Here is a 72089-nt window from a genome sequence, read left to right on the forward strand (position 1 = left end):
CTAGCTCCATAATCGTTTATATAATGACTTGATTTGTTTGTATAGTAGCTTTGGCTACTCTAGGGCCGATTCTTTCACAATTCTTTTAGCAATTCTGTTATGCCATTATCACTTCTTCATCTAGCTTTTATCTCTTCTTTTCGAAGTATTTTCAAGTTATTGTATGAAAAATGAATATTGAAAGTAACAAAAAATGCATGTGACAATAGGGAGCATCGGAGGATAAGATCATGCACGCTATCGATCATTGGCTCGATCACATCATAGGAGGATTTGTTACTGAATTCGTAGTCAACACCTCAGTTAGCTATAGCGAGGTGAAGCAACGCTTTTTCAAAGGACCGTGAGATAAGTACGTAAAATCTTTGAATACTTGGATTAAAATTTTGTTATGCGAAAAAAGGGTTATGCAGCTACCTTGATGTTCGAGACTACGCGAAGTGGAAAAAATTATAGAAACAAAGGAAATAAGGGTCCAGAGTATATCCCCTTGATTTCACCTCCGCGAAGGGATGAAGAAGCGATAGCGAAGGTCTCTCCACAAAGTGTTCTTCAGTTAATAAGACAAGGATTCCCGTGAATACCACCTCCACCCACTCCACCTCTGACTTCACCGCCATCACCTTCAACTTCACCCATACCACCTCCACCTCCACCGCAGTTCAGTATGGCAAATACAGTGAAGTTTCCTTTGTTCAAAGGCTTGGGAAATGAGGACCCAGACCAATTTTGGTTCATTTTGCAGGCTGTATGGGAAGCTCAAGTTGTTACAGATGACCACATAAAGAAGGCAACACTGGTTAGTGCTCTACAAGATTGCGCGCTAACCTGGTATATTAAGTACCCTAATGATAACCCGAATGCTGGAGTAGCAGACATCGAGACAAAACTAAATAAAGAATTAGTAGGCCTAAATCTGAGGTGTAGTTGAAAGTGGGATTCAAAGAGATCAAGATGCGACCAAGCGAGACACCTTGGGAATTGGATCAAAGATTGAAGTGTCAAATCCGCGAAGCCAATATGAATTTGACAAAGGGACAGCATCGCGAGTGGTTTGTGGCTTCACTACTACCCCACTTAAGGAGCGCATTTTCGCAACAGAGGATAACAACTCAAGCCAAGGCCTTAGAGATTTCCATGAGACTACATGAGATTCCGATGTAAGATCCTAATCTAGGAGTTCAATAGATCCATGTGTAGCTGCAAAATCTATGCCTAGAGATGCAAATTCTGAAGCAGGACAGGATGGTTTGACTAGAGGTATGCGAGGGAGTGTGGTGCTTGAAATGCAAGAGCCAGGTTCATGACAAAGACCATTGCCCGGTCTTCGTGAATTACCTTGTAGGAGGAGGACCGATACCTTTAAGGTCAGAAGCTCAAGCAGGACCTAGTGTGAGGCATGCATTATGGTGCGCTATCTGTCAGGTAGCCGAAAAACATGCCACAGATAACTGTCCCCTATTACAGAAGTATGTACAAGCACCGCAACAACTCTTTTGCAACTTTTTTAGGTTGGTAGGACATGATGAGTGTACTTGTAGGAGCTATGAATTGATGATGGATAGAACTCTCACCTACAGGGTTCAGGTCGAAACGTGGCCCCTTGACCAAAATGCAGGGATGGCACGAACAACATTTTAGGGGCACGGACGAGGCCAAGGTGAAGGAGGACCTTCTAGAGGTTGCGAATAGTTTATTTTCTCTAATTGTGGAGGACCAGGACACTATGCCCACGATTGCACTAATCCAACGCGTCCGTCGTATAAGTATTGCACACCATTTGATCATGAAACAGAATACTATCCTACGCTGATAGTTAGGATATGAGACAAAGGGGCACTACCACCTCCACTGACTCAAAACCTTCAAATGATGAGGTATGAGCCGCGTGAGGAAGATCCAAACGTAAATATAATGCTCAGGAGTGGGATCACGACAAGGGATGACAATGGAAAACAACAAGAAGAGAGTACATGGGTTCACAAAGCTCCAACAAAAGAGGCTGAGTTTGATTTGGAGTGCACTCCTAAAACCTTCATGGAAGCTAAGAAGAGATTCGTTGAGGCCTCCACCTCAGGAAGCAAGGATAAGCCTAAGCCAGAGATGGACCCCTCTATGCTCACAACTTTCCTGGAAACCTGTATGAAGTTACTGCATGACAGTAACACTGTGAAAGGGTTACAAGAACTCATCAATAGATGTGCATGGATCATGCCAGGTGAACCACGTGTAGTTCGAAAGATCGGTAAGCATAAGACAAGGAGGGGGCATGAAATGAGACTCACTGCGCAAATTGGAGAATACGAAATGGATCAAGTCATTCTGGATTTGGAGTCAGATGCAAATGTTCTACCAAAAAATACATGGGAGCGAATGGGGAGACCTGCACTGCAATGGTCTTCAATTCAGCTAAGGATGACGAATCAGCAGAAAATCATCCCCATGGGACGGCTGCAGGGGGTTATTGTGGACATTAAGGGAGCAATCGCGCTGGCGAATTTTGAAGTAATAGAGATAGTGGATGATAGAAATCCCTATCATACGCTCTTGGGAATTGACTGGGCCATTGATATGAACGAGTTAATCAATCTGAAGAAGCAAAAGATAATCTTTGATAAGAAATCGTTACACGTAATAATACCCCTGGATCCTGTTGAAGTATCGTGCTATACAGAACCAGTGCGTGATTATGAGAGTGATGATGATATGGACTGCATCTATAAGATAACAGCACGATGCCAAGGCTGGGTGAATCCCACTATGGATGGACAAATTACATGGGATCGTGAGAGTTCCTGCACTTTGAATTCCGACAAAGAAATCAAATGCTGGCAGAATCGGTTACATGAAGTAACTATACTGAATTGCAATATGATGGCCCGATCGTTGCACTATGTATTGTTAGATGTAAGAACTCTACCTATGATGGACTGAATGAGGTAGATATCTTTTTGGATGCATTTGAAAGAGAGGTAACAGAAAAGAAGCGCTTCTAGGCCTTGGACTGGGCACTGCGTGCTATGCCTGCAAGATGGTGGGGTACCCACAAAGGAAGCTTTGATGATTGGCGCAATTGTAGGAGAATGATGAGATCACAATTTGGGAAGCCTAAGATGCGACTGACAGACAATTATGATGGGAAGAATGATCCGCGTGTGCATCTGGCCAAATGGACGGAGGCTTATGGAGAAAAGCCCCAACCTGAGAAGGGTGCACCTATCCTCCGCACTGAAGTGCCTGGTCAATAAGCCTGTGTTTGGGGGGCAAATCTGAAGATGGCTCTTATTGTTCCAAGAGTACGATTTTGAACTTGTTGTGAAGCTTGGACGATTGAACGTGAGACCTAACCACGTGTCGCGCACCGAGACAGGGGAGGAACCCACTAATTTGGAGGAAGGATTACGTGACACCCAGCTCTTTGTTGTACACATCGCAGATGGACATTTTGAGGATATAATACACTTCCTAACAACAGGAACCACTCCGGAAGGATACTCTGTTGAGCAAAAGAAGAAATTAGTTTTGTGTGTAGCAAATTTCTTTGTCATTGTTGGGCATCTATACAAAATGGGGACTAATGATATATTGCGAATATATGTACCAGAGTTTGAGAGAAGCAACATCCTCACGGATGTTCATGGGGGCGTCACAGGAGGACATTATGCAGGGAGAGCAACCACGCAGAAGATTCTACACGTAGGGTTGTGGTGGCCAACCCTTCATCAGGATTCAAAAGCATATTCCAAAGCATGTGATGTATGTCAGCAAACAAGCAGGCCATCGTGAAGGAATGAAATTCCTTTAAATCCACAAATGACGTTGCAACCTTTCGAGAAGTGGGCAATAGATTTTGTAGGACCCATTCAGCCACAAGGGAAGACAGGGGCGAGGTATATCATCACCGTGACAGAGTATTTGACACGATGGGCGGAGGCGTAGCCTGTGAAGGATTGTACAAGAACGACAGCTGCACAGTTCCTATTTGAGTATGTATTGACGCGATTTGGATGTCCAACTATTTTTATGAGTGATCAAGGTACACACTTTCTAAACGAAACGATTAGCACGCTGACAGAAGAATTTCGGGTATATCACCAAAAGAGCACTCCTTATCACCCACAAGCTAACGAGACAGTGGAGGCATTCAACAAAGTGCTTGAAAACACGCTGACCAAGGTTTGAAATTCTCAGTGAAGTGATTGGGACCTATGCATACCTGTAGTACCATGGGCTTATTGGACGATGTGCAAGAAGTTAACAGGATGGACACCCTTTAGGTTGGTATATGGTGTTGAAATGGTGATGCCCATGAAATAAATTGTGCCTAGTCTACGCATGGTGGCGCTCACAGGTATGATAGATCGTGGAGCCCTGGAAGAGAGCCTCGCAGAGTTAGATGAGCTTGAATATGAGAGATTTTTGGTTGGATTTCACCAGCAGGTCCAACAGCAGTGTGAAAAAGCATGGGATGACTAACATATTAAGTTGCGCACCTTTAAGGTGAATGACTTTGTGTTGTTGTATGACGGTAAGTTTGACAAATTTCCAGGGAAATTTAGAATGCATTGGTTGGGGCCCTATGTTATTAAGGAGATTACTGATGGTGGCACAATCCAATTGGTTAAGTTGAATGGAGATCCCTTCCCAAGAAAGGTGAATGGCAATCGATTGAAGCCATACACAGGTGGACCGGCCATCTGACTAAAGGAAAGCAGCACAGTCTTAGTGCTCCAGGCAGCTGAAAGGAGGCACAGGACTATAAAATACAATACCCGGATCAGGGAGCTGCGTGATTTCAAGACTGCGTGAAGCATGGAAGTGTCACAGGGTCCACGACAGCGTGAAGGTAGTTGCGCTACTCGTGGAAATAGTACACAAGTCTGCTGGAAAGTGACCGTTAAAGTCACTGTTCAAGATTTGATGGTCGGATTGAGGCCAAATGGAGCAGATGATAGGCATTTAAGGTGAAATTTATGGGTTAAATTCTAGGAAATCTAACGCCAATCTAGCATTAATGGGCCGAATGTGGGGGGAATGGTTGGATTTGAATTCAAAAGGCCCTATAAATTACAAGTGGTTGTCCAGCGAAAAACACTTGGCATTTTGAATATTCATTTGTTGCTCTATCAGGTGTGTATGGACCTTGTGAATTTTGAGGCTTTGAGAGAAAGTTCAGTGTTTGAGAGATTGCCAAAGGAGACACAAGACCTCCTAACTAGAATGATGTCGACACCCAAGGAAGTCGTGCAGGATATTGTGGTAGTAGAAGCCCCTGAGAGTGTCAGAGCAGTAGTTGAAGTCCCTAAATCACCCAGGACACCGAAACCAAAGAAGGATAAACAGACTATGATCTCGGTGCGTGTCTCACAAAGAAACCCACAGAGGACCAAGCTCACTTTGCAGGAAAAGGGGAAGGCCATTAATCTGGAGGCCGACGAGGAAGAATCTGAATAAATCCTAGTGGATGAGGATGACGTGGAAATGGAATTTGAAACCCAGGGTGCAGACCCTATTACTAGGTTATTAAAATATGTTCCATCGCAAAAGGGCAAAGCCAAGGTGCCCAAGTACATAGACGAAAGCAAGAGCTCCCTGTAGACTTCGTTGCTCCCGGATGACATTGTTTTTGAAGGGCTGCACTTAGGGTAGGTTCCTGTGCTAAAATTTGAAGATTGGGACTTCATAGATCATGATAGGTTTCCAAATTTAACAACTGAGTAGTTAATGCACCAAAGATTTGATACAACTGCTGGAATAATTGAATTAGAGCCACGAAGATGGCTCAAGGGTGTAGAGAAAGCTGGGCTGCTCAACCTTCTTTGGGTACTGCATTACCACCATGCCCCAGTAACCATCTTCGTCATTAGGCAGCTACTCTGCTTGGTGCATGACGGGTGTTTGTGGCTGGAGGAGGCCATTCCCACCATAGACCACTTGATTCATTGCATCACACGACTACCCTACTCAGGGGAGAATCCAGCCAATATATCAGAAGGAAAAGGTGGTGAGTTGGCCCTCGCAGAGGCTATGAAGGAGAAATTCAAGTTGGAGAAGAAGAAGTGGGGATATTCCATCTCCAGCATTAACAACCCTGTAGTCAAGGTAGCAACACAAATATTAGCAAGGAAGGTGACGCAGAAGTGTCGCGCGAATGAGGTTTCCACGCCTGTGATTGCATTAGTAGCCCAATGCGCTAAGGGAGTCCAGTTCAATTGGGTGAATTATCTATGTGATGAGTTATTTTCAAACTATCACGAGGCACAGGATAAGGGAAAGACGTTCCACTATGCATGGATCTTGCTCTCACCTGTGTTGGTGGCATGGGAGCTGCAAGAGGACATCCAATTCCCTTCGGTCATGCCAGACCTTCCATAGGCAGCAAAGTACGCTTCATTATGGGTGACCAAGGACTTGCAATGCATAAAAGAAAGCAATATCTTTTGTATCTTGATGGGGATGAGTACCCCGATAGGGATCAATCGCAAGCCGCGGTTGTCACCCACAGTCTATGCCAGTTTGCAGAGCTTTGCAGAGTTCAAAGAAGATTTCCACCATGTCTTTATCAAGGCACAGAAGGACCCTACAAATACATGGCATAACTTACCATATCTAGCGACTGATGATGTTATGTTTACAGTCCTCGAGTCTTGGCCGCCGAAGTGGCGCGCTGCAACAGGCTCTGCGGTGGAAATAGATAAGTCCACTATGCAGCGTAAGAAGGAAGAAACAAAACTCCGAATGGCATAGCTGGCTAAGAAGCACAGAAAAGAGGAAGTGGAGGCTAAGGCCCAAGCAACGCGCGACACCATGAAACTGGAAGAACAGTGTAAAGTAGGAGGAGAAGATCACGAAGGATAGAAGTCACCTTCGCCCGGGACTGAAGTAGAAACAATGGAGCCAACAGAACAAGGTGGCACAGACCCACAAATGACATCCACCCAACTCAAGCGTTAGCGCCTGCAAGAAAAGACAGTGTCGCGGAAGAAAACCAAGGCTTCGAAGACATCCTTCAACCCAATCACCCTCACTGAGGGGGATTTGCATGACATTGGAGAAATGGTAAGGGATGTCATCGTAGAGGCCTTCCAATAGTTCAAAGAGTAGCAGCAACTAGTATTAGGGGCTCTTTGGATAGAGTTGTAGGAGTTGCAGGCTCGCACTCCATAGGTTGGCACAATGTCCATCAGCCTCGCGATCGGCACTTCAGCTGCCGTGGAGATGTTGCGCACAAAGATGACCAACAGGATAGTGCTACCAGATGGGGCACTTACTATAGAGAATGAGGCCGGCAGGCCCACAGTCAGCATTTTGAAAGGGGTGGGATTGAGTATGGTCATGCCCCCTTGAGAGACACTCCACCTCTTGCAAGATGGAGTCACCATGGAACATAGGGCCCGAGAGGGTCGCGCTCTATAGGTGATGAGCGAGCAGTGCATCAACATCGAGCAGTTGAGCCTGCAATGCAATGAGGCAGTGGAGCAGAACAAACAAATCATGCAGGTGGTGGAGGAAGCCTGTCGAATGGTCTCGAAGTTGGACATTTAGGCAGAAGAACTAGTTGAGGCGTGTGTCCGCAAGTTAGCCACAGGGGTGCGCGACGCTCAAGAAAAGATGGCCAGGGTTCAACTGGAGCTGAACCTACAGATCGCAGAATTGCAGTTGAGGGCTCAGCCTTCAACTCCGCCAGAAATCAGGGAATAGCGTGCCACTATTGTTGCAACAAAAACGGTGGTCGATAGTGCAGTAGCAGATTGCACGCAGGTTTTCGAACAGTCATTCAAGGTCCTGACCACCCTGCTAGAGGACCCAAATGTGGATCACCTGGAAACAGAGGCACACGAGCTACAACAAAGGTATGACAAGGTCAAAGGGACCGCACAGATGGTTTCCCTTACATAGAGGCTCACACGGATGCAGGAGGAAAAGGCTCTTAAGGAACAAGTGGATGCCACTCGGCACAAAGAAGTGATCTTCAAAGCAGGCCTACAGCCATGGATAGACGAGGCATATACAATCATAGCCTCCATTGAAGGAAAGCTCGCGACACTACAAGAAACACAACAGCAGATTCAGGGTGGCAGTTCAGCGGCAGTCACCGTGCAGAGAGTGGAAGAAGTCCAACAGGTGACCGCTCAATGCGCTGTTGAGGTTGCGGCCATCCAAAAGGAGTTGGGAGGTCTTTGCACTAATATCTCTGTGCCTACAAAGTGACTTGAGGGCGAGTCACGATGTTTTTGTTGGGGGCCTGTTGGGCGCGGGATCCCCCAAGGATAGTTTTGGGGCTAAAAGCCCATATTTTGAGCAAATTTTGTAATCCAAGTGTAAAGACTCCACATCTTTTGGTCACAGAGTGCGTAGTTGTTAAAGAGTCATTGGGTTGTCCACCCTTATTTTGAAATCTATGTTATATTGTTGTAAAAGATCCACCCTTAATTGGCCTTAATTCACCTCCTAGCTTAGTCTAACCAACTATTCGCACAAATTATTGCATAATTTTGATTATATTTTGTTTATGAGATGAGTTAGAGTTGGATATTTTGCTTTGTGGTCTAATGGCATGTAATGCAGGAATAAAGGATAAAAGCAAGGAAAAATGCAAGAATAAAGGATAAAAGCAAGGAATTGTGGCAAAGATCTTGGTCAAAACTCGAATGGGACAAGGGAGAGGAATTATAGGAGGCAAATCCTTCTCATTTACTACCCCTCAATTTGAATATTCCTCCATCAGCTCGGAGTGCAAATAACCAAATCATGAGGACTAAAAGACAGTTAAGCAAGTGAAAAGGAAAAAAACCAGTTTATCCTGAATGGCGAGCCAAGCCTCCCTAATTTGGAAGGAAGTCGTTGGAGACTTCAGATGTATAAGTAGAGAGGCTTAGGACCTCAGTAGAATTCAAATTATTATTGTAAAACTGTACTTTATTTATGAGCTGCAAGACTTGTGACAGTTTGTTATGTAATCAATGGTTTTTATAATGAAGATGAGTTATGTTTTGAGCCAGCATTGAGTTAACTCAGAGGGTTGAAGATCTTAGGTTAGGGCCCAACCTGAGCAGTCAAATCTCCTCTTTATTGTACATGTATTCTAGCATAGATTTCTGGTTCTGTTAATTTTCTTAAGTAGCTTCCTGGTTTTCTGTTCATTTACTTAAATAGATTTCTAGTTCTGTTCATTTTCTTAAGTAGCTTCCTCGTTTTCTGTTCATTTGCTTAAATAGATTTCTATTTCTGTTCATTTGCTTAAGTAGCTGCATTTTCATTACAGCAGTATAACATAGACTTCTGGTTCTGTTCATTTGCTTAAGTAGCTTCCTGGTTTTCTGTTCATTTGCTTAAATGGATTTTTGGTTCTGTTCATTTTTTTAAGTAGCTTCCTCATTTTTTCATTTGCTTAAATAGATTTCTGTTTCTGTTCATTTGCTTAAGTAGCTGCAATTTCATTACAGCAGTATAGCATAGATGATTTATGGTTCTTCTATTCATTTGCTTAAGTAGATGCATTCCGCTTACAGTAGTGTAGAGTAGATCGGTTGTGCTTTAGTTTACCTCCATTTGTGCCTTCTTTATATTGGCAGGTTAGCTAGTGTTAGGTCATGGAAAAGGTATGCATTTACTATTAACTTATTATCCTTTTCCTTTATTCTCATCCTTTCTATATCCCAATGCGCTAATCTATTAAGAATTACGGTAAGAAATATAGAAATTATTTACAGTTATGCTTTGGCTAATTATTATCCTTCCTTATGCAAGAAAGTACGAAAAGAGACAATTGTTGTTCCCTAACTAAGAAACACCGAAAAGCAGCAAGCCAAGGAAGGAGCGCGGCAGTTACAGATAAGGCCAAAACAAATCAGAAGGATCAGCGCGAGAAGGGAAAGATATCTGAAGTTAGAAAATTACGTGAATCCCTCGATCACTTTTACTATTTATCTTTTTACCCCTTTCTCATTATAAAGGCAACAATTGTAAGTAGAAGGGGAGGATTGTTATTATTATTATTGTAATTCTCAATTACAAACTTTCACTATAGCGAAGAATGCAAATACGTTGTAATACTCTTTCATGATTAATATATAAGAGGAGTTGTTGTTCCTTTTCATTTATCTGAAGTAACTAGCAGTGTACGCTGGCGGCTAAGGGCCCGACTTCTGGTGGAATGCACTGCTTCACCTATGTCATATATTTTCAATTATTGCAAGTGTGACAGTTTGATAAGATTATTGCTTTATGCTATTTTATTTTGTTGTTGTTCCCTATTTCTTTGCATTAACAGAATAACTTTGTTTTATATAAATTACAGTAGTGTTGTTCAATTAGTTTCCTTTCGCTTTGGATTGAGTTTCCTAGATGAATATCCTACTCGATGTAATCAACTGTAATGAGAATTAACTACTATTCTTAGGCTCTCAGATTGATGTCATCATTCTTTTACAGACTAGTGCATTTGATTTAAATTCAATCAGTTTCTGAGAGAAGATTTATCACCGTTGTACTCTTAACTGATACTGTTGTTACTTGAGTTGCATATTGTTGTTACCTGAATTGTTGTAGGATTTGATTTCATTAAAGGATTGAGTTTTCTTTTAATTACAATTAGAACTTACTTATTGCATCCGTTTACTCTTGTATGTAAAAGATCTATACTGCAATTTAGAAGCATTATTGTCTGAGTTAAATAGCCGCCACATACTGTGTACACTCTTGAAATAGAAAGACTTTCCCGGATTGATAACTAATGTGAAGATAATTAGGAGTTGAAAAGGCACATTTTATCACTCTAAATTTTGGCGTCGTTGCTGGGGAGAGTGTAGCCATTTCTAAGGAGTAATGTACATTTGATGATTGTTGTTGAAGAAGAATTAGGTTTTGAAAACGGAAGGTAAGAACCTACGTAACAAGTAAAGTTCTTGCTCCTCTGCCCGCTTTTTAGCACAATTACACAAATTTGAAGCTTATCTGTTAGGAGAGAAATGGGTATTAAAAATGAAAGGTAAGAACCTACGTACGGAGCATGTAAAATGCCTGCTCCCCCGTCCGCTTTCCAGCAAAATTGTTAAGAACTAATGGTAGAGATAAACATTTGAATTTTTTGCATGACTAAGAAGAAAAAACCCGAAAACAATCCAATTCCACTACCCAAACTAGATAGATCTAAGGGAACGGTGACCCTTGGAAGATCAACGTTCATAGATGACATCTTAAAGAAAGCTAAATCTCAGCCATCAGTAGGTCCTAAAAACATTGCTTCCAAACAACCTACTGTCTCCCTTCAGGCCACAGGCTCACCATCTGTAGCCTACATTGAGGTCCACAGCAAAATAGTGGGAACTGAGCAGCGCTTTCAAGAGATTTAAAATTCTCACCCAATTTCCTCACAAGAAGGGAATTCTTGTAATATTCGTGAAGGAGGAGGAGAAATAAGGGAAATAAAGGAACCAAAATCCCCTCAGGTAGTAATTCAACAAGGAACACCTAGTATCCCAAATCGAGGGAGTGTTGTTAAGATCATTCCCACCCCTTCTAATCATCCTAGGAATAACTCTCTAGAGATCTCGGAAGGGTATTAGCACATATTTGATCAAATGGCCAACAACCCACAAGCACCTCAGACCTCTACATTGCAGTATCCCATCGTTGACACAGTTGTCAATGCACCCATGAAATCTATTCCTCTCCAAAATATTCCTACCTTTCATGGATTAACATCAGAGGATCCAGATGCATTTCTGTTTGAATTTGATGTATTATGTCGGGGTTATGATTATACCACCAACCCCCAAAAATTGAAACTGTTTCCTTCCACACTAAAAGGAGCAGCCTTGCGATGGTTTATGGGATTAGGTGGAGGAACAATAAATGATTGGGATCAAATGAAAAATGCTTTCCTAAAAAAATATCAGGACTATTGCAGATCTAGGGAATTGAAAGATGAAATATTTCAAATGATAGCAAGACCCAGTGAAACATTGGAAGAGTATGTAGAACGCTTCCAATATAATCTCCAAAGATCTCCCTATGCAAATCTGCCTTTACCTGATAATGTGTTGAAAACTACACTGATTAAAGGGATGAAAGAACAATGGATAGAGACATTAAATATTATGGGTAAAGGTGACATATATCAAGAATATTATGTTGATATTATTAAATTGTGTATCAGGTGCTCAAGAGGCAGTACGAGATTGAAACCAGCAGAATGCGACATGCCCACCAGGGACAGCAAAATCTCTGGCGGAACTATCACTCATACAGAAATTGGCAATCTACTAGAGGATTTTAAAACAGATATCTTGGGAACTCTGACCATGCAATTAGACATCATGCAGGCCAAGCATAAACAGGCTAAAGCAGAATAGAACCTGGTGATATTTTTCCTGAGATGCAGGAAGAAGCATAGTCACAAAGAGTGTCTGCTAGATATGGTACAAACTTGTGCCATATGTACGAAAGATCACGCTACAGAAAGTTGCCCATCACTACCAGGATTGAAAGTAGTCTATAAGGAGGCAGAGGAAGAAACAGAACCAGTCTACCTACTAAATTAGCGTCACCAATTGCAACCACGACAAACAGGTATGCCCACTGATCCATCCTCTTTCTTTCAAACTTCGCAATATAATTCGCAACAATACCCAGGATCCATGTGGCAGAATAAACCACCCTTTTCCAATTGGTCACAAAAACCATTCCCTATGCCACCCTGGCCCAACCAATCAAATCAAAATAACAACTGGCCAAATTCCTCTTACTTCCCACCATTTTGGCAGATGAATGCATATCAATCCCAATGGCCACCCTCGACTTCACAAAATCAGAACTGGCAGTCAAGCTAGAAAAGAACTACAAATTAGCCAACAGGAACAATCCCCCTACCTCAACCCACACTACCAGCACCCTACACATTGCAACAGAACCCTCAGACCAACCTACGACCACAGCTCCCAGCCCAACCCAACCCAAACCCCAACAACAGGACGGTTCAATCTGTGCAAATTATTGAAGGACCAAAGCCAAAAACCAAGTTAAGGGAGTGCAATGAGCTTCAATTAAGATCTAGGTGGATAATAGAATCAAAGGGGGATAAAAATAAACAAATTGAAGATCAGTTACATGTAGAACAAGCACCACAAGTGGAGAACATGGTTAAACAGAAAACTCATGATCAAACGATCACCTCTTCTCCACCATTCCCAGAAAGATTAATCATACCCCGCCCAATAGAATACCCCAATTTTGATCTTTTGGGAGAATTGAAAAATTTTTGTATAAAAATACCGCTCCTCCAGGCTATTCAGGACATTCCGATTTATGCAAAAACTATTAAGGAATTGTGTATGAAAAAGCCAAAGAGGAAAATAAAAACAACCCCAATTGTCCATGTAGTCGGTACCTTATCTGATTTACTATCAGGCAGAGAAACACCTGTAAAATATGAGGACCCAGGAAATCCTATAGTCACTGTGCAAATAAATGGATGCTCCTTTCCCAATGCATTAGTTGATTTAGGAGCAACAATCAATATTCTTACAACCACAACTTGTCAAAAGTTTGGCATTACATCCTTGGACCCAACCACGACCTTGTTGGAACTGGCTGACTGATCGGTAGTCAAACCAGAAGGCACATTACAAGATGTAATGGTGTCAGTAGACTCCTGGGAATACCCTGCAGACTTTCTGATCATCAATCCTAGAAACCGACTCGATGGACATCCCCTAATTCTAGGTAGACCTTGGCTAGCAACTGTGGATGCTTACATAAGTTGTCGAACAAGCAACATGACTATAGCAAGAGGAAGCAAAGTGAAGCATTTAGCCTTATATCCTCCAGCTCAGCCAAGCTTAACAATAATCAAAACCAGAAAACAACCTGTATCATATCTAACTGAAAACATTAGATCACCGCTAACCATATATCGAATTTACGGATCAAACAGAAGATGACATCATTAATACTTACATTAACCAACCAAATGCCATATCCCATCTAAAATGTCACATGATCGAAACAGTCCTCGATAACGAAATCAAAGAAGATCCCTTAAAAGATATTAATGATTAATCAATACCAACAAATTCTGTTTAGAACAGCAAAACCATAGAAATTGAGCCAGGAAAAACTTTGAATATTAGCAAAAATTTGACTGCTGACCAAGAGTAGAAGCTTGTTCAACTCTTGAGAAAATATAAAGAGGCCTTTGCATGGGATTACCCGGACATGAAAGGGATTGATCCCCAATTATGCATGCACCACATTTATATAGAGAAAGATGTCAGGCCCATTCGACAACCTCAACAGAGGTTAAATCCTCATCTTAAAGATATTGTTAAAGTTGAACTACAAAAATTGTTAGATGTAAACTTCATCTACCCCATATCTGACAACAAATGGGTCTCTCCATTAGTAGTGGTGCCAAAAAAGAATGGAAAGTGGCGTATATGTGTTGACTATAGAGAGCTTAATAAAGCAACCCAAAAAGACCATTTTCCCCTTCCATTCATTGACCAGGTCTTGGACACATTGGCAGGAAAAAAATTCTTTTCTTTCCTAGATGGCTTCAGCGGATACAATCAAATTCAGATTGCCCCTAAAGATCAGGATAAGACTACCTTTACCTGCCCTTGGGGAACATTTGCTTATAGGGTCTTACCTTTTGGGCTGTGCAATGCACCTGCCACATTCCAGAGGGCTATAATTAGCATTTTTTTAGATCTGATAAATGAAGGGCTCGAGGTGTACATGGATGAATTTACACCTTACAGAGATGACTTCGAGCCAGCGTTACAAACATTAGAGAAAGTTCTGCAAAGATGCATTGCCACCAGACTCTGTTTAAGCCATGAAAAATGCCACATGATGATGACCGAGGGCCTCATCTTGGGTCACTATATCTCAACAGCTGGAATCCAGGTAGATCCAACAAAAATTCAGATAATTCTTTTAATACCTACCCCTTCCACACAAACTGAGGTACACAGTTTCTTGGGATTTTCTAGCTATTATAGAAGATTTATAAAGAATTTTTCTCAAATTTCTGCACCACTATATGCATTAATAGGAAATATTGATTTCATTTGGACTGATAAATGTGACAATGCTTTTGAAGATTTAAAACGGCTTGTATCAATAGCCCCAGTATTAAGGGGCCCAAACTAGGATTTGCCATTCCAGATTTCATCCGACGCTTCAGACACAGCCATTGGAGTAGTTCTTGGCCAGGAGGAAGATAAAAATCCATATGCAATATACTATATCAGCAAAAATCTATCTCCTACTGAATTAAATTATACTGTTACTGAAAAAGAACTTTTGGTTGTAATCTATGCTATCAATAAATTCAGACATTATATAACAAGATACCTTGTGGTTTTATACACTGATCACATTGCTATTAAATATCTAGCTAATAAACCTATTACAAATGGAAGAGTGACAAGATGGTTGATTATTTTGTAGGAATTGGATATCACTATCAAAGATCAACCAGGAAAAGAAAATCCAGTAGCAGATTTCCTTTCACGAATGCCAAAGACAGATGACTCCACAATAGTAGAAGACCAGTTTCCTAATGAACATTTATTTGTTGTAACTGTGAAAACACCGTGGTACGCGGATGTCGCAAATTACTTGGTAGTAGGCAAGTTACCCAAGCACCTGACGCCTAATGAAAGAAAACAAATAGTACAGCGCAGCATGCGATTCTCTTGGATCGGAGGCTATTTATTCCATATAAGGGCCAATATGAACATTAGAAGATGCATCAGGGAAGACGAGATCTTTGACATCCTGAAAGCTTGCCATGATGGGCCTTGTGGTGGACATTTTGCAGACCGCCAGACTGGTCACAAGGTATTACAAATGGGCTATTATTGGCCCACCATTTTAAAGATTCCAAGAAGTTTGTCCAAGCATGTGACAGTGGCCAAAGAATGGGATGTCGTGGGAAATCTAATGAGATGCCCCTGCACCCGCAAATAGTCATTGAACCTTTTTAGCGATGGGAATTAGATTTCATCGGTCCAATAAACCCATCATCTAATCAAAAGACAAATATATTAGTTGCAACAGAGTATGTGACTAAATGGGTAGAGGAAAAGGCACTACAAAGGGCAACAGAGGACTCAGTAATCCACTTTCTTTTCCAACTATTCATGCGATATGGCTTGCCTAGAGAGGTAATTACCAATGGAGGACCACAATTCATAGGCCATAAGATCACTGCAACATTAAAGAACCATCATATCAGGCACAGAATCATGACTCCATACCACTCGCAAGCAAATGGCTAGGTAGAAAGCACCAATAAGGTAATTGAGGCAATACTCACAAAGACAGTTGCATCACATAGACGTGACTGGGCTACCTGATTGCCCGAAGCCCTGTGGGCATACCACATGACATGGAGAAATATCACGGGATATTCCCCATATCAACTAGTGTTTGGCAAAGAACTTATCTTTCCAATTGAATTTGAAATCCATACATTGAGGATAGCTCAGTAGGTAGACTTGGACTTAAACGAAGCATAGATTAATCAGCTACATCAAATCAATGAATTGGATGAAATCCAGCTATCATCTCTTTAGCACACTGCACTGATCCAACAACAAAGAGCGAAATAGAATGATGCCCTTATCAAAAATAAAATCTTCCATGAAGGAGATTGGGCACTCCTGTATGATTCTAGGTTCCAGGCTTTCCCGGGAAAACTCCAGACCAGATGGTTAGGACCTTATGAGATACAAAAGGTGCATGATAATGGCACCCTCACATTAGCCACCATCGATGGGTCTAGCTACTCTTTTAAAGCGAATGGACATCGAGTACGAATTTATCACAAACCACTTACCAAGGAGTCCTTTTGCCAGCAATTACAGGAAGATTCCACCATGCAAATTCTTGCTGAGGAGGGCAACTCGTCCTTAGCATCGACCTAGTGAATAATTCATTTGCTTTTGAAATTTGTACATAAATTTTTCTTTCTATCTTGATTGAATTTGCTTGTATAAATTGTATATAAATTCTTTTTTTCTAGTTTTCCTTTGTTGTTCCCTCTAATGAACAGTTGTTGTTCCCTCCAAAGAACAGTTGTCGTTCCCTATAAGGAACAACAATTTTGTGTACAAATTTTCATGTTGTTCCCTTCAAGGAACAGTTGTTGTTCCCTTCAAGAAACAGTTGTTGTTCCCTCTAAGGAATAGCTGCCATTCCCTCTAAGGAACAAGAGTTCCCTATATATTTGTTTTCATGATGTTCCTTTCAAGGAACATTTGTTGTTCCCTCTAAGAAACAGCTATCATTCCCTCTAAGGAACAACAGTTTCCTATATATATTTTTCGTGTTGTTCCCTCTAAGGAACAGTTGTTGTTCCCTCTAAGGAATAGTTGTTGTTCCCTCTAAGGAACAGCAGTTTCGTGTGTATTTGCTTTTCGTTGTTCCCTTTAAGGAACACTTGATGTTCCCTCTAAGGAACAGCTGTTGTTCCCTCTAAGGAACAACTATTGTTCCCTCTAAGGAACAGCTGTTGTTCCCTCTAAGGAACAACAGTTTCACGTGTATTTTCTTTTTGTTGTTCCCTTTAAGGAATAGTTGTTCTTCCCTCTAAGGAACAACAGTTTTGCGTGTGTTTGTTTTCTTGTTGTTCCCTCTAAGGAACAGTTGTTGTTCCCTTTAAGGAACAGTTGTTGTTCCCTCTAAGGAACAACAGTTTTGTATGGATTTGTTTTCCCGTTGTTCCCTTTAAGGAACGGTTGTTTTTCCCTCTAAGGAACAGCTGTTGTTCTCTCTAAGGAACAGCAATCCCATATGTATTTGTTTTCTCATTGTTCCCTCTAAGGAACAGCTGTTGTTCGCTTTAAGGAACAGCGAGTTCATGTATATTCTTTTTTGTTGTTCCATCGAAGGAATAGCTACTGTTTCCTCTAAGGAAAAGTTGTTGTTCCCTCTAAGGAATAGCTGTTGTTCCCTCTAAGGAACAGTAGTTTCGTTTAGATTTGTTTTCTCGTTGTTCCCTCTAGGGAACATCAAATTCATTTGGACTTGTTTTCTCGTTGTTCCCTTTAAGTAACAGTTGTTGTTCCCTTTAAGGAATAGTTGTTGTTCTTTATAAGGAACAGCCGTTGTTCCCTCTAAGGAACAACAGTTTTCATTTGCATTTGTTTTTCCGATGTTCCATCTAAGGAACAGCTATTCTTCCCTCTAAGGAATAGTTGTTGTTCCCTCTAGGGAGCAACAGTTTCATTTGGACTTATTTTCTCACTGTTCCCTTTAAGGAACAGTTGTTGTTCCCTATAAGGAATAGCCGATGTTCCCTCTAAGGAACAACAGTTTTGTTTGCATCTGTTTTTTCGCGGTTCCATCTAAGGAACAGCTGTTGTTCCCTCTAAGGAATAGTTGTTGTTCCCTCTAAGGAACAACAATTTTGCGTCCAATTATTTTTCTCTTTTCGTTGTTCCTTATAAGGAACAGTTGTTGTTCCCTCCAAGGAATAGCTTCTGTTCCCTTTAAAAGAACAACACTTTCGATGTGCAATTTTTCTTCCTTTTGTTCCCTATAAGGAACAGCACCGTCATGTATATATCCTTTTGCTGTTCATGACATGGAACAGCACCATCCGTGTTTATTTTTCATTTGATGTTCCTTACAGGGAACAACCACTGTTCCCTTTAAGAAACAACACCTTTGTGTGTGTCTTTTCTTACTGTTCCCTACAAGGAACAACACTCTTTGGGAGAGGTTTTCTTTAGGAAATAAGCACTTTGTGAATATTATTTCATTTGTTATGATCCCCTATTAGGCACAAGGGTACAAATATATATGAAAGCATACAAATCTAAGGATTACTGGAACAAGCAAGTATTGAATATTATCATCTTTAAACAAGATTGCTTTGTATTGATCGAAAAAGAAAGGATACAACCATCTATATCACTTCACTATCCTCATTTCCATTATAAATCAAAAAGATTGATTACTTGTACGATGCTAGTTCTTCCCTAAACCCTATAACTCTCTCTGTTCATTATCATCAAATAAGGTTAAGGGCATACTTTCTTCTATTTGATATGTTTAGACTTCTTTCGCCATTCCTACTCCTAAGGAGTGTTGAACCACCCTCTATGTATAAAAAGGGAGTGATGTTATATATATATATATATATATATATATATATATATATATATATATATATATATATATATATATATATATATATATATATATATATATATATATATATATATATATATATGTTTACTAACAATTGTATGATTTTGTTACAGATGGAGGATAGGGGGTCTCATCACGAGCCAGCCTACCATGATCATAAGGAAGCAACAAAGTGGCATTCCCACTATGGCCACCACACCAGGGATATGATCCAATGGATGAATCAAGAAATAAAAATTCCTTGGAATAGGAGGTCTCATCACGAGCCGGCCTACCCACCTTTTTCTCCTTCCTAGTGAATGGCAATGTGTTCATCTGGTCACCAAGCCAGCACATTGGTCTCCACTCTGATAGCATAATGCACTTTCCCTATTTTACATAAAGGACCATGGTTCCAAAGGGTTAGAAAGCAACTCTGTTGAGGCTATAGATGCCTGCAGGAAACAGAAGCTCTACTGATGGTATTGAAGTCATATTTCCAACATCAATAGCTATTATAAGTCCCTTTCCTTATTTGGTATCTTTACTACAGAGCGATTATGTTCCTAATTTTTGTTGAACCTTTATGCATGGATATCTTCTAAAAAATCAATCATAATAAGCTTTAAGTGGAATGATGACAGTGAAGTATCTTTTTTTGTGTCAGATGTCCTTTTTCCCTTTTCAAAATCACCTCATAGCATCTCCTCACTAATTGATAATTATCGTATATGCGTTGATTTCATCACTCCAATATCTCTTGCGATCCTTTCAAAAATAGGCATACCTTACCACTTCCACCATCCCTGTACGTCGCCACCAGCATGAGTTTCCTTCATTTATTCAGTCGAAGGTGACCTATCATTTCAAAGGGGGGCAAGGGTGACTCCCAAAGTACTTATGCATGTGTGTCAGTCCTTTATTTGGTTATGCCGAACTATATGTCATTCCATAATAGCAAGTCTTTAACGGTATTTATGCTAAAAAAATATCATCCGATATAATGATCATAACAACTTGTTGTTCCATCGTTGGCTCTGTCTATTGCTGTGTTACCTATGCTAACTTGCATTGTGAAGAAGATAGGCAATATGGGAGGAAGAACAGTGCGCAGGGAGCCACTGATACTGGCTATTTCTGAGGCTGCCAGAGAAATTCTAGTCCAAGCCGGGTGGGTAGCATATTTCACACGATTTCAGCAACCCAATGAAACAATCGCCATAGAATTCCTACAGAATTTACAAAACGGCCAGTCTATGGTGAGGGGTAGACAAATCACAGTCTCAGATGCTATGATTACAGAAATTTATAGACTACCAGCTGAAGGACCCGTGTGGACGAATAAACGACTGAAGCTACAGGATGCCATGGAAATCTTTAAAGACGAAGGGCAAGAGCTGATCATCAAAGGAAAAGGAGTTTGACCATCATCCCTTGGAGAACCGTGGGGAGAACTAGCCAGAGTCATTCAGAATTTCATTACATGTGACGAGCGAAAAGACGTGGTAAGGTCACGTCAGCTTAAATTGTTAGCAGGATTGAAACAAAAATGTTAAGTAAATTGACCTGCATATTTGAATTTCTTACTGCATGATTCTGCTAAAAGAATAAGAAAATCTCGACACATAGAAATAGTCGTAAGTCATCATTGTTTAATTAGGCTGATTGTTAGCTACAACCTTGCCCAGCAGCAAACAAGTTGGGAAGAATTAATATTTTCCATAGAAGGGGGTTTAGCTTTACCTGCTCCTAATCATGTTCCAAAAAGGAAAAGGACTACCCGCACAGCAAACATTCCACAAAAACACAGACACTCTGCAAGAATAGGGACAAGCTTGGGAACAGCTGAAAATCCCCAAGGTAGCAGCAACCAGCCCATAGAACTAGCTAGTCCAGAAAATGAGCAATATTTACAGTTGGAAGGATGGGATGACCTGGAGTCAGAACTTGAGGAGGAAATAGAGCACTCTAGTGAAGAGGAAAGAAATGAAACAGAACTTCCCTCAACACCAAATACAAGTCCACCACGAGACTTACTGCATGATATTGAATTGGCCCAGATTTTGGCCAATATGAATGAATTTATACAACTCGAAAACCCACTCAACTTTAACATTGGAGCAACCCAATCAGAAGAAAACTCTAGCCACAATAGGAGCATACCAAAAAATGTAATATGTGAAGTAGAAATAGGAGCAGAAGTCACTCAGGAAGAGACGAACCAACCTGGCGATATACCTCCAGAAGAACCCAGCCAGGTAGACCTAAATATAGAAAGTATAGACCAAACAGAGGACAGAGAGATAGACCAAGAAGATGACAATCAATCTAGGGATGCAGTTCTTTTAGAGCAAAGTCAAGACGAGCAACCAGGCCCGTTAGGAGCAGAAACGACCAACAAAACACTCGCTCCCCTTAAAAAGAACAAAGCCATAATTAAAAAGCTCAGGAAGGAACAACAGAGGCTGAGGAAAACAATGAAGAGGATCAATCGAAAAATAAGGGATTTATCAGCAGGGAAAGTCCCACACAAAACCCCAGAAACAATAAACGCGGCCATCCAAACTGAATTACAGGAAACAGAAGCTACGGGGACTCAAACTAAGCCCATAATCACTGAATCTATTAGGAAATAGTAAGCAATTTTCGTAGAAACAGCTACCCAAATAGAGGCTATACTTTCTCAGGACTTAGCCATTCGGACAGAGATGGCACCCTCCTATAGCACATCTACCGAAATAGAGGTTTGGGCCTCCTATAGCAAATAAATGCAGACAATCAACATCCATTCTTATAGCAGGAGTACACATACAAATACCCGAGCCAAAGATATCTTGATGAGCAACGACCTCAGCATAGTGAATCTTCAAGCAGATTTAGCCCAAGCTCGCTTACCATAGAATGCCTTGAACTAGAAACAGTCCCCCAACAGAAATACCAGGAATTACAAAGGCAACTGCAGGACATGAACATCTCAGAAAGTGAGGCATTTGATAAATACCGAAAGGTAGAAGAGAGGACTGAGAAAATAAAGCTCAGATTAGGAAAGGTAAGGAGTCAAATGGATACTATTTGCTCCTTATATAATGACATATTAGCATGCATATCTCCTGCCAATAATTATGCCCTATTTTTTAAGGAAAGATACTTACAATTGATGATCAAAGTTGTTAAAGTTAGAAAACTGATAGAGTTGAAAACAATTGAGGATTTTATAAACTATTGCAAACATCATGGGGCAAAGGTTCAGAGGTTGTTGTGTGAATTTTATTTGCACAATTTTGTATTAGAGGAAGAAACTGAAAAGAACCCCAGTCCTTTTGTAGGGGATGTACAATTTCAAGCCTTTATTTCATTCGTTGTTAACCAACTGAAATGGCTTAAGGCTCACAACACATTCCAGAGGGAGGAAAATGGATTGGACCTTTGGGTTAGAGGTGAACCAAAACACCCATTAAAAAACCACAAAAGTTTGATGAAGAGGGAAGGAGTAATCAAAACTCTGGGGCCTATTCAGAAAGAAATTGTCCAAAAAGGAGTAGAGTATTTCCTCTCCATTCAGGAAAGCTCCTTGGCCACAGCAAAGTTCAGATGGACAGTTTCCAATAACAATGTACAGAACAGAGAGCCATTTAATTACAAAAATTTTAAACTGGCTGCAGAACGTTTTGTCATTTATAGTAATCTCATCTTAAGGGAAGGTCCTTATTGGCTAGGCTGTCAGTTCTGCAACCCTATTATTTGGTATCCAGATGAGGGGTACAAGGCTATATATGAGCTACCTGAAGGACAGACAGGGCACATTTTTGAAATCTTGGCCAAGAATCATGGTTTTAGACCGCTTTATGACCTTCCTTCTCCAACTTATTCCTTGACTGCTCTGCATAAGAACTACATGGTTTTCATGAGGACATGAAAAAGGGTAAGTAGGGGAGTATGTTGGGTCATGGAAAAGGTATGCATTTATTATTAACTTATTATCCTTTTCCTTTATTCTCATCCTTTCTATATCCCAATGCGCTAATCTATTAAGTAATTATGGTAAGAAATATAGAAATTATTTACAGTTATGCTTTGGCTAATTATTATCCTTCCTTATGCAGGAAAGTATGAAAAGGGACAACTACTGTTCCCTAACTAAGAAACATCGAAAAAGCAACAAGCCAAGGAAGGAGCGCGACAATTATAGATAAGGACAAAACAAATTAGAAGGATTAGCGTGAGAAGGGAAATATGTCTGAAGTTAGAAAATTGCGCAAATCCCTCAGGGATCGAGAGATCCTGAGGGATCGCTTTTACTATTTATCTTTTTACCCCTTTCTCATTATAAAAGGCAATGATTATAAGTATAAGGGGAGGAGTGTTATTATTATTATTGTAATTCTCAATTACAGACTTTCGTTGTAGCGAAGAACACAAATATGTTGTAATACTCTTTCATGATTAATATATCAGAGGAGTTGTTGTTCCTTTTCATTTATCTGAAGTAACCAGTAGTGTACGTTGGTGGCTAAGGGCTCGGCTTCCAGTGGAATTCACTGCTTCACCTGTGTCATATATTTTCAATTATTGCAAGTGTGACAGTTTGATAGTATTATTGCTTTCTGCTATTTTATTTCATTGTTGTTCCTTATTTCTTTGCGTAAATAGAATAACTTTGTTTTATATAATTTATAGCAGTGTTGTTCAATTAGTTTCCTTTCACTTTGGATTCAGTTTCCTAGATGAATATCCTGCTCAATGTAATCAACTATAATGAGAATTAACTACTGTTGTTAGGCTCTCATATTGATGTCATCGTTGTTTTACAGACTAGTGCATTTGATTTAAATTCAATCAGTTTCTAAGAGAAGAGTTATCACCGTTGTACTCTTAACTGATACTGTTTTTACTTGAATTTCATCTTGATGTTACCTGAATTGTTGTAGGATTTGATTTCATTAAAGGATTGAGTTTTATTTTAATTGAAATTAGAACTTACTTATTGCATCCATTTACTCTTGTATGTAAAAGATCTATACTGCAATTTAGAAGCATTACTCTCTGATTTAAACAGCCACCACATATTGTGTACACTCTTGAAATAGAAAGGCTTGTCCGAATTGATAACTAATGTGAAGATAATTAGGAGCTGAAAAGGCACCTTTTATCACTCAACAACTAGGAGAAAAATATCACCATAATGTTGTACACAAGTGTCTCAGCCTCATCTCCTCCCTCTGGGACCATGACTTGAGGAAGAGACCCTTCAGCAACCCCAAAAACACAGATTTTTGGTTCTCGCATGAGCTATGGAGTTTATTTTTTGATGCAGTTACTTGTTCACTCTCACCATCCGAATCATTAGTTTATCCAACTGCCACCTCGCGTGAAGTCTTCCACCTGCTTTATGCACTTTAAATCCCCACTCTCGATCTGCCTCACCTAATCCGACAACTATCACACCACCTCAACACTTTATGTGCTTTAAACCCCTATCGTCGATCTGCCTCGCTTGATCTGACAGTTGTCACATCACCCGATTGCCAACTAGCTTTGTCGATCTCCACCATTGATCTATCTAGCCTGATCCGACGGCTATCGGCAATCTCACGCAAATTCTTACATGACTGTTATCTGCCTGATAGCATGCGAGAAAAGTGGTTTTCTCATGCCACATGTCGCCCGATTAGGCTAATCGCGTGAAATTCAAAAATACAGCTTACAGCTTTGAGGGTGCGCGAGAAACTACTTACTACTTTCGAAACCCGCTCCATCATTTCTGCACGTTTTCTTCCCGGGATACGATCTCTGTCATCCATCCTCTGATTGATCATGTTTGTCCATCTCTTGACTTAATCTTTGCGATAAGATCTCTTCCATTCATCTCTTGTTAACCCTATTCGTTCATCTAGTCACTAAACCACCCACAATACGACCTTCGTTGTTCATCTGCTTCATTACCCTATTCTTTCACCTATTCATCCATTTATTCACTTAAGCCCCCGCATAAGATATTCGTCATCCATATTCTGTTCATTAATCGATCCAACGGTCCCTATGCATTACTGTGTCCTTACGTCCTACTTTCACCAATTTTGATCTCTGACTGCTCTTCCGCTTGAAAACATATTTAGTTTAGTTCCTTTGCTTACGCCTTGGTATAGTTTAATGCTCTTTACCTATTCAACCTAGATAGCAGCATTAGGTTAGTGTTGATTTAGCAATTCTATTTAGCATAGCTGTTTAAATTGGTTAATTAGGTTATGGTGTGGGTTAGCATTACATGCTTTCTTCAATACTGCAGTAGAGTAGCTCTCTCTTATAATAGATTTGCTCTTCTTCCATCAAAGAATTAAGCTTCTTCTGACCCTATAGAAGTCTGTCTTGGAACCCCTAGGGTCTCTTGCCAGATGACCAGTGACAATAGGCAGGACCTTCACTTTTACTTGTGCATATAGCACTGTCACCTCCATGTTTGTATGAACCCCAGGTTGATAAGTAAAGCTGGTAGCCCCGGGAGTTGCAGTATTCTTGTTGCAATACCTAGGCTCATCACTTTTTGGCGTCGTTGCTGGGGTGATGTCTAAGTAGAATGTGATTATTTCTTTCTTCTATTTCTAGTCTCCAATTTTCTTCCATTAGTTTATTTCTGCAAAAGTAATCTAGTTTCTTCCTTTCTTTCAGTTGTCATTATCTTCTTTCCTTTCCATTCTACAAGTAGAATTTCAATTCAACAAGTAGTTTCTTTGTTAGTAGCTTCCTTTATTTCATTTTTCATTATCTATTTTACTTTTCATTTTGCAAGAGATTTCAATTCAGCAAGTAGTATTTTTCTGTCAGTAGTCTTCCTTCAATCAGCAATTTCATTCTGCAAGTAGAATTTCAATTCAGCAAGTAGTTTTTCTTCTTAGTGGTTTTTCATTCAATCAGCAATTTCCTTTCTGCATCGCACTTTCCAGCTTATATATATATATATATATATATATATATATATTTATATTTATATTTATATATATATATATTTATATTATATATTTATATTTATATATATATATATATATATTTATATATATATATATATATATATATATATATAGAGAGAGAGAGAGAGAGAGAGAGAGAGATTACAAAAACCAACACAAAAACATTTCCTTTCATGCCTCGTAGGAATAGGGACAATTCAAGGAAATTCTTGTCAAATACCCCCACTGCATCCAACAATCAACCTTCTCTCTTCTTCAGTGACGGTGAATTGGAAGACCCTTTAGGTGAGCAACCTTACATATTTGAGGAACCTACAGGGGAATAAGAAGAGGAAGAACCCATTCCTACTGAACCAGTGGCTAAAAACCAAAATGACAGAGGAAATAGAGAGAGAATTAAGGGTGTCTTCCCCATCAAGGAGACCAATGGGGACACTAAGATGAAGAACATAAGCCGCTCTTCTCTACCTCATTTCCATGGCCTGACCATAGAGGACCCTAACACTTTCCTATTTGATATTGTTGTTATATGCCGCACTTATGACTATACATATGATGAGAAAAAGTTAAAATTGTTTCCATCTACCCTCAAGGATGCAGCATTGCGCTGGTTCATGGGTTTACCTGGAGATAGCATCACAAATTGGGCTCAGATGCAACAAGATTTTAACAAAAAATATAGGGACTACTGTAGGTCAAAGCATACTCAAGAAGAGATTTTCAGGATGACCATAGGCCAAGATGAATCCTTAGAAGACTATGAAGAAATATTCCAGCTCAGTTACAAAAGGGCGAGGTGCACACTTGACCCTGAGTCGCTGAAGTTGGTCCTGCTTAGAGGAGTAAGGGAGGATCTTCTGGATACCTTACATATGATAGTAGCAGGATATATCTACCAATTACCCTATGAGGATATTAAGACTATTTTTAGAAACCATTATAGGGCAACCAAGAAAAAGGGTAGGGGTAATCAACCTATGGCCAGTACATCATCCTCCAACTCATTCGTCAAGGGAGAAATTGGAAATATGCTGGAATATTTAAAAAGTGATATGCTGCAAACCCTTGCCTTGCAATTGGACACCATGAACATCAAAAGGAAGCAAGAGCAAGCAGAGAGAGCCTTGGCCATCTTTTGACCTAGATGCACCAAGAGGCATCCTAGGAATGGATGTCCATTGAACTATATTAAGATTTACTCAGTTTATGAAGAAAACCACTCCACAGAAAAGTTCCCTTATTTACCTGGACTCAAAGTTATATATCAAGGAGCTGAAGGGGTCACTAAGCAGCTTTTCTACATCAACCAAAGGAGACCTCCTGGGTCTAGACCATACTAGCAAGGTATGCAAGGGTCATCACATGCATATTAGAACCCCAACCAAATCACAAATATACCTTCTTAGGGACCCTCGGCTCATCCTTCCTGGTCTACACCCCCTCCCTAGTCCTATGCATCTCACTATCATTCCCAGCCAGCCAGCCAGTCATTTCAATCTAATGTTCGGCCACAACATCAGTGGAATACCCCACTCCAGTGGTGGAGGCCCCAATTCAACAATGTTCCAGCCCTATTGCCTCCACCACCTACCCAACCACAACTCCTGCACTCTGCTCCACCCAAGCAACCCCAGATTCTTGCCCAGCCAAATACGAACCCAAACAATAGGCAAGCTCAACAAGTATACAGTGGAGAGACATCATACCCGGCTTATGTTGTAGAAATCCAGGAGATCAACCTAAGATTTGGGAGAATTCTCCCTGATAACCAACCTCCCTCTCCACATAGGGAGGTTGAGGAAGAAAGAGAGGAAAACAACCTTAAAGTAAATCCACCCTTTCCTAAGAGATTAGCCCAACCACTCTAGCCTACCCCAGACGAAACTGAACTTCTAGGAGAATTGAAAAATCTATGTGTAAAGATCCTCCTTCTCCAAGCAATCAAGGATGTTCCCATTTACAATAAGTTGATTAAGGAGAAGTGCTTCAAGCATCAAGGAAGAAGAAAAAGGGATGCCCCTACCATTAATCTCATTGGGCAATTGTCTGACCTAATGTTGGGGCAGGTAATATGTCCAAAATATTTGGACCCTAGAAGCCCTATAGTAGATGTGCACATCAATGGCACCATTGTCCCACACACTCTGATTGATCTTGGAGCTGCCATTAATGTGATGACCAAGGACACCATGCGCAATCTTAACCTCCAAGGATCTTTGAGGAAGACCACAATAGTTCTGCAACTTGTAGACCATTCCACAGTCACCCCTGAGGGAATTGTGGAGGATGTGATGGTCTCCATTGACTCCTGGGACTACCCTGCAGATTTCCAAGTTCTCCGGCCTAAGGCTAAGCTTACAGGTTACCCTCTCATCCTTGGGAAGCCATGGTTGGCCACAGTTGATGCTTACATTAGCTGCAGAGCTGGGAATATGACCATCAAGAATGGGCATATGTCCAAACAGTTAGTCCTATAACCTCCTGCTCAACCTACCCTAGAGCATGATTCACTATTATGGTTGGAGGAGGAGGAAGAATATGAGGTTTATTCTGCCCAACTTTATGCTTTGGAAGCAACCATAGGAGAGCGGCAAGATGAAGATGACTTAATTGAACACCTACTCCAAATTCCAACTCCTAGTTCACTACCATTAGAAGAAAAAGTAAGGGAAACCCATAACAATCATCAAATTGACTTATGCTTGGCCAATTCCAACCCACTCTGAGTCAAAACCATAGAATTTGGCCCAGAGAAAACTTTTAAAATTAATCCATCTCTTTCTTCTTTAGAAGAGGAAAAGCTATGCAACATGTTGAGAGAAAACCTAGAAGCCTTCGCTTGGAGTTATAAGGAAATGAAGGGAGTACACCCCTTAGTGTGTACTCACCACATATACATCAAAGAATGTTGCAAGCAAGTCAGACAACCACAAAGGAGGATGAATCCAGCTCTTAAAGACATAGTCAAAGAAGAACTGCAAAAATTGCTAGATACAGGATTCATTTACCCTATCTCAGACAGTGAGTGGATCTCTCCTTTAGTGTTAGTTCCCAAGAAAAATGGTAAGTGGAGGATTTGTGTCAATTATAGGGGGTTAAACAAAGACACAAAGAAGGATCATTTTCCCCTACCCTTCATTGACCAAGTGCTAGATGACCTAGCAGGTAAGAAGTTTTTTTCATTCCTAGATGGATTCAGTGGGTACAACCAAATCCAAATCTGCCTAGAAGACCAGGATAAGACCACATTCACCTATCCTTAGGGTACTTTGGCCTATAGGGTCCTTCCTTTTGTCCTATGCAATTCTCCTGCCACTTTCGAGAGAGCAGGCTTGAGTATTTTTGTTGAATTAGTACATGATGTTGTGGAAATCTATATGGATGGCTTTACACCTTATGGCTGTGATTTCCAAGCAACCCTAACTAACCTAGGCAAAGTATTGCACAAATGCATGGAAATGAACATACCTCTCTGTCTAAAAAAATATGAATTCTTAATGACTGAAGGGACCATTCTAGGTCATTCAATATCTCAGCAAGGACTGCAAGTGGACCCAAACAAAATAGAAATCATCCAAAGGGTCCCACCTCCACAAAACCAGAGAGATGTCAAGAGTTTCTTAGGGTTAGATGGATACTACCAAAGGTTCATAAAGGACTTCAGCAAGTTGGCCTCTCCTTTGTTTGGGTTGTTGGCCAAAGATTCTGAGTTTATATGGTCAAAGAGCTGTCAAGAGGCCTTAGACATTCTAAAGGGTAAGTTAACCACTGCACCAATCCTTAGAGGCCCAAACTGGGCCCTCCCTATTCATTTTGATGCCTCACACAAATCCATAGTAGCCGCCTTAGGTCAAGAAGAGGAGAAATTTCCCTATGCCATCTATTTTATCAATAAGAACCTGTCAAAGGTTGAGCTAAACTAGATGTGAATGCTAGAATTATAAGATGGTTTCTTTTATTACAATATTTTGATCTAACTATTGTTGATAATCCTGGTAAGGAAAATGTTTTTGCAGACTTTTTATCTAGGATGAATCTGCATGCAGGTGAAGAAGGAATGGTGGATTACCAGATGAGCATTTTTTTGCTATTTCAGTTCTCTCCCCATGGTTTGTTGATATAGAAAACTATTTAGTATCAGCACAGTTCCCACCAAACATGCAATCCAAAGAAAAGACCAAGATAGTCAGGAAAAGCACCCCCTTCACCTAGATTGGGGGAAATCTATTCAAACTTGGCCTAGATCAAATCTTGAGAAGGTGTGTAAGGGAAGAGCAAGCTTTTGACATCCTTCTAACCTGTCATGAAGGGCCTTGTGGAGGTCACTTTGTAGCAAAGAGAATAACATTCAAAGTATTGCAAGCAGGCTATTATTGGCCTACTCTTCATCAAGATGTGAAAAATTACATTAGACAGTGCGATCGGTGCCAGAGGATGGGAAAGCCTACTCCAAGAGATGAAATTCCCCTACAACCTCAAGTGACTTTCGAGCCATTTGACAAGTGGGGCATGCACTTCATTGGGCCTATCAACCCTCCTTCAAAGCAAAAGCAGTACATTATTGTGTGCACTAATTATTTGACTAAGTGGACTGAAACCAAGGCGATTAAGTTAGCAACAGAAGAGAAGGTGGCTGAGTTCCTAAGGGAGAATGTATTCTACAAATTTGGGTACCCTAGAGAGCTGGTCACGGACCAAGGCAGCCAGTTTACCTCCAACATGATTGAAGAACTGCTCAGCCATCACAAAATCAAGCATAGGACCTCCACTCCTTATCATCCACAAGCTAATGGGCAAGTGGAGGTGACTAACAGGGAACTGGAGAACATCTTAACCAAGGTAGTGAGCAGCAGTAGGAAGGATTGGGAAGAGAGACTAGTTAAGGCCACCTAGGCCTATAATACAACATGGAAGACCACCACTGGATTTACACCCTATGAGTTGGTCTATCAAAAAAAGGCTTTGTTGTCCATTGAGTTTGAATATAACACATTGAGGATGGCAGCCCAACTAGATTTGGATCTCAGACATGCATAGAAAGAAAGATTTTTCCATTTGAATGGCTTGGATGAATTCAGAATGCAAGCCCTCCTACATATAGAGATAGTTCAACTTCAGAGGAAGATCTGCATGATAAACATATTAAGGAGAAGCAATTTCAAGAGGGAGACTGGGCATTGTTATATGATTCTAGGTATAAAGACTTCAAGGGCATGCTAAGGACAAGATGGCTTAGACCTTATGTGGTGGAAAGATGCCATGATAATGGTTTAGTGCAAATTAGAACTATAGATGAAGAAGGCATTCCATTTCTAGTTAATGGACACCGATTGAAAATGTACAAGAGGCCTTTATCAAAACAAGAGTTCATTGACAATATCAATAAGACAGTGATGATGGTGGAACAAGTTCCAGCTCCTCCCTCATCAGACCACTAAAAAGGAGAAAAAGGAATAAGGATTCAGGTGAAAACCTCCATGAAGCGTCTGAGTCCCATCTTTGGGTTTAAAACCTTGTGAGGCGGCCCAAGGATGAGAAAAATGAAAAAGAGTAAGAAGATCCCTGGGTGAAAACCTTCATTGAGGTGCTCAGGGCAGATATCTAGGGTGAAAACCTCTCTGAGGCAGCCTAGGTGTTTCTCAAAAAAATATAATAATAAAAGAAAAAAATAAAAAAGACATTATTTTTATTTGTAGGTGGGTGAGAAAGACAATCAAGGAGCAAAGAGAAGATCCAAAGGGAACCCTACCTCCCATATATTCATCTCCTCCACTCCTTAGAAGGTGAAGAACCCATAGAGGATAAAAATGGAGTAAGGAGGGACATTCTGCCATACCCATGGAGTGAGGTAGGCTAACAACTCATCAAATATATCTCATATGAGGGTATATACAACGTTGTTTATGGCTACCATTCTAGGATGCTTGAAGAGCTAAGATTTGGGGTAGAAACACCAGTTCACCAAAGACTCAGCATACCCTATTGCTTGATGCAATCACTCATAGACTCCAGAAACAAAGTAAAGGAAGGGAATTCCCAACAGTTGGATTCCCTCCAAAACCTCAGGATCCCTATAAAATGGTCAGTCTTCAGAGACTTACCAACAGAGGATGACATCAAAACCCTCATCTATGATGTTAGTCCTTATGTCAGAAGAGGAAGAAGGCATTGAAACAGAAGGGGAAGAACACAAGGAGGAGTCACCTAGGGTGTCTCTAGAGGACCCTGAAAGGACAGCTATGGGAAAAGGAAAACCAGCTAGCATGTATGGCCAGCCTCTCCTTGGAGGCCATCTAGTGTAGGATATCAGCTAAATCCTATGCTCTTTACCTCAGAGAACAATGGCTACAATTTCATATTAAAACACTAGCACAAAGGGGTACCATGCCATTTCAGGACTACATGTAGTTTATTGATCTTTGTGATCAAATTGCACTAGAGGATAGGGACAAAATGGTTGAGTTTTACTTGCACAACATGGCCCTCACAGACATGAATATTTGGGATCCTAATGCAAAGCTAGGAGATCTACAATTAATGCCTTTGGCATCATCGATGAAACATGAGAAGTCAAGGACTACAGAGATGAAAAGAATATTGGCCAAAGAGAATAATGAACCTCTTTTCATTAGATCTGAACAATCAAATCTCATGGCCCTAATCAGCACCCATAATCTAATTGCAAATGATCCTCAGTTGGAAGCTAGATATATTGTTGCCTAAGAGCAAGCAATTTCACATTTTGAGGATATGTTTAGGCTGCTAAGAGATGATAATATACATGTGTGCTAAAGGAGATGGAAAACACCTCCACACAGCTTGAAGATCAGAGAATATCACTCCCCTCAAAGGTTGAGAGAGGCACTCAATAGGACACCTATAAGCAATCAATGCAAAAGTTGAAGGTTAATTAGATAGGCCTAAAACTCAGTCCACCACTACTCCTAGGGATGCTAGAAGGGAGAAAAGAAGAAGAGGAAAAGAGGTAGTGGGAAGAAGTAGAAAGGAAAGCAAACTTCTATAAACAAGAAGAAGAGACCACAGCAGAAGCATGGGATGTCAGAGAGGCTACCAGAGCCATGAAGGACATGGAAATTGACTAAGCTGCTCACAGGATGAGCAACACTTTTAGTAGGGGGTTGATGATGAACCTCATCATTGGGTAACTATATGGGCCTTAATTGGCCTTAATTCACCTCCTAGCTTAGTCAAACCAACTATTCTCGCAAGTTATTGCATGCTTTTGATTATAATTTGTTTATGAGATGAGTTAGAGTTGGATATTTTTCTTTGTGGTCTAATATGCATGTAATGCAGGAATAAAGGATAAAAGTAAGGAAAAATGCAGGAATAAAGCATAAAAGCAAGGAACTGTGGCAAAGAACTTGGTCAAAACTCGAATGGGACAAGGGAGAGGAATTATATGAGGCAAATCCTCCTCATTTACTACCCCTCCATTCGAATATTCCTCCATCATCTCGGAGTGCAAACAACCAAATCATGAGGACTAAAAGACAATCGAGCAAGTGAAAAGGACATAAACCAGTTTATCTTGAGTGGGGAGCCAAGCCTCCCTAATTTTGAAGGAATTCGTTGGAGACATCAGATCTATAAGTAGAGAGGCTTAAGACCTCAGTAGGATTTGGATTCTTATTGTAAAAATCTACTTTATTTCTGAGCTGCAAGACTTGTGACAGTTTGTTATGTAATCCATTGTTTTTATAATAAAGATGAGTTTTGTTTTGAGCCAGCACTAAGTTAACTCAAAGGGCTGAAGCTCTTGGGTTAGGTCCCAACCCGAGCAATCAAAGCTCCTCTTTATTGTACATGTATGCTAGCATAGATTTCTAGTTCTGTTCATTTGCTTAAGTAGCTTCCTGGTTTTCTGTTCATTTGCTTAAGTAGCTTCCTGGTTTTCTGTTCATTCGCTTAAATAGATTTATGTTTCTATTTATTTTCTTAAGTAGCTGCATTTTCACTACACCAGTATAGCAAAGATTTCTGGTTTTGTTCATTTGCTTAAGTAGCTTCTTGGTTTTCTGTTCATTTGCTTAAATAGATTTCTGGTTTTGTTCATTTGCTTAAGTAGCTTCCTATTTTTCTGTTCATTTTCTTAAATAGATTTCTGTTTCTATTCATTTGCTTAAGTAGCTGCATTTTCGTTACAGCAATATAGTGTAGATGATTTATGGTTCTTTTGTTCATTTGCTTAAGTAGCTGCATTCTGCTTACAGTAGTGTAGAGTAGATCGGTTGTGCTTTAGTTTACCTCCATTTGTGCCTTCTTTCAATTAGCAGGTTAGCTAGGAGAAAAAGATCACCATAAGGTTGTCTGCAGGTGTCTCGGCCTCATCTCCTCCCTCTGGGACCATGAGTTGAGGAAGAAACCCTTCAGCAACCCCAAAAACATAGGGTTTTGGTCCTCGCATGAGTTATGAAGTTTGTTGTTTAATGCAGTTACTTGTTCACCCTCACTAGTTTTTCTGTCGTTTTCATTGAAACCTCCTTCAGCACGTTCTTCATGCATAATCCCCTTACTTTCTAATCCACAACAAACCTACCCAATCACTGTCCAATTCATTAGTTTATCCAACTGCCACCTCACGTAAAGTCTTCCACCTACTTTATGCGCTTTAAATCCCCATCGTGGATCTGCCTCGCCTAATTTGATGGCTATCACATCACCTCAACACTTTATGTTCTTTAAACCCCCACCGTCGATCTGCCTCGCCTAATCCAACGATTGTTGTGTCACCCGATCGCCAACTAGCTTGGTCGATCTCCACCGTTGATCTATCTAGTCTGATTCGACGGCTATCACGTAATCTCACGTGGATTCTTGCATGACTATTATCCACCCAAGAGCACGCGAGAAAAGTGTTTTTCTCGTGCTACGTGTCACCTAGTTAGGCTTATCGCGTGAAATTTAGAAATACAGTTTACAGCTTTGAGGACGCACAAGAAACAATTTTAACTTTTTCTCATCATCTGTATAGTCATAAGTTCGACATATAACAACAAACTCAAATAGGAAAGTGTCAAGGTCCTCTGTGTTCAGGCCATGGAAATGAGGTAGAGCATAGGGTCTTATATTCTTCATCTTAGTGTCCCGATTGGTTTCCCTAATGGGGAAGGCACCCTCAATTCTCTCTCTATTTCCTCTGTCATTTCGGTTTTCAGCCATTGATTCAGTAGGAATGGGTTCTTCCTCTTCTTCTTCCTCTATAGGTTCCTCAAATATGTAAGGTTGCTCACCTAAAAGGTCTTCCAATTCACTGTCATTGAAGAAGAGAGAAGGTTGACTGTTGGATGCAGTGGAGGTATTTGACAAGAATTCCCCTGACTTTTCCCTATTCCTACGAGGCATGAAAGAAAATGTTTTTGGGTTGGTTTTTGTAATATTTTTTTTTTAAGCTAGAAAGTACTCGACAGAAAGGAAATTGTTGATTGAATGAAAAACCACTAACAATAAAAAAAACTTGTTGAATTGAAATTTTACTTGCAGAATGAAATTGCTGATTGAAGGAAGGCTACTGATAGAAAAAGACTACTTGCTGAATTGAAATTCTAGTTGCAGAATGAAAAGGAAATCAGATAATGACAAATGAAAGAAAGGAAGCTACTAACAAAGAAACTACCTGCTAAATTGAAATTCTACTTGGAGAATAGAAAGGAAATCAGATAATGACAACTGAAAGAAAGGAAGAAACTAGATTACTTTTGCAGAAATAAACTAATGGAAGAAAATTGGAGACTAGAAATAGAAGAAAGCAATAATCACATTCTACTTAGACACCTCCCTAGAAACGGTGCCAAAAAGTGATGAGCCTAAGTATTGCGACAAGAATGCTGCAACTCCCAGGGCTACCAGCGTTACTTATCAACCCGGGGTTCATACAAACTTGGAGGCGACAGTGCTATATGCACAAGTAAAATTGAAGGTCCTGCCTGTTGTCACTGCTCATCTGGCGAGAGACCCTAGGGGTTCCAAGCTAGACTTTTATAGGGTCAGAAGAAGCTTAATTCTTTGATGGAAGAAGAGAAAATCTATTCTAAGAGAGAGAGCTACTCTACTATAGTAATGAAGAAAACAACGTGTAATGCTAAACCACACCATAACCTAACTAACCATCTAAACAGCTATGCTAAACAAAATTGATAAATCAACACTAAACTAATGATGATATCCAAGTCGCAGAGGCAAAGAGAATTAAACTATACTAAGGTGTAAGCAAAGGAACTAAACTAAATCTATTTTCGAGCGGGAGAGCAGTCGGAGATTGAAATTGGTGAAAGGAGGACATAAGGACGTAGTAGTGCATAGGGACCGTTGCATCAATCAACGAACAGAAGATGGATGGCGGAGATCTTATCGCAGGTGATTTAGTGAATAGGTGAACGAATAGGGTAACGAAGCAAATGAACGGCAGAGGTCTTATCATGAGGAATTAAGTGAATGGATGGACGAACAGGGTAATAAAGAAAATGAACGGTGGAGATCTTATCGCGAGGAATTAAGTGAATGGATGGATGAATAGGGTAACGAAGCTGATGAACGACAGAGATCTTATCGTGGAGATTAAGTCAAGAGATGGACAGATAGGATTAATCAGAAGATGGATGGCAGAGATCGTATCGTGGGAAGAAAATGTGTGGAAATGATGGAGCGGGTTTCGAAGGCAATAAGAAGTTTCTCGCACGCCCTCAAAGATGTAAGTTGTATTTTTTAATTTCATGCGATTAGCCTAACTGAGCGACACGTAGCACGAGAAAATCACTTTTCTCACGTGCTCTCAGGTGGATAACAGTCATGCAAGAATCCACACGAGATTGCGCGATAGTCGTTAGATTAAGCTAGACAGATCAATGGTGGAGATCTGCCAAGCTAGTTAACAATCAGGTGATGCGATAGCCGTCAGATCAGGTGAGGCAGATCAACAGTGGGGGTTTAAAGTGCATAAAGTGTTGAGATGACAGGATAACCATCGAATCAGGCAAGGCAGATCGACGATGGGGATTTAAAGTGCATAAAGTAGGTGGAAGACTTCACGTGACGTGGCAGTTGGATAAAATAATGAATCAAACGGTGATTGGGTAGGTTTGTTGTGGATTGGATGGTAAGGGGATTATGCATGAAGAATGTGCTGAAGGAGGTTTCAATTAAAGCGACAGAAAAATGAGTGAGGGTGAATAAATAACTCCATCAAACAACAAACTCCATAGCTCACGCGAGAACCAAAAACCTGTGTTTTTGGGGTTGTTGAAGGGTCTCTTCCTCAAGTCATGGTCCCAGAGGGAGGAGATGAGCCCAAGACACCTGCAGACAACCTTATGGTGATCATTTTATTGTAGCTAACCTGCTAATTGAAAGAAGGCACAAATGGAGGTAAACTAAAGTACAACTGATATACTCTACACTACTGTAAGCGGAATGTAGCTACTTAAGCAAGTGAACAGAAAAACCATAAATCATCTACGTTATACTGTTGTAATGAAATGTAGCTACTTAAGCAAATGAACAGATCCAAGAAGCTACTTAAGCAAATGAACAGAACCAGGAAGCTACTTAAGCAAATTAATAGAACCAGGAAGCTACTTAAGGAAACGAACAGAACCAGAAATCTATGCTATCATACATGTATAATAAAGAGCTTTGGCTGCTCGGGTTGGGCCCTAACCCAATAGCTTCAGCCCTCTGAGTTAACTCAGTGCTAGCTCAAAACAAAACTCATATTTATTATAAAAAACATGGATTACATAACAAAACTGTCACAAGTCTTGCAGCTCATAAATAAAGTAGAGTTTTACAATAAAAATCCGAATCCTATTAAGGTCCTAAGCCTCTCTACTTATACATCTAAAGTCTCCAACAACTTCCTTCCCATTAGGGAAGCTTGTCTCCCCACTCAAGATAAACTGGTTTCTGTCACTTTCACTTGCTCGGCAATCTCTTAATCCTCATGATTTGGTTTTTTGCACTCCGAGCTGATGGAGGAATATTCGAATGGACGAGTAGTAAATGAGGAGGATTTACCTCCCCTAATTCCTCTCCTTTGTCCCATTTGAGTTTTGACCAAGGTCTTTGCCACAGTTCCTTTCTTTTATCCTTTATTCCTGCATTTTCCTTTCTTTTATCCTTTATTCTTGCATTACATGCACATTAGACCACAAAGCAAGATATCCAACTCTAACTCATCTCATAAAAAAATTATAATCAAAAGTATGCAATAAGTTGTGAGAATAGTTGGTTTGACTAAGCTAGGAGGTGAATTAAGGCCAATGAAGGCCCATATAATTACCCAATGATGGGGCTCATCATCACCTCCCTACTGAAAGTGTTGCTCATCCTCTGAGCAACTTAGTCAATTTCCATGTCCTTCAGGACTCTGGTAGCCTCTCTGACATCCCATGCTTCTGTTGTGGTCTCTTCTTCTTGTTTATAGAAGCCTACTTTCCTTTCTACTTCTTCCCACTACCTCTTTTTCTCTTCTTCTTTTCTCCCTTCTAGCATCCCTGGGAGTAGTGGTGGACTGAGTTTTAGGCCTATCCAATTGACCTTCAACCTTTGCGTTGATTGCTCATACATAGGTGTCCTATTGAGTGCCTCTCTCAACCTTTGAGGTGAGTGATATTCTCTGATATTCAAGCTGTGTAGCAATGTTTTCCATCTCCTTTAGTAGGCATGTATATTATCATCTCTTAGCAGCTTAAACATATCCTCAAAATGTGAAATTGCTTGCTCTTGGGCAACAAGATATTTAGGTGCCAGCTGAGGATCATTTACAATTAGATTATGGGTGTTGATTAGGGTCATGGGATTTGATTGTTCAGCTCTGATGAAAATAGGTTCATTTTGCTCTCTGACCAATGTTCTTTTCATCTCTGTAGCCCTTGACTTCTCATGGTTCATCGATGATGCCAAAGCCATTAATTGTGGATCTTCTAGCTCTACATGAGGATCCCAAATATTCATGTCTGTGAGGGCCATGTTGTGCAAGTAAAACTCAACCATTTTGGCCCTATCCTCTAGTGCAATTTGATCACAAAGATCAATAAACTGCCTGCAGTCCAAAAATGGCATGGTGCCCCTTTGTGATAATGTTTTAATCTGAAATTGCATCCACTATTCTCTGAGGTAAAGAGCATAGGATTTAGCTGGCATCCTACACTGGATGGCCTCTTGTTGTTCTTTCTCCTCTGTTTCAATACCTTCTTCCTCTTGTTGTTATTTCTTCTCTGTTTCAATGCTTTCTTCCTCTTCTGTTTCAGCATCATCCTCCTCCTCTTCTTCTTCATTATGTTCCTCTATATTATTTTCTTCTTCATCCATCTCATCCCCATCTAGCTCTATATCTTATTCTTCTTGTTTTGCCTCCTCCTCACTGACGGAAGGAATAACATCATTGGTGAGGGTTTTGATGTCATCCTCTGCTGGTAAGTTTCCAAAGACTAACCATGTTATAGGGATCCTGAGATTTTGGGGGGAATCCTCAATGAGGATCCTGATCAACCCATGGTGAGCCAACTGTTGGGAATTCCCTTCCTTTACTTTGTTATTGGAGTCTATGAGTGATTTCATCACGAAATAGGGTATGTTGAGTCTTTGGTGAACTGGTGTTTCTACCCCAAATCTTAATTATTCAAGCATTCTAAAATGGTACCCATAAACAACATTGTATCTACCCTCACATGAGATATATTTGATGAGTTTGTAGCCTACTTCACTCCATGGGTATGGCAAACTATCCCTCCTTACTCCATTTTTATCCTCTGCAGGTTCTTCACCTTCTAAAAAGGATTTCCTTTTTGCCACCTGACTGTCTGCTTTGTCTTCTTTTCTCCATGCAATTCCTAGGGGAAGTGTGGTGACCCTACAGATGAACTATGGGTGATATCTATAGTGAGCCCTCTACCTATAACAATGGCATGGATTCTGTTGTGTGGAGTGAGGGAATGAGCAAATTCTTGAGAAAATAGAGTTTCATGTGTATGTAATCCACTATATTTTTAGAGGACTTCTAGTTCATTTGCTTGTAAATGGGGATGGATTTTTAAATCCTACCTCTTTAGAATGTTGGCAGTGGACAATTCTCTTGAACCCCTCTCTGCCTATCCTGTAGTCTGCCTCTAGGTATCTTATAGACTGCTCATGTCGACTGTTCTTGTAGGAATTCTCTTGCAGAACGATGGATCCTTGCTTCTAGTGGGTGGGCAGAGTTATGAGAGCTACTTAAGTGAGGGAGTTTCAAGGAGGTGGAATGCATGAATGCATGCAAATGATGTTTTGTTTCCCTTTATACCACCTCATCATTCCCACTCCTTGTAATCAGCTCCCACAGTTGTTAAATCCATAGTTAACCACTTCTTGTCCTACTCCTCCTCTATTATTTGAGTTGACTAGAGCCATGTGTGAGAGGACACCCTGCTTTGTATGTGATGACAGAACAAAGGTGGCCAAGTTAACTGGCCACCTTTTCCCTTACAAACCAACTACCTCGTAACCTTTACAACTGTTGATCAAATGATGCATATGAGTGAGTGACTGAAATACTTACATGTTGTCTTGATGCCATGTTGTAGTTTGTCAAGGATCAGAGTTGTTTCATTTTTCATTTGCTGCATGGTCACTCTTCTTCCTCCTCTTCTATCTATTAATGGTGTCTGTGACTGCAGATCTGATGTTGCTGCTACTGTGTAGCTCCTGGATTACCACTTGGCAATGTTTGGTGTCTCCCTTAGAATTTCTTGATCATGTTGCTGGATGGTGCTGTGAGGATGTTGTAATGAATGGACAGAGGGAGTAGGAGTGTGTGTGACTGCAGGGATGATGGTAATGGATTAGGTAAGGGGTTAGATCATGTCTAGAATGAATTTTGGGGACCTAACCAATCTACTGTTTAGGGGATCCTATAGAAAACACAATCTTCACTTGAATTGAAGCAATGAAGTGAAAAACAATGGAATTGATGTAGGGATGCATGGTAAGGAGTGGAGGAGATGAATATATGTGAGGCAAGGTTCCCTTTGGATCTTCTCTTTTCTCCTTAATTGTCTTTCTCACCCACCTGCAAATAACATTTATGTATTTTTTTCTTTTTTCTTTTATTATTATTATATATATTTTTAAAACACCTAGGCTGCCTCAGAGAGGTTTTCACCCAAGGATCTTCTTACACTTTTTCATTTTTTTCTCATCCTTGGACCGCCTCATGAGGTTTTCAACCCAAAGATGGGACTCAGGTGCCCCATGGAGGTTTTCACCTAAATCCTTATTCTTTTTTTCTCTTTTTCAATGCCCTGATGAGGGAGGAGCTGGAACTTGCTCCACCATCATCATTGTCTTATTGATATTGCCAATGAACTCTTGTTTTGATAAAGACCTCATGTACATTTTCAATCGGTGTCCATTAACAAGAAATGGAATGGCTTCTTCATCTATAGTTCTGATCTGCACTGAACCATTATCATGGCATCTTTCCACCACATAAGGTCTGAGCCATCTTGTCCTTAGCATGCCCTTGAAGTCTTTATACCTAGAATCATATAACAATGCCCAGTATCCCTCTTGCAATTGCTACTCCTTGATATGTTTGTCGTGCCAGATCTTCCTCTGAAGCTGAACTATCTCTGTATGTAGGAGGGCTTTCATTCAAAATTCATCCAAGTCATTCAAGTGGAACAATATTTCTTTCTGTGCATGACTAGGATCCAAATCTAGTTGGGCTGCCATCCTCAATGTGTTATATTCAAACTCAATGGACAACAAAGCCTTTTTCCCATAGACTAGCTCATCTAAGAGTGTAAATCCAGTGGTGGTCTTCCATGTTGTATTATAGGCCCAGGTGGCCTCAACTAGTCTCTCTACCCAATCCTTCCTATTGCTACTCACTACCTTGGTTAATATGTTCTCCAGTGTCTTGTTGGTAACCTCCACTTACCAATTAGCTTGTGTATGATAAGGAGTGGAGGTCCTATGCTTGATTTTGTGATGGCTGAGCAGTTCTTCAATCATGCTAGAGGTAAACTGGTTGCCTTGGTCTTTGACTAGCTCTCTAGGGTACCCAAATTTGTAGAATACATTCTCCCTTAGGAACTCAACCACCTTCTCTTCTATTGTTGCCTTAATCGCATTGGTTTCAACCCACTTAGTCAAATAATCAGTGCACACAATAATTTATTTCTTTTTCTTTGAAGGAGGGTTGATAGGCCCAATGAAGTCCATGCCCCACTTGTCAAATTGCTCGAAATTCACTTGAGATTATGAGGGAATTTCATCTCTTGCTTTCCCATCCTCTAGCACCAACCACATTGACTAATGTACTTTTTCACATCCTGATGAAGAGTAGGCCAATAATAGCCTACTTGCAACACTTTGAATGATGTCCTCTTTGTTGCAAAGTGACCTCCACAAGGCCTATCATGATAGGTCAGAAGGATGTCAAAAACTTCCTCTTCCCTTACACACCTTCTCAAGATTTGATTTGGGCCAAGTTTGAGCAGATTGCCCCCAATCCAGGTGAAGGGGGTGCTTTTCCTACCTATCTTGCTCTTTTCTTTGGAGGGCAAGTTTGGTGGGAACTATGCTGATACCAAATAGTTTGCTATATCAACAAACCATGGGGAGAGAACTAAAATAGCAAACAAATGCTCATCTGGTAACTGGTCATCCACCATTCCTTCTTCACCTACAAGTAGATTCATCCTAGATAGAAAGTCTGCAACAATATTTTCCTTACCAGGCTTATCAACAATAGTTAGATCAAAATGTTGTAATAAAAGCAACCATCTTATAATTATGTCACTCACATCTGGTTTGTTCATTAAATATTTGATTGCAGCATGATCAGTACGCACAAATGTTTGATAGCCTTTAATGTAATGCCTAAATTTGTTTAATGAATGCACAACAACCAGGAATTCTTTTTCATCACAGTATAGTTTAGCTCGGCCTTTAACGGGTTCTTACTGATAAAATATATGGCATAGGGCAATTTCTCCTCTTCCTAACCTAAGGTTGCTCCTATGGCTTTGTGCGAGGCATTGGCATGAATATGAAAAGGGAGGGCCTAGTTTGGGCCTCTAAGGATTGGTGTAGTGGTTAACTTACCCTTTAGAATGTCTAAGGCCTCTTGATATCTCTCTGACCATATAAACTTGGAATATTTGGCCAACAACCCAAACAAAGGAGAGGCAAACTTGTTGAAGTCTTTTATGAACCTTCGGTAGTATCCAACTAACCCTAAGAAACTCCTGACATCTCTCTACTTTTGTGGAGGTGGGACCCTTTAGATGATTGCTATTTTGTTTGGGTCCACCTACAGTCCTTGTTTAGATATTGAATGACCTAGCACGGTCCCTTTAGTCATTAAGAATTCACATTTTTCTGGACTGAGAGACAGGTTCATTTCAATGCATTTGTGTAATACTTTGCCTAGGTTAGTCAGGGCTTCTTGAAAATCACAGCCATAAGGTGTAAATTCATGCATATAGATTTCCATAGCATCATGTACTAATTCAACAAAAATACTCAACACTGCTCTCTGGAAAGTGGCAGGAGCACTGAATACAAGAGCATTGAATAGGCCAAAAGGAAGGACCCTATAGGAAAAATTACCCCAAGGACAGGTGAATGTGGTCTTATCCTAGTCTTCTGGGTAGATTTGGATTTGGTTTTACCCACTGAATCCATCTAGGAATGAAAAAAACTTCTTCCCTGCCAAGCCATCTACCACTTGGCCAATGAAGGGTAGGGGAAAATGATCCTTCTTTGTGGCTTTGTTCAACTCCCTATAATCGACTCAAATCCTCCACTTACCATTTTTCTTGGGAACTAACACTAAAGGAGAGAGCCACTCACTGTCTGAGATAGGCTAAATGAATCCTGCATCTAGCAGTTTTTGCAGTTCTTCTTTGACTATGCCTTTAAGAGCTGGATTCATCCTCCTTTGTGGTTGTCTGATTGGCTTGCAACCTTATTTGATGTATGTGTGGTGAGTACACCTTGAGGGGTATACTCCCTTCATTTCCTTAAAACTCCAAGCGAAGGCTTCTAGGTTTTCTCTCAACATGTTTCATAGCTTTTCCTCTTCTAAAGTAGAAAGAGATGGATTAATTGTCAAAGTTTTCTCTGGGCCGAATTCTATGGTTTTGACACAGAGTGGGTTGGAATTGGTTAAGCATAAGTCAATTGGATGATTGTTTTGGGTTTCCCTTACTTCTTCTTCTAATGGTAATGAAATAGGAGTTGGACTTTGGAGCAGTTGTTCAATTAAGTCATCCTCATATTATTATCCTCCTCCTATGGTTGCTTCCAAAGCATAAAGTTGGGCAGAATAAACCTCATCTTCTTTCTCCTCCTCCAACCATAAAGGTAAATCATGCTCTAGGGAAGGTTGAGCAGGAGGGTATAGGACTAACTACTTAGACAAATGCCCATTATTGATGGTCATATTCCCATCTCTACAGCTAATGTAAGCATCAGATGTGGCCAACTATGGCCTCCCAAGGATGTAACGACCAAAAGTCGTATACGCAACGTAAATATTAAAATACTTCGTAGACAAATAAATCCATTGTAGGACAGTAAATGTAAATTGTATATTATATAAAGAATTGATGTAGGATGAGTATAAATGAGAATGAGGGTCCTGTATATATAGCCAGGTAAGTACCCTTTCACAAACAGGCATGTCTTGGTCCTGTATATATAGCCAGGTAAGTACCCTTTCACAAATAGGCATGTCTCTAAGACATGCCTTTTCATTATTAACTAACTAACCATTAGTTAATTTACTTTTATTTATTATTATATTTATATTATTATGATTATTATTTATTATCTATTTTTATTTATTTTTACATAATTTATATTCATAACGTTGCCTTCTCCTTCAAAAAGCTTTGTCCTCAAAGCTTACTGATGAAGAATCAAATATCTTCTGTTGTTCAAAATATCTTCTTGTTCTTATCTTTTATCTTTGTTGATACAAGACGACATGATGTTCTAAGCGATATATAGAATTGTCGTACTAAAAACGGATCAGACCATCCTAGATTAATATTCTGGGGAATCTTTTGATCCTTGGAGATGTGTGGTGAATAGTTATCGTATGACCGGACTGAGCTCACTTCAATATTATTCGAAACAAAAGTGTGTTTATGTTCTGTGTGATATATATTTGTAGATTTATTAAGGTTTCTACTCTTGTGATTCGGATGTAGATAAGGAATTTTTCTTGTTTAAACTTCCTTAAACGTTTTTATGGCAGTTTCCTGATTTCCATCAGGCATTGTTATTGTTGACTTGACTACTGAATCCTTATTTGGTGTCTCCTCTATTTGAATGACAACCTCTGAGTACATTTTTACTTCAATAGGGTTTGGATTTTCCTGAAGTACGAGATTAGTGGTATTGATGTTTGTTACTTCAGTTTGGGCTGTTACATCTGGAGATTTTGATGCTTCCTTTGTGACAAGTTCTTTGAACCTATTCGTCAATGATTTCTTTTTGTCGTTAAGTTTTTTAATCTGTTTGAGAATATTTTGATTATGATTTTTGAGACTTAAGCATTCCTCATTCTCTGAGTCAACTTTATTTTGGCCTTCACGCTTCTCATCTTTTAAACACTTGATTTGTTCTAGTAATGTTTGGTTAAGGTTCTTTAAACGTCAATTTTATTCTTCTTGTTCTACTAAACGCTCCTTGAGTTCCTTCTTTGATGCTTGAGCTTTCTTGACTTGTTCGAGTAGTTTTTCTTGGTGAACTCTGAGGCATGAAATTTCTTTGTCTTTGTTGCAAGTGACTTCTTCAAGCTCTTTTTGCTTCTTTGATATCTTTTTTTGTTATCTTGAAACACCAAGTCTAAGATATCCTTAAGGTCTTCTAAGGAAGATTTTATTGATTTTGATTCACTTGTTATGTCTTGAAACATGACCATCATCCCTTTATAACAAAACGTCAAAACTTGTTTCTTTATGTTTAACATGAATGTACCCAAATCCTTAAACTAGGGTTGACCAAGTATGATGTCAGTGTTTTTATCCATCCTTACAACATGAAATTGAGATATGTAGTCATAATGACCTATTTTCACTTGTAGATCACTAATTTTATACTCGTTTTGGTCAAAAATATTTTTTTTTTACACCAAGCTCTAGAATTAATAGTTGATTTGCCAAGTTGATGTTGATATAATTTTTACCATTGCTTGGGTTGATGGTGACATTAACTTCTCTTCCTTGGATACTTCCTTTTAATCTAATTACTCTATGATCTATAACTGAAAGACCATTATAGGAGAACCTTTCTTCCTTCGTCATTTTAGAAATGAGCTCCATCATTTTTTTTCAATGATTGATCCCATTTGTTTTGTCAAGATGACTTAAGGTATTATATTTAATGTTCCTTTGGACTTTGTACTTCAAACCTTCTTTAAAAGTGTCTTCTTAATATATATATATATCTAGATATATATATATATATATATATATATATATATATATATATATATATATATATATATATATATATATATATAAAACTCTTTTAATTCAAATTCCTATTATCCTTAATATTTCAAAACTCCCTTGTATTATTTTTATATAATTCTACTTACGCCTTTTTTCCTTTTGTATTTTAAAAAGAATATTTAAATATTATTTCAATTGGATTCTTTTAAATATATTATTGTCCTTCGTATTTATTTTTTTAATTTCATATAACTCGTTAAACTTTAATTCAACTTCACTTTAACTTAAACTCTTAACATCTATAAAAGGATCTCCCATCCAAGAGGTCAGAAGGTTGAATTGTTGTGAATTGCAAGTAAGTGCTGCTATTTTTAGTATTGAGGAGAGAGCATTGTATTCTTGTTGGTGTGTTCTTGCTAATTCATGAGGTGAAGAAGGATTGATGCTGGAAGGATGGCACTGGATCAGACAACTGGGTTGTAATTCTCCTTATTATTAATAAAGTTCTTCAGGATTTTTCCCAATTGATTGTGTAGTTGTGGATGCTTCCATTTGTTCATTATATATTTGATTCTATAATGTTTATGTTGTAATAGATCATGATGCTTTGGCAGTTCTTTGTTGCTGTACTTGTGCAGGCACTCTCCAAGCATGTTAAGTACGGGGAGGAGTTACTGGATCTGCCAAAGGAGAGAGAGATCAGGCAAGGGATCAAACGAAAGTCCCATCTTGGTTTTCTACTATCTTTCTCTTATCTGTTACACATAGGAAAGATCATTGAATTGCTTTAAACTGTTGTTTCTAGGGTTGCTACCAAACCTAGAGGGTTAGTCGTTCAACAAGACACTAATTTTCCCATAAACAAATTGGTGACTCCACTGGGGAGACCAAATTTTTATTTGTTGTTTGTTGTTTTGTTATATAAACAATAGACAGATTCTGAAGCTAGCCAAGAAGCCTTCGAACCGCTCTTGTCATGCAATTACGTAGTAGATGAATGCTACTTCAGTCAATCTCTGGTTTACTTTGTGTATTGAACATTTGATTTGCAAATACATCTAGAAGCCCTTTTGGTAGCTTAGTAACCTCTCAAGACATTCCATCATACTTTTCTTACCATTACTCCTCAAAACCAACCTTAATCCATTGAAAACTACTGCAAATTTGAGCCAAAACACTTTCAGAAATCGCTCCCTGGACCATCGCACTGTCTTCCACTGTGACTCAGTATGCATCTCACTTCCCGAATGGGCAGGGTGAGATGCATCTCACCCTCTTCAAAGGCTAGGTGCGATGATTGACTAAACTCAATTTCCCATCTAGGAGTTGAGGGTTTTTGACTAGTTTTCAGTTTTGTTTGGTTGTTTGCTGAATATGAACAATGTCTCATCACTGAAGCCCACTTACATCACTCAGATCAGCCTCAATTTAGATTAGGATTAGTAAATGTTTTTGTGTATTTTTTTCTCATTTACAATCCATTGTCGAAAAGTGGTGTTAATCGATTTGTAATTTCGATAGAAAAAGTGTCATAAAATCTTCCATTTTCGTCGAAAAAGTGAAGTGTCGCACAATCCTCCTTCATTTGATAATCAATTAAACTATTTTTTGTTGCATTTGATTTGATTTGTTTACATTCAAAGTGTCGAAAGATATTTCTTCAAACTTGAAAGTGTCGTTTTGAGTCTTCCTTTCTCTCTTTGAAGAAAAATTGTCGAAATTGTCATTTTGTGTGAAACATTTTGAGTCATTACTGCATTTAGTTTTCCTTCTTGAATCATTCACATTAAGGAGAGCTGAAAACAAATACATGCATTTGCATTTTAGTATTTTGGTTTGTGAATGCTTGATAGGAATAGCTAGGGAAATTGCATTAGATGTGCTCTTTGCTCTTTGTCAAAGATCTGATTGCTCTATCCTTTAGTAGCTAAGGTTTTCATCGTTCAAACTAAATCAAAAGTTTGTTTATCATGATAGTTGCATTTTAGGAATTGCGAACATACATCACACGGTGAACCATCAAAGGCAAACTTTTAAGAAAGATCAACTTAAAATGAACCTCAATTAACTTAACAACGCTTTGGAATCTAACGCAACACATTTAGAGGTCTAGGCTAGAGACGTGTTCCAGCGTCATTAAACCTAGTGGTTATCGTTTTCATTGAAGGTTGGGTGATTCGTCCTCTTTGATACAACAAGTTCTAGCACCAACTTGCGCTCCCCGTACCGTCGCGTATATATTGGGAGACGATAATAGGCTTAAATCCTTTATCCATAGGAAACCGAGTCTGCCACCTTATCAATCGCAATGCACTGAACACAGCATTCGGAAAGATTGAGTGTCGTACATAAGTCCTTGGTAATTTCTCTTTAATTTGTCACCAAGGTGTATATTGCAGTTTTGCGATTGATCTGGTAAACCTTTTTGTCTAGATTCTCCAGAGTAGTCACTTTCATTCCTTTTCGACTCTCTAAAAGAAAAGGTCCATCTGAGCACTTGTCCTTTCAGGCTCATTAAAAATCGAAGGCAACTAGAGTCATCTTTAGCTTTTTCTCGACTCTTTAAAACTGAAAAAGCGAAGTTGTGTCCAAGTGTCGTTAAAATTAATTGACCGCGAATAACATCCCTATTCCTTAGTTGATCTTAGGTTGAAACATATGGCGACAAATCCGAAGTCCACCGATCAAGGAATTCCTTTTGATGGGAATCCTAGTCCTTTTCCTTTTTTCGGAAATATTGGTGCTCCATATATGGCTACATTGCCCCTTCCGAGATTTACCATTGGCTTGCCAGTATGGTTGTTTTCAACCTCCTTGGTTAAAAATGTTGAGATTTCTCCGCAATTGAGTACACCTCCAACTGGACAAAATCAACCTCCAGTTGATCCTAAAGTTGACCCTTTTCCTTCTTCCTCGTTTGTTTCTTCCTCCCCTTCTTCCTCTTCGCCTAGTGAAAGTGTTGGAACTAGTAACCATGTAGATAAGAAGAAGAAGCACATTCAACAAAAGGGCAACCAAGCAACCATTGCTTTGAATGCAACATCTGATGATAAACCGTCCATCAAGCCTCACAATGTTTGATATCCATGCAAACTTTGTGCGGGAAACCATCTTCTTCGAATTTGTCCTGCTATTCCTCAGATCTTAGAAGAATGGTCTTCCCGTTCACATCATACTGTGTCATCAACTTCTTGAGATCATGTTGGTGACACACCATCAACCAGTGATAGTAAAGTTCATGGGAAAAAGGGAAAAGTCAAGTTTCCATGTAGGTTATGTGAAAGGAATCACCCCATTCATCTTTGTCTCTATCTAGATGAAGCCAAGAAAGTGTTGGATAACCGTCCTGCTTCACCGCAGCGACTTCCATCTAGTTACAGGAAACTATCCCTAAATCCTTCACTAGTTGATGAATCGACTAACCAAAATCAACTGTTGGTTGAACCCACTCTCTCTGAAAGTGAATCCTATGAGTCTATACCTGACCAAGATCAACAGGTCGAGGTAACGGTTTACCCGATTTCACCTTTGGTAAATCGTACCTTTTCCGAAGAGAGTGAACACCATACCACTCAGGTTCTTTTTGTTTCTTCAGATTCAAATGAGCTTGGGGGCAATCCTACTGTTCCATCAAGACAAGAGGAAAATCCTCCCGCTCTCGTAACTCAAGGGGTTAATTCTCCCATTTCTACAGTACCCCCTCCAAGTAGTCTAGTCACTTCCTTTGATTGGAATCGACTGGCAGGATTCTGCCTTCCTTCTTATGTGCCTTTCCATATCATAGTACAAGTTTGTAAAATGATTGTATCTGGCACTATTATAGATGAAGGTGCATCAATGAGTATCCTTTCCTCAACTGCTTGGCAAGCGCTTGGTTCGCCACTACTTGTGCCGGTTACATAGAATCTGTTAGGCTTTAACAAAACCAGTCGACCGTTAGGGATCCTTCCTTAGTTACCTATTACTTTGGGGGGGAGGAACCGTTTATCTGAACGTGATGGTAGTCCCAGGCCCTTTAGATTACAATTTACTTCTTCGGCGTGACTATGTTTATGACATGGGAGCTATTGTTTCAACACTCTTTCGAGTGATTTGTTTCCCGCATGAAGGCAAAATTGTCACCGTTGACCAGATTTCATTTCCCGATCCAAATATAGCTCCTAGTCAACTGTCTTCCCTAAATGGTCTATTTGTACCAATGGTATCATCCCCACCACGGGTTAATTATGTGGTAACCCATTCCATACCTACATCAACTGACGATCAATTCAGTGATGTTGTACATCACGTACTAGGGGCATTGGAACCAGATCTTTCCTTCATGACCATTTATGAGTTGTGAACAACAAGACTTCCGAGGAGGGTTCGTTGTCTTGTGTCAACCTCATTAAAAAATGAAACAAGGAATTCGAGGATGGTTCCTTTTCTTGGGTCAAACTCATTAAAAAATGAACCACAAGGGTATACGAGGAGACTTCCTTGTCTTGTGTCGACCTTGTTTAAAAAATGAAACAAGGAATTTGAGGATAGTTCTTGGTCTTGTGTCAACCTCATTAAAAAATAAAACAAGGAGCATGAGGATAGTTCTTTTACTATGTCAACCTCGTTAAATAATGAAGCAGGTCCATGAGCCTAGTTCCTTGTCTTGTGTCAAGCTCGTTAAAAAATGAAACAAGGAATCAGAGCAGAGTTCCTTGTCTTGTGTCAAGCTCATTAAAAAATGAAACAAGGTCTTTCACTTGATCTCATAATAGAACCTTCATTCCATCCACTTGATATCCATGAGTAGTCTACTTAGGTGAATGTAATGAAGCTTGGGGGGCATGCACCTAATGGTAAAGTCAAGTTTCCCTGTAGGTTATGTGAAGGGAATCACCCCATTCATCTTTGTCTATCTGGATGAAGCCAAATAGGTGTTGGATAACCGTCCTACTTCACCGCAGTGACTTCCATCTAGTTACAAGAGACTCTCCTTTTCATCATTCTGGGGGCATGCAAACCAATTCAAGCATAGTTTGTTCGTTTCAAGCTTGTGTGAACATGAAACCAAATCCAAGCATAGTTCCCCATGGTTCAAGCTTGTCTAAAAATGAACCCATTCTCAATTTTTAACCCTTGTGATTGCCATTTTTTCAGCCTTTTGAGCCTTGGCTATTTTCATCCCATCACCACCATCTCTTTGGCCGATCATACGCTTTCACTTGGTTGTTTTACCTTTTTGAGGAACAGTTGCAATGAGTGGTCTTATTAGCCAGCCTCTTCATATAAATCAACATGTTTTGAGAAGTTCCAACATCACCGGAACCAGTTGCTACCCTAGACACCACTCGTTCCTCAAAATAGAGTCCTCTTTAAACTATTTTCAGACTCTCTAAACATGAAAAGATAGTTGAGCGCTTGTCTCTTCTGGCTCGTTAAAGTATTAGAAACGACATCCCTCTTGTATTATTTTATCCTTTTTCGGACCTAAGGGATTACTTTATGAAAAAGAGCTTATGGAGTTTTCTTTTCATCCCTTTTCAAACTCTCTAAACATGAAAAGGACCGATTTATCCTTGTCGTTAAACTAGTTAAAATAATAGCGACAAACTTGTCCATCTAGACAAGACCGAGTTTCACTGTCGCTAGACTCGTTAAAACATCAAATAGCGATGGGTTTGCCCGAAGGGCGAATTATAGAACAAGCATATGTTATCCTCCTCAAGCTTGATAAAAATAAAGAGGTACTGGTCAGCAATGATTGGGGAAAAAGCGGAAAAATCTTGAAGAACTCATGGTAGCAAGTCACTCTTGAACATGGCACATTCACTTCACCTCCGTGATTGAGTTGGGTTGGGTTATTCCATTTACCAGTCATCATACCATCCATATTTTGGGGTTTATGCTACTAATTCATCTCAGTGTCACCGATATGTTCAAGAGAAGTCATCCAGTTAAAATATCATACACTGCAATACTTCCAACCTTCATTTTTTCATGACTGCCATTCCTGAACCATCCATCATCAGTTCGTTTTCACCTCAAATTATCATTCGCTTTGTTTCATGTCGTAGATGTGGGATACATCAAGGCCCTCCTACGATGAGTTGCTTCTTGTCGACATCAGCTCATTATCCAAGAAGTTGACTTAGAAACACCCTTCCAGTGCTTTGGAGCTTGCATACATCAACGGCAAGTTTCTCTCTTCCGGCGACAGGTTTACATCAATGACCTTCGACCGAAAGATTTTGCGTGGTGTTCGACATCGAATCATGTATTCACACCACGTGAAATGTATTGTAGTACTTTGAGGATCATTATCATTATCGATGATCCCTCTCGCGTCCGTTAATAGCTCACATCATTGGCCAGTAATCAGGTAATGTCTTTCCATGTTCGACCTCAGGACATCTCTTCACATTGTTTGACTTGTGCATAGAGAGAATATTGAATGAGTTTGAAGACCTCGGATTTAGTTTCATCCATCCAGGTTGCGATATATTCAAGGATATGAAGACATCAAATGTACAAATAATTTACACAAATGGTCATCCTAATCATGGATTACGACTCTATATATGTAGAATCACAAGTTTGTATCTACAGATGACTATCTGATCAATGTACATGAAATGAAATTTATAGAGCTAAGCATGGGAACTCCTCCCTGAGCTAGATCATGAAAAATCATATTATGAATGTATTGTAACTTATGCAGGTCACCTTCCAGTTCGAAACTTCGGATCCTCATGATAAAGCATTTCACCTGACATGAACATTTATGACCTCATGCTTTAGGGGGCAACTATTATAGACATATTTTGGCACATCAACCCCAAACTCATATGTCAATGATATTAGGGCTCATCAACCCCTAAAATGGTTGTCTTATACCCTAGAGAAGCTTAGTCATCTGAATGCTTCGTTCCACAAAAGTTCCATCTCATAAATCATCCAGAAAAGTGCCAAAACTGAACCATATCAGAAAGCCCTGTGTTAGGGTGAGATTCATACTGACTATTGCACTAGCTAAGTGCGATGCATCTCACTTACGCCTTCTATAGGGTGTGATGGTCAAGGTAGGACAAAATTCCAAGACAGTTTGTTAGTTGGTTGCTCATGGAATCTTCTAGAAACTTCTCCTATGCCACTTGCCTCTCTGAATTCACCCAAGGATGACTAAAGGAACTAGGAAACCATCTCCAATTCCCCTCTCTTGTGGAACTAATTTCAACAAATGGAATGACACTCATCAATTCCCATGGATGACTCACACTCTTGCAAACATCTATAAAATGATCTCCCATCCAAGGGGTCAAAAGGTTGAATTGTTGTGAATTGCAAGTAAGTGCTGCTATTTTTAGTATTGAGAGAGCATTGTATTCTTGTTGGTGTGTTCTTGCTAATTCATGAGGTGAAGAAGGATTGATGCTGGGAGGATGGCGCTGGATCAGACAACTGGGTTGTAATTCTCCTTATTATTAATAAATTTCTTCAGGATTTTTCCCAATTGATTGTGTAATTGTGAATGCTTCCATTTGTTCATTATATATTTGATTCTATAATGTTTATGCTATAATAGATCATGATGCTTTGATAGTTCTTTGTTGTTGTACTTGTGCAGGTACTCTCCAATCATGTTAAGTACGGGGAGGAGTTACTGGATCTACCAAAGGAGAGAGAGATCAAGCAAGGGATCAAACGAAAGTTCCAGGTTGGTTTTCTACTATCTTTCTCTTATCTGTTACACATAGGAAAGATCATTGAATTTCTTTAAACTGTTGTTTCTAGGGTTGCTGCCAAACCTAGAGGGTTAGTCGTTCAACAAGACACTAATTTTCCCAGAAAGAGTGACCACAGTTCAGTAGAAGACAAGGCAAAGATAGCAGAGTTCTATTTGCATAACATGGCCCTAACAGATATGAACCTATGGGACCCCAATGCTAGGTTAGGGGACTTGCAGTTGATGGCCATGGAATCATGGATGAGTCATGAGGAGAAAAGGGCAACAGAAATCAAGAAGTTGATGGCAAAAGAACAAAATGAACCCCTCGTGATTAGAGCAGAGCCATCAGACCCTATGGCTCTCATTAGCACCCATCAGCTGCTTGCAAATAATCCTCAAAGTGCCCCTAAGTATATCAACGAGCAGACCCAGGCCATTGCACATTTTGAAGACATGGAAAGATTACTTCGGGAAGACTGTATTCATGCTTGTATGAGGAGGTGGAACACTCTCCCACACAGTCTACAAATCAAGGATTATCACTCCCCAACAAGGATGAAAGAAGAATTAAGGAGAGTGCCAATGTACAAGCACTCTATGCAAAGTTTGAAGGCCAATTGGATTTGCCTCAAACTAAGTCCCCCACTGCTGCTAGGACTGCTAGAGGGCAGAAAAGAGGAAGAAGAAAAACAGCAGCGAGAAGAAGTGGACAGAAAGGCAGGATTCCATGATAAAGAAGAGGATCTCACATCAGAAGCATGGGATGTCAGGGAGGCCATCAGGGCCATCAAAGATGAAGAGATGGACTAGTTGCTCAGAGGATGAGCAACACATTCAGTAGGGGGGTGATGATGAGCCCCAGAAATGGGTAATTATATGGGCTCATTTTGCCTCCTAACTTACCTTAATCCACCATTCTCATTAGTTTATTGCATTTTTTTTATTATATTTATTCTAATAGAGTGAGTTGGGTTAGTCATTATGCCATGAAGTCTAATGTGTGCTTTATGCATATTTTTAGTCAATTTTGAGACAAAGTCAAAGGTTTAATGAGCATTTGGCAGCCAATATGCGAGGAAGACAAGGGAGAGGATTTGTAGGAGGGTGTCCCCCTCATTTATGACCCCCTACTTCGAATCCTCCTTCAGAAAGCTCAGAGCACAAGCAGCCACATCAATGCATCAAAGAGGCAGCCGAGCAAGTGAAGAAGAATTGTTGTCTATCTCTAGTCTTGGGAGCCAAGCCTCCTTGATTTTAGGAGAGCTATTGGGGGCTCTAGTTGTATAAATAGGGGGGCTTAGGGCCTCATTAGTTTAGTTGGATGTTAGTCAAGTTTTCGCACTTTTGTTGCAACTCTTACTGAGCTCATTTCAAGCTTACTTTTGTGAATAGTGTTATGTAATGTGACTATTATTTTGATAATGGAGATGAAATATTTTCTGAGCCAGCACTGAGTTCTTTCAGAGGGTTGAAGCTCTAGGGTTAGGGCCCAACCCAAGCTGCCCATCACCTCTTGTTTTGTATTCATATGTTTTGTTTCAGTGCATGAATTAGTTATTGTTGGATAGATTTTCTTTTTCCTTGGTTAGAATAGGTTGCTTTTGGTGATTTACATAGCTTTTTCCATTTCAGTTTGTTGAAGTAGGTTAAATAGTGATAGGAAAAGATACCAAAAGGCCATCAATAGAGCCTTGACCTCCTTTCCTCCTTTTGGGACCATAAGCTGAGGTCAAGACACTCTTGCTGCCACAAAAACACAGTGTTGCTTCCTCCATGCTATTTCTAGTGTTATAGTTTGATTTAGAAGTTAATGTTTTGCTTCAGATCCATTTTTCCATACTCATTTATGTTTCTACAATAAATCTCTTCCATGATTTCCTTTCCATATAGCATTGTTCAGCATTTTATTTTCCTAGACCAAAATTTAGGTTAACATGAGATACAGTTCTATTTTTTGGTGCAACTATTTCTTTTCTTGCTCAGTTTTAGTGTTTGGTTTGCAGCTCTCTTATAGTACATATCTGCTCATAATAAGCCAATAAAGCAGCCATCACCATCTCTTTTGCTACATGTTTCACTGGTCATTCATAGCCCTTCACAAATCTGCCCTAATTTCTACACTTTTCTCCTAAGCTTTCCTCTCTTATCTTGAACAAATCCAACCATCATTTTCTTTACTAATCATCCTTGATGAACTTCAAACACCTTAACACATATATCTAGTCTTCAGCTACCCTTTCCCACCATTTTCTCCACCTTTAAAACCTCTAAAACAGCCCTCGGCATCCTCCCGTAGATCCCCTGTTGCCTCCTGTAGAATTTCCTGTAAGTGACTTTTTGAAGTCCGATTGCAAGGAAAGCCTCTAGAAGGTTTCCAGAGGCCTCCTAGGACCCCTCCACACCTTCCTACACCTATGCAAACTCCAAAGTCACCCTCCATCGCCACCTAATTTCTGCCACATCTACAAACAAATAAGTTACATGCACGACAATTTCACATAAAATACATAAAAAACCAAACAAAAATGTTTTTTTTATTCCTTCTAGAAATAGCTTGAATAGGTGTAGGTTACTTTCTCAGTAGGTAATGGCACTCCTTTCCTAGATTTTCACCTCTCTTTTTGAAAAAGTAGGGTTAGTCAGTAAATTAGGGTTTGCTAGGTTTACTTCACATTTCAGTCTTCTTTCTCTTTCTGCAAGTAGAATAGCCTCTGTAGAGTAAGCTTTCCTTTCTTTCATCACATATAAAGCTTCTTCTAGAATTCATAGAAGTTGTCTTGAGCTCCTAGTGGTCTTGTGCCAGCTGACCAAGTGACAGCCTGCAGTAAGAACTAGTACTTGTGCATACAACACCGTAATTTCCAAGTTTGTTACGAACTATCAGGTTGATAAAAGCAGAGTAGGAAGCCCCATGAGTTGCAGCATTATTGCTGTAATACTCGTGCTCACCAGTGATCCCCTTAAAGAGAAAATTGTGACTAGAAGAATAATAGGATGAAAAGGTAATGGAATTGGTGCTTTCCAAGGGATTGCAAGAGAAACCAATCAGGGTGTTTGCTAGGGCTGATAAACCACATGCAAAAGGGTACTTTTTGTGGAATGATAAAAAAACCTCATTGAGTGATTGACACAATTGATAAACTACCCAAGGTGCTTACTGGGGGTTGATAAACCACTCCTAGAGTTCTTGACCTAGTTGATAATTTTGAAAATAACAACAATAAATGCTAAAAATAGCATTGCTATAAATAGCATTTTAGGATATACTCCAACTCTATTGGAAATAGAAAAAAAATAGAAATGCTAAAAATAGCATTGCTATAAATAGCATTTTGGGATATATTCCAATTTTAATTTGTCCTTGAATTAAAATTGAGAATTAAAATTCGAATTTAGTCTCACTAGTTGTTTGAAAAATAATTAATTAATTCATCTTGAGTTAATTAGTTGGAGAAAATCAAACATGAAGTCTTTGTGAAGACATGCAACAGTTATCCCTTTGATTGAAGAAGTTATCCCTTAATTAAGGAGATAAGGATGAGTTGTATTTGAGTTGTAATTAGTTAGCTCAGTTAACTGAGTTAAATCCAGTTAAATTAGTTCCACACAATTGGAGGAACTAATTATGAGTTCAATCAGTTAATGCATGCATGCATGCAACTAGTGTTCTCCAGATAACTGAATAATCTCTCATAAATAACCAATGCATGTCAGTTTAGAGAAAGACCCAGTTGAGATTAAAGACAAAGACATTGTACTATCAGTTGGAGGATTTTTCCTATAAAGGAAACTCATCCATGTAGAAGGAATTAACTCCTTCAGGATTGCGCAGTTTCTATAGAGATCAGAGCAGTGTGTGAGGTGAGAATCACACAGGTGGCAGCTAGAGGACCCAGGAGAAATTGCGCAAGGAAATAGGAGGCTTGGAGGACTAAAGGAAGGCATATGTGTTGTCTATTCTGTTTATGAGCAGCAGTGAGGGATTGTACTGAGAGATGGATAGCTTGAGAGCTAAATCTTTGTGTAATCCTGAGATATTTCCACTTGTATGATAATACAAATAGCGGGGTTTTTAGCTGAGGCTTTCCCCAGATTATTCTTCTGTGTTTCATGTGTATGATTTCTTCTTCTGTATTATATGTGTTCTGATTGATCTTGCTAAAATTGATTAAGCTTACGCAAAGTTTGATAGTAGAAGTAGATCAAGTATTTTTCTTTAGTACATTGCATTATCAGGTGATCTAGAGTGAGAATTTCTACATGGTATCAGAGGTAGCTTATCCATAGAGAAATTTCTACATGGTATCGGAGCCAATTTTATCAGAGAAAAGGTGATCAAAGAGGAGAAAAATATACAAGAAGGGATAAGTTCGAAGTTTGAAGTTCTTGATTGTAGGTACAAAATCAATTTCTTATCACATCTCAAAGTTCACCAATGGCGTTCAATGGCTTGAGACTTGAGTATGCCTTGGATGGCAGCTCAAATTACATAGCCTGGAAGGATTGCATGGAAGCGGTATTAGAGGACAACGGTTTGAAGGACTTCATTGATAAAGAAGTCCCCAAGCCAGTAGTAGCCAATGCCCAAGAGTTGGTGGAATGGAAGAAATGTGTGGCGAGAGCAAGGAGTATTCTTCTGGGGGGATTTCAAGACCATATTGTCTCTAGTCTCCATGGGAAGGAGACTTTGTTTTCAATGTGGAAGACATTGAAGGATATATATCATAACAACAACGACCAAAGGAAGCTGGCGCTGAAGGACAAGCTTCGGAAAATCAAGTGTGAAAAGGGCGACACAATCTCTACATATCTGAACAAGCTCACCACCTGCAAAGATGAGCTTGGAAGTGTAGGAATCATGATATTCGATGAAGATATGGTGAGTCTTGCTCTCCTTGATCTTCCTAAGAGCTGGCTAGCTACCAGGACTCATTGAATGGAAGAGAGAAACTGTTGGATTGGGAATGACTGTGGTCGAATCTGATGCAGGAGGAGATCAGGAGGAGCACCAGAGATGGTTCTTCATCCAAGGATGATGAAGAAAATCTAGCCTTAGCTAGTAAGGCAAGGAAAGGGAAGGAGAAGGATTCTCATCCAAAATCGAGTTCTTCCCATGGAGGGAAGAAGATTGACAAATCTAAAGTGAGATGCTTTAATTGTCATGAGGTGGGCCATTATGCAACTAATTGTCCATTGAAGAAATCCAAGAAGGGATCCTCGGAAGGATCTGAAGGTGAGGCATTGACCTCTCAGTTCGAATTGGATTTTACCCTCATCGCATGCATGGTTTCATCGATGATGGGTTGTGGTTGGTTTCTTGATAGTGGAGCCTCATTCCACATGACCGGTGATAAGAGTTTATTCAGTACCTTGGAGGAGAAAGACCTCAAGATACTCATAGAGATGGGTGACGATGGAAAGTACCATGTTTCAGGTGAAGGTACAGTTGTTTTTTAGAGGGAGCATGGAGCTTCTATCACCTTGACTGATGTAAAGTATGTGCCTGGACTGAAGAAAAACTTGGTATCAATCGCAATGGTGGAGGAAAAAGGCTACGATGTTGTCTTCAGTAAGGGAAAGGTTTTCCTTAGGCACGTCACCACAATACAAGTGAATCAGATCGGTTCATGAGTTAAGACCCTGTATGCTCTTGAGGTTCAAGATGCATGCAAAGCCTTGAGGAGCAAGGCAAATGTTAGAGACTTGGTGGTTGAGAGGGAGAGTACATTACCTCTCAACATGCAGAGCCAGAAGAAGTCTCAAACAATTGTGGAGGAGCCGCAATTGATGAAGCAGCTTCAGGAGGTTTTGGAGTAGGCACAATTGGAGAAGCTGAGAGGAGATCGAGTGGAGGCATCCACTCATGCAGAAACCTCCAGTAGGGGTGAATTTTGATCCAAGTGGGCAGAGGGACCACATGCAGCCATACCTCTAGGTGTGAGGTGGGGCGATGTGAATTGATAGTCTCAAGAAGGCTGAAATAGGGGTAGGATCCTTGAGGTACCCAACCTCTTTGATTAGATGTTGCTACGGGAGCCCCGACGAGGAGTAGCAGGACTGGCTAAGTGGGTAGAGATAGATGCGGATGGAGCAGCAGAGGGAGCTTCAGCATCAGAGGGTGTTTCTAGCCCAATAGGGAGGTCAGTTGGGAGATCAGTTACTTACTTCTCAATAACTGAGTTGCAATGCAGCAATGGGCAACACGATGCAACATGATGAGAGGAGGTGCAATGCGGATGCATTTCTGGGAGATAGGACCAGCAATAACACGGATGCAGCAAGAGGAATCAGTGTGACTGATGCAATCATAGATCAAAGTGACAGAGGCTAGAGCAGTCAGATACTGAAGAGCACAAAGGTGCAGAGTTTTCAATCAATAGAGGCAATAGCAATCAGAGACTTTGATGACAGAGGCATCATTCTAATTCAGGTTGTATATTTTTTGTTTCTGGAGTTGTTGGAGCAACAACACTTGAGATAAGTGTTGCATGCAGAACATTCCAAAGGTTCAGGATCGGGTTTGAGTTGAATTCCTTTTTTGTTGAGAGGGAGTGTTGAAAATAGCAACAAGAAACGCTAAAAATAGAAATGATAAAAATAACATTGCTATAAATAGCATTTCAGGATATACTCCAACTCTGTTGGAAATAGAAAAAAAAAATGCTAAAAATAACATTGCTATAAATAGCATTTCGGGATATATTCCAATTTTAATTTGTCCTTGAATTAAAATTGAGAATTAAAATCCGAATTTAGTCTCACTAGCTGTTTGAAAAATAATTAATTAATTCATCTTGAATTAATTAGTTGGAGAAAATCAAAAATGAAGTCTTTGTGAAGACATGCAACAGTTATCCCTTTGATTGAGGAAGTTATCCCTTAATTAAGGAGATAAGGATGAGTTGTATTTGAGTTGTAAGTAGTTAGCTCAGTTAACTGATTTAAGTCTAGTTAAATTAGTTCCAAATAGTTGGAGGAACTAACTATGAGTTCAGACAGTTAATGCATGCATGCATGCAACTAGTGTTCTCCAGATAACTGAATATTCTCTCATAAATAACCAATGCATGTCAGTTCAGAGAAAGACCCAATTGAGATTAAAGATAGGTACATTGTACTATCAATTAGAGGATTTTTCCTATAAAGGAAACTCATCCATGAAAAAGGAATTAACTCCTTCAGGATTGCGCAGTTTCTACAGAGGTTAAAGCAGTGTGTGAGGTGATAATTACACAGGTGGCAACTAGAGGACCCAAGAAAAACTGCACAAGGAAATAGGAGGCTTGGAGGACTGAAGGAAGGCATATGTGTTGTATATTCTGTCTATGAGCAGCAGTGAGGGATTGTACTGAGAGCTGGATAGCTTGAGAGCTAAAGCTTTGTGTAATCCTGAGATATTTCCACTTGTATGATAATACAGATAGCGGGGTTTTTAGCTGAGGCTTTCCCCAGAGTATTCTTCTGTGTTTCATGTGTATGATTTCTTCTTCTCTGTTATATGTGTTCCGATTGATCTTGCTCAAATTGATTAAGCTTCCGCAAAGTTTGATAGTATAAGTAAATCAAGTAGTTTGCTTTAGTACATTGCATTATCAAGTGATCTACAGTGAGAATTTCTACATGGTATCAGAGGCAGCTGATCCATATAGAAATTTCTACAGATAAACCACCCATTACTATGAATTTTGTTGTGCTTGACTAGCTGATAAACCACCCATTGTCATATGTATTTCCTATGTGTAATGAAGATGGCTTCTTGCTAAGATTTCTGGAAGGAAAATTCCCCCTTAGACTATGGATCTGGCTCAGGAGTGACTGCTATAAGTAATTTTGGATACATTAGGTCTATGGTTGGGTGGAAAATTAAAGTCTTGCCTTTAATTTTCCCTATTTCTAAATTGTAAATGAAATTATCTCAATGAAGAGATGTGGAATTAAAGAAGTTCTCTGTGAATGTATGTATCTTCAAAAAATGTTGCATGTTAGCATGGTGTTGGTGCGTGAATGATATTTATTGAACTCTTGATTATTTTATGGTTCTGTTTATGAAATTATGTCATGAAATTGTAAGTTAAATGCTTGATAATTTCTTTGTATTTTTTGTGGAAATCACCCTAAGTTTGTTGTGTTTCTAAATGGCTTGACAATCAATAAGGGATGTCATGTTCCTATGTGGAAGTGAGAGGTTAAATCCATAAATGATTATTTAAATTATGGGTTTCTTTTTGTGTTCTCTTAGAGCATGCAACTAGTATGGATGACTAGAGATTAAAAAAAAACAAATTCTTTTTGAAATGCATCTGTAAGCTAAGCTTGGATGTCTGCATTTTAGCCTTGAAGCCTTATTGTATAAATCACAAGCTCAAGAGGGATAGCCCTATCTGATATATATATATATATATATATATATATATATATATATATATATATATATATATATATATATATATATATATATATATATATGCATGGCATAGGCCAAGATGGGATGACATAGTGAAAATCTCAGGAGGGATAATTGGGCCTCCCACACCTTCACATGTGTTGTGGCCTTGGAGGTCAGGCATGGGCTCTCTATACACATACATAAATAAGTGTAAATTTGGCATTATGCAGGAGTTGAAACCCTAGGCCCCGGAGGAAATAGGTCTTGAATCTTATGCACCCAAATTTTCAAGTGTGTGAATGAAGGGGAGAGAAAGCGAGGTCGGGGTTGTTGATCTCATCAAGAGATTTGAATTGTTGGACGACCCCGAAGGTATGTACCCCAAAGGTTTTAATTAGAGAACAGGTGGAAAGGTTCGAGATTTTATTGCTGGGATAACATGGCTTGGAGGACCCCATCAGAGGCATTGAGTGCCTGGAATCTGTCAAAGAGCCATTGGGAAAATGTTGTGATGGGGCAAGGGATGTCACCTCAGAAGTCTCCAATGAAGCCCAACTCTCGAACTCACGAGACGATATGGCTTTATAGGAGTAGGAGCCTATGTTTCATAATATAATACTACGAGAGAAAGAGAAAGCAGGACCATCAATGTAACCCTGATAGTGTCAAGAGGGGATTAACCCTGGTCTTTGTGGATGCATGCAAGGGGAAACCTCTCGGATTAACTCTTGTGGTGAGGTGTCATTAGAGGCAGAGTATACTCCATGCTGCACGAAGATGATAGGAGGGAGATTGCAGTGGGACTTTCCATGTAACCCAAGTAATGTCAAGAGGAGATTCCCTAAACTATTTTGATGAAGTGCAGAGAGAAATCTCTGGGGTTTTTACACTCGGGGTGAGGTGACAGTAGAGGGGCCTGCATGCTCTGCATTATATATAATATTAAGGGAGTAATGTAATGTATTATATGTGTGTGTGTGTATGCGCATGGAGCCATAACCCTTTCAGATGGGGAGCATCCATATTATATTATTACCATGCGTCAGTCAGAAACTGACCTTATACCACGTGTCTAGTCTTGGTGACATGGTATAATGTTATTGGTCGAGTCTTTGAAGGCTCCTATATTTTGATCTAGAGGTCAGATCGCGATGAAATTTATACCATTCGAAAGGTCTCGACGAGACAAATGCAATGTTATTTCCCATTTTCAAGTTTTAAAAAGTTTGGAAAAAAAAAAAAGGTAAAAAATTTTAGACCTCATCTCCATAACTAAAACTTTGGGGGTTAGGTCATCTTAGTAATTGTATCATGCCACCTTACTAAGGGCTAGGGCAAGTAGTGGGTATCTTACACATGCATCAACATCTCAACATGGACTATAGTGAACTTCGAAGGACAAGACAAGTGCTAGATGTTGAATGTGTAACTATGCTCAACCTTCATAATGTACATTTGGTCACTTGATGTAATTGCATTTCTCATTTTAAAGCATATTTATAAATTCTTGAGCTAAAAGAATTTTTTTTTTTAGTCAAAGTCCTATTGCGATTTTTTAAAGCTAAAAATTTGAATTTTTGAAATGTAAATTTTGTCTCCAAAAGTGACAAGTCGGCTTCCCTCTAGGTCAAATCGGCCTTGGCTAAGAGAAACATCCATTCACCCAAGGCAAACTACTATATAAAGGAATATCAACCTCCTCCATTTAGGCATTCACATTCTCGCACATAAGATAGTTTCTGAGAAACCAAGCAAAAGATAAGAAGAAGGAAAAGAAGGTCGAAATCTCTATTGTCTCTCTATTCTTTAGCTCGCACATGCGAATATTTTCTCTCTTTTATCATTCGTATATTTTTTGGGTAGTTTCTTTCACAGAAAGTCGAGTTTTTGAAGCAGCCATAGAAAGTCGAGTTTCTAAAGCTGAAGCAAAAGCCTGAATTTGTGGGGTAGATCAGTAAAGCACATTGTTGTATTAGATTGGGAGGCTTGAATTAAATGGGAAGATCAGGTTTGACTATAGGTCTAGGTGTGTCTCTCATTGAACAAGAATAATTTATCTATTGGAAAAGGTTGTTGGGTTTTTCCCCTTGGTGGTTTTTCCGAGGATAAACCTTGTCTTCTTTTATGTGTTGTGATCTCTACTGTTCCACTATTCTTTAAGTTAAAATAAGATATACATGAAAATTAATTATTAAATTTCAAAAATATTTTGCTAACCCTAATTTCACTAACAAAATAGACATGGTATCAGATCTTTGGTGAAGCAATCAGATCTTTGGTGAAGCAAGAAGGGAACATTGAGATCACCTTGAAAAAACCCTAGAGAACATTTTATTCAATTTCTTCTTGCAGATTGGTTTCTATGGCTTCCTCTATGAAATATGAAAATAAGATAAGGTGAGCATCTAATTTCATAGCTTGGAAATTTAGAATAGATATTCTTCTTGCCAAGAACAAAGTTTTGGACATTGTGAAAGGAAAGGTTGTTGAACTAGAAGATGATGCAGGAAAAGAAAAGTTCAAGGAGGATGACATCAATGCTATGAGAATCATAATGGACTCCATTAGGGATCATTTTGTTCCCTACATTGCAAAACTTGATACTTTAAAGAAGATGTACAATTCCCTAATGAATCTCTACACTATCAAGAATGTTGGTCAATCACTGAGCTTGAATAATGAACTTCAAAATACAAGGATGACTAATGAAAACATTGTGGCCTCTTACTTCGTAAGGATTTCTCAAATAAGATATTATATCCAAGAAATTGGAGAATCCATTCATGGTCAAGAACTAGTGATTATATCAGTCAATGGTCTTCCTAAACCATGGGATGATTTTGCAGTAGGTATAAGTAGTTGGATAGAAGCTCCTAGATTTGAACAATTATGGACATCATGTTCTCAAGAAGAAGCAAGATTGATGACTAGAAATTAACAATATGAGGAAGTTCAAGCCCTTGCATCTCGTTTCAAGAATAAGTGAAAGAAGAAGTATGGACCTCAACACAAGAAGTTGGGAAAGGGATCTTCTTCCTCTAATAAGAAGAAATACTTATCAAAGACCCAATGTTATGGTTGTCAAGAATATGGACACTTCAAAAGATATTGTCCTAATATGGATAATAACAATAAGAGAAAAGTGAAAAAACTTATTTCTGTAGCAAATGTTGAAGACGAAAAATCAAATAAGGTCAAAGGTGAAAAGGATTTATTTTACTATTCTTCTTTAACAGTCTATTTTGCAGATCATGATGACATGTGGTTGGTAGATAGTGGAGGATCAAGGCACATGACTAGAGAGCATGGGAATATTTCAAGAAGGGTAGAAAGGAAGTTGTCTCTAAGGGTTGAACTAGGAGACAATAACAACTATGTATTCAAATGAGTTGGAAAGGTGTCTGTAAGGTTGGAATCAGGTAACAATCTACATCTTAGTAATGTTCTTTATGTACCAGTTTGAAAAATAATCTTGTCTCTATTTATTTTTTAGAAGATAAAGGAGATAGAGTTTCTTTTGTGGATGGAAAAGTACTTGTTTGGTTCAAGGGCTCTAGTATAAATGATGATAGGGTTATTTGGATTTGTGATGGAAGATTGCATAGACTTGTAAGTCAACCAAATCAAGCACTAGTACATGACGAAATAAATCCTATTGAGTTGTGGCATAGAAGATATGGACATATTCATTTTAGAGAATTCCCTGAGTTGAGTCAAATAGTTTCAGGGGTTATTGAACCACAAATAAAGAATGATGGTGCATGCAAAGTTTGTTCTCTTGGAAAGCACGTCAAGAAACCATTTCCAAATAGTGACAACATATCTAAGGAAGCTTTGGACTTTATTCATTCTAATGTATGTGGTCTGGTGCCCATGAAATCACTTGGTGGTTTGTTGTACTATGTGACATTTATTGATGACTTCTCCCATAAGACATGGATATATCTCTTGAATACTAAGGATGAGGTATTCGACAAGTTCCAAGAATTAAAATTTGAAGTGGAAAACTTGACATGTACGAAGATCAAGATACTAAGATCTAAAATGGAGAAGAGTACACCTCGAAGGAGCTTGCTTCTTTCTGGAAGCAAGCTAGGCTTAAGAGAGAGTTGATTGTCCCCTATAATCCACAACATAATGGTGTATTAGAATGAAAGAATAGGTCCAATGAAGAAAAATTGCAAGGCCATGATGCATGATTTAGACTTTAAATTGTTTTTATGGGGGGAAGCATCACAAAAATATATGTACATTCAAAATAGAAGTCCTCATAAAGTTCTAGAAGGTATGTCTCCTGAAGAATGTTTCTCTAAAAGGAAGCCAGCGGTTGGATCTTTGATTGTCTTATATATATTCATGTTCCTGAGGATAATAAGAACAAGCTTGAGCCTTCAGGAAAGAAATACATATTTGTTGGATACAGTGAATCATTGAAGGCTTACAGAGTATACATTCAAGAGAAACGATGAATTGAGGTTAGTCGAGATGTCTCCTTCGATGAGAAAGTGGCATATGGAATTCTAAAGAAGTATCGGTAGATTCCTTGGATGAGATGAAGTAGGAGGCCTCAAGGGAGGAGCATTCAATGTTTATAGAATGTACCAGAAGGAAAAAAATGGCCTCAAGATCTAGTAGAATCATTCATAGTTCCAAAGATCAAGACAAGACCAACATGGCTTATATCCACATTGGAAGAGGAAGAAGGACATGCAACTCCTGATGGCACCTCTAGAGAGGTGAATAAACCTAAGAGGTTCTTTAGCTATGCAGCGCTCATGACAAAAGTCATTGATGAAGAACCTTCCACATATGAAGAAGCAACTAGCCAACAGGTTTGGAAGGAGGCAATGAATGAAGAGTATCAATCGATCATGAAGAATAATGTATGGGAGATTGTGCCAAGGCCTGAAGGGAAGTTAGCGATGAATTCCAAGTGGATATACAAGATTAAGCATATTTCAGACGGTAGTATTGAAAAATATAAGGCACGGTTCATGGCTAGAGGATTCTCCCAGAATGAGGGAGAAGATTATGATGAGATCTTCACTCCAATTTCCAGGTACACCTCTATTAGATCCATGATTTCTCTTGTTGCTTCATTGGGATGGAAATTGCACCATATTAATGTGAAGACTTCTTTCCTCAATTGTGTGATTGAGGAAGAGGTGTACATAGAGAAACCTCAAGGTTTTGAGGTATATGAAAGGAACCTCATGTTTGAAGGTTAAAAAGGACTTGTATGGACTCAAGAAAGCTCTAAGAGCTTGTGATGCTCGTATCGACAACTATCTAACAAGACTAGGATTTACCAAGAGAAAAATTGATCCAAAACTTTACTTTAATGTTGTGAAGAATGCACCTGTGATCTTATTATTATATATTGATGACTTGATTTTGGTAGGTGTCGAGCCTCATATCATTCAATGCAAGAAGCAATTAACTTCTGAGTCGATAAGGATCTTTGGTTGATGCACGATTACTCGGGATTAGAAGTATGGTAGAAACTTGGTGAAGTCTCCCTTGGTCAAGGAAAGTATGTGTTGCAAATCCTTCAGAGATTTGGTATGCTGGATTTTAAATCCATAGTGACTCCCATGGTGACTAACTTGAATAAGTTAAGAGGCTTTGACTCCATATTGGTATATCCAACTATGTACCAACAACTAATTAGTTCATTGATGTATTTGGTTACCACCATTCAAGACATGTGCTTTTTTGTGAACACATTGAGCTAGTTCTAGGTTGAATCGAAACATGTGCATTAGATTGCAACAAAGAAAATTTTGAGATATTTGCATTGTACAATGAATTATGGCTTGAGATTTGTTGCAAACAAGGATGTATAACTTTAGGAATATACAAATGTTGATTTGGTAGGAAGTGTTGAAGATAGGAAGAGTACCTCCATAGTATGCTTTATTTTGGGATCCGATATGGTATCGTGGTTGAGCATGAAGCAGAGGTCGATTGCACTCAACACTACTAAGGTAGAGTACATCGCAACCAATGAGGCTTGTACTGAAGCAGTATGGCTCCAGAAGTTGTTTACATGATTTTTCGACCAAGAGATGGCATTAACGGTGATACACTATGATAATCAAAGCTATGTGAAGCTTTTAGAGAATCTTGTTTTCCATGATAGGTCGAAGCATATTGAGATCAAGTACCACTACATTTGTGACATGGTGTAGAGGAGAGAAATAAGGCTGGAGTGGATCTCCACCAATGAGCATAAAGTTGATGTTCTGACAAAGTCGTTCCTGAGAAACAAGTTCGTGTACTGCAGAGAAAAGTTTGGGATCGTTGAGAGGGAGTATTGATATATTTGCAGCACAGATGGACATTATCTCGAAAGGGATAATGGGTCTAAGAAACATAGAGGGATCAACAGGTGGTGCTGAGTGAGTGTCTCTTACAAGAGGACCCTGATCACACACCAAGAATAATGGAGTGAGGTCCTGAACCCTGATCACACACTAGACATGGTGGAGTGAGGTCCTTTAGCAACTGGACCTTGATCACACACCAGGAAGGGTAAATTGATGTCTTGGACCTTGATCACACATCGAGTAGGGTGGAGTCAAGTCCTTTTAGCATCTAGACCCAATCACCAACCAGGAATGGGTTGAGTGAGATCTTGGACTAGAGTGATCACCAGGAAGGGTGAGTGAGTACTTGCTAGTTGAGGGTTTAAGCATTTTGGCTTAGGTAGAGGTCATGGGATTCGAGGACCAATCATTTTGGAGGAGTGAGTCCCGATATGCCAGTGACATTGCCACGGGTTTGGTACTACCCTGGATATGGCCACTAGTGGATGCTAACGATAGATAATGATACTAGTAATGATGGATAACCTTTTATTTAGATAAATTTGTCCAATTCAAGAACACTTATGACTATGATTATCAATACCTCCCTAGTTAAGGGGGAGTGTTAAATTTGTAACTATGGTCATTCTTCATAATGTACATTTCGTCACTTGATGTAATTGTATTTATCATTGTAAAGCATATTTTTAAATGCTTGAGTCAAAATAAAATTTATTTTTGAGTCAAAGTTCCATTGCGACTTTTTAAAGTTGAAAATTTAAATTTTTGAAATTTAAATTTTGGCTCCAAAAGTGATAAGCCAACTTCCCTCCAAGTCAAATTAGATTTGACCAAGGGACATGTCCATTCACCCAAGATAGACTACTATATAAAGGCAACTCGACGTCCTCCATTTAGGCATTCACATTCTCACACACAAGATAGTTTTTGGGCAAGCAAACGAAGGATAAGAAGGATGAAAAGAAGGCTAAAATATCTCTTGTATCTCTCTTCTTTAGCTCACACATGTGGATATTTTTTCTCTTTTTTTATTCATAGATTTTTTGGGTAGTTTATGTCACAGAAACCCGAGTTTCTAAAGCAGTTGTAGAAAGTCAATTTTCTGAAGCGACAACAAAAAGCTGAGCTTTTGAAGCTGATGCAGAAGGAAAAAATTGTGGGGAAGATCAATAGAGTGACTTATATATCAGATTTGGAGCCTTGACTTGGAGGGGAAGACCAAATTTGACCATAGGCCTAGGTGTGTCTCTCTTTAAACAATAAGAATTTCTCTATTAGAAAAGGTTGCTAGGTTTTTCCCCTTGGTAGGTTTTCCCATGATAAATCTTTTCTTGTTTTGTGTGTTGTGACCTCTGATGTTCCAAAGTTCTTTAAGTTGAAATAAGATCTACATCTAAGTAATTATCAGAATTTCATAATATTATGCTAAGCCTCATTGCACTAAGAAAATCAATGCTAGAAAGCCACAAACCCAAGATCAAAGTATCAATGATGTTGACACAATTTTGTCATGCATTCTCTGTGATTGATCTATTCTACACTTAAAACATGCACAAATTATCAACTTGTATAACATTATTTATCATCCCCATTTATATGCTCAATAAATATTGGGTAAGGAAGGCATCTATTTTAGAGTAAGATTTTCTTAATACTTATGGAATGATTATTTTTAAATTTTGGAGGCAATATGAAGAATATGGGCTATTGTTACATTTGTGGAGTAGCGTGAACATTGAGCTAATAGGTTCAATTTTGATCTACATATGTATGTTTAAGTAATGTTATATATATGTTGGATGTTTTGCTTAACGAAATGTTTTGTGCAAATTATGCAACAATAATCACGCATATAAAAAATGAGATCACTCTTTATTTGTATATGAGGTTCTAGCATCATTATGACATAGTAAATGAAAATGAATGAATGAATGAAATGATGTTCAAGGAGATAAGTAGTAGTTGTAATATGAATGTTATAATTAACCTAACAAACTCATTTAATACGGTGCTTGTATGATGTTTTACTTTCTCTTTGTTCTACAGTCAATACAATTAAAAAAAAAACACTTTATCTATTATGGATTTCAATAAGGATTTGTTAGGTGTTATCTATTTCACTATACGGTGAACTCAACAACTTAGCTTTAACGAAGTGGCTTGTACTATTTTGATAACTAAATAATTATGAAAGGAATACAACCAATGTAATTAGTAAATATATAACTCTAATAAAATAAAATAAATCCCACTACCGATGGCAAAAAAAAAACTCTATAAAAATAGGTATGAAGAAAAAAAATTAAAACCTTTTTTAGTTCAAAGGAAAATCTTGTAGAGAAATTGTAAGGCCCTCACCTTGAGTGGATTTATGCACCTCCACCACATGATCACTTCGGTGGTCATTAAATGACATAGATGGACATGATGGAAGGTTGATGGTTAGAAGAGCCCATTTTGGGCCCCCTTACATGATGACAAGGCACACCATGGATATATTGGGTGCATTTCAGACCTTGGCAACTCACACTAGTTGGATGCAAAAAGAGAAGCTTGGAAGGGAACTTGACGAGGAAAGGAAAAGTGAGGGTTATGAAACATGACCCCATTTTGTCTATAAGTATAATGCATGGAGAACAACATTATCTTAGAGAGCTTAATTGGATTGCATGCTTGGACTACATGCAAACCAAAGGAGTTAGGCAACACATACTTAGAGGTTGCAACATATGGAAAAGATGCCTTTGAGAATAGGCATATGTAGAGCAAAATAATGGGACACAATCACTAGGTTCACATTGACTAAACACGCTTAGATGCACTTAGAAAACTATTCCCAAAATATTTTCAAAATATAAAAATAATCATATGTTATCACTATGTGATTCCCTTTAGGCTGAGGAAAGGGCCACAGAGGTAACCACAAACCGCTCTGGGCTAGAAAATTGGCCTTTCTAGTTGGAGGGGGCTCCCTCAACTAATGAAAACTAAAGATTTGACTCTATAACATACAGAGACCAGTTCTGGAAATGTTTGGATTTTGATAATGAAGGTGGTAGAGGATTCTAAGAAAAACTATTGACAGTAATA

This window comes from Pinus tabuliformis, chromosome J, assembly GCF_031772625.1.
Source record: "Pinus tabuliformis cultivar Carrire ecotype Pingquan chromosome J, CPIR1, whole genome shotgun sequence".
In the NCBI taxonomy this organism is placed as follows: domain Eukaryota; kingdom Viridiplantae; phylum Streptophyta; class Pinopsida; order Pinales; family Pinaceae; genus Pinus; species Pinus tabuliformis.